Below are 72,089 nucleotides of genomic sequence, written 5' to 3'. Positions count from 1 at the left end.
ACCTTGACAACAAAAAGTGTGGGCAAGTGAAAGAAAAAGTAAATATATATATGTATATATAAATTTCACTTTGAAAGTTACAGCCACCTTGGAATTGAATGAATCTTCGCAATATTTTCTTTAAAGTAACAGAAACAAAATGAAAGCGAAGTTGCTAAGAAAAAGGTAAAAGGCAAAAACATTAGGGGGTTTTGTTGCGAGGATAAATAAAAAGGCTCCATTGTCACGAGTTGGCATTGATGAAAAGGCCCGCACCGGCTGCTTAATTAGTTCAAGAATCAAAGTGGAAAGACCCCAATCCCATCAACCACACCAAGGAAAAGTTAAGAACATGGATTGTGACGGGTAATTCGACTGAAGTAAATGCATGGTTTTTACTCACTTTTTCCATGTTATGTGGAACAATCACACGAAAGATATTTCCTTCCCAAGTACAAACTCATCTCTTAAATGAAGCCAAACAAAAATAAGAATATTTGAAACATATGTACCTCTTCCAGCATCGATAGCAGCCTTGTCTTTCTCTTCTGCAACTCCACGAACTCTAGAGACCCAAGAGAATGGTTCTTTGAGGAACCACCACCGTTGTTACCCTCTTCCCACGTCTTGTTCTTTAGAGACTGCTTCTGCTTTTGCACATCATTTTCCTTTGTTCCCAGACTACAAAACTCGTTCAGAAGGAGCTGTGCAGGCACCAAGAACTTAGAGTTCTTTATTAGAAAATGTCCCTGATAAATATTTGCAGCTTTGTTAGGACTCATGTACCCGTCTTGCAACACTTGTTGCTGTTGTTGAGCATTGACCGATTTTCCAAAATACCCGTCTCTCGAAACAAAATCAGAAAGATGCTGATGATGGTTTGTTTGTCTTAGCTCGAAAGATTGCAACCCAATACTCGAAGGGTTGGTTGAACTCAGAGAGAGTGAAAGACCTTGACTAGGCCTTTCGTTACCTTCACAAGGGAACACGCACCTTAAGGAAGAATCATCAAGCATTAGCCTGTTCTCTTGCCACGGGGCAGAATCATGGGCACCACCGACTATTAAATTTTCGCTACTTGTTTCAGAAATCCCTGATGTGAAGTCTTGCTTATTACTATACTCGTGCTGGTTATAAAAATTGCAAGAGGACTCGTTCATAGTTTTGGAAGAGGAAGGACCCGCGTGTTGACTTGCTTTTCCGCTGAAAAAACTTTTCCACATGACCCCGTTGCTTTCACTGTGTGGATGAAGATTCTTGGAAAACCCTATCATCTCCATGCCAGTAGTGAGGTTGAACATCTCTGGGTCGGTCACAAAGCCTTGGATGTGGTTCATCAGATGGGGTTGGAGAGTTGGGCTGTTTGATGACACATCAGGGTAGAACAGACCAGTTGATGAAACCATGTCCTTGGATTTGTCTTCACACAATTGTCGAGCCATCATGAAATTAAACTCAAATATTGTTTCCACTTCTTGATAATCTATATGTCCCAGCAACACCTTCCGTTTATGAGGGATGCGCTTTCATCAAGGTTGATTATCCTACAATAAAACTAAGAAATAGAACCCCTCGGATAGTTAGAAACTGAAGAAAGGAAGAAAAAAAAATGAAATTTTATGTGTGTATGTGTATCTGACTTATGAGTATATATATTTTGGTTCTTTGAAAGTGAAATAATTGAAAAGGTGGAAGATCTTACCGTAATGGAAGAAAAGTGGAATAAATCAGATTAGGGTAGGTGGTTACTGGATAAGAGTGGTGGTGAAGGTGGTGGTGATGTTGACGGTGAAGCTGTGGATGCAAATTGATGAAGAGGGTAAATTAGAGAGGAAGTGGGAGCTGTTTTTCCTCGGTGTTGTGCTCTAACAAGGCAACATGAGATAACCATGAAAACCAACCTAGGAAGAAAGATGAGATATACTTCCTCAGAAATAGAAGATCAGATAGGGGTGATGATGACCTCCATGCTATGATCATCATTGATATGCCTGCTGCTGCTCCAGTGCTTCCTCTCTCTCTCTCTTTCTCTCTCCCTATGAAGAGTAGTGGGTCAATGCAGAAAGATAAATTAATACAGGTATACAGCCCAAACAGTCTTCATTTAAATGCAAAAAATATCAACCATATTTCCTCAATTATTTATTTCTAATTATTAAAAAAAATTCTACAATCACTCAAATTAATCATATTAAAAATCCATTTTAAATTGAATAAAAATAAGTGTATACAATATATATTTTAAATTGCGTAAATATTAATGAATTAGTTTTACTGACTGTGAAAGGTTTTTATTTCATCGTTATCTAAGGATTGATATAATATTTAATGACTGATAATATATTTTAATTGTATACTTTTATATAACAATAATAATGTGTATAGGTAAAATTTTAGAAAATATCTTTTTTAATAAAAAACGAAAATAACCTCAAAGTACACATAACATGGACCAGCTGCAACAACATAATAAAGTAAGATCGTCCTTTGCCACATATATGAAACTAACTGTGTACAAGCCGCCGCATGAGTTGTTCTTTCATTTGCTAACACCTTGATCTTTCACAACAATATACAATAGACATGTTTTTTTTTTTTTTTACAAAAGTCCTACTTTTACTGAAAATCTTTTTTTTTTTAATTTCTCCTTTTACTTTTTTTTTGAATAAAACTGGCTAAAAAGGTAAAAAATAATAATTAATTATTTCCTTGCACTGAAAAATATTTTTCCAAATAACTTTTTAAAATTGGAAATGAAGGTGAAATATGTTATTAATTTGCATTAAAAATATATGATATAAAAAAAAAAAGGGAAATCTTTGTAGGGAACGAATCCCTAGATTGAAGTGATTGGTAAGTAATGTGAAAAACAGGCTTTTTCAGATGGGTTTGAGTGAGAAGGGTAGGGTTGTGTTGGATGAGTTTGGTGGGTCCTCATACTGCCTCCTTATGTTGTTGTCTTCCTAAACAAAAGCTACCTCAGTTATTCCCTTCTGTTATATGTCTACACAGATCAATAGGGTGAACCTGCTCTGTTGTACTATCTATAACTGTATAATTCATACACATCAACTATCAAATTTTTTATTTTTTTCTTATTTTTTTAATTTATTCTTAAAACTTAAATAGAGTTTATTAAATATCAAGTTGTGATAATTTTAACTCAGCATTCCATGGTAATACAAAACGTGAGATTCAATAGAAAAAATGTAGGTGTGCTTGGTCAACACTGGTGTTTACAGTGAGGAAGAAAAAGAGAGAGGAAAATAACAAATCTGACAACTGATACTTCTTTCGTTTCTAAATACAGACAAAATGTTTTTTAAAAATGCCATTTTTATTAAAAATACATGTTTCTTATTATTTTTTTAATAAAAATAACTTTAATTACACTAATCCATAAATAATAGATGTTATAAGATTAAAAGAAAATAATAGAAATTAAAATTTCATCACCATTATTTTAGTTAATTTGTTAATCAACTTTAAGTTTAAATTCACTTTTCAAAATCACCTTACAAAGTAAAATTTATGTATTTATATAATATAAATTAATTTTATACGTAGTTAACGTGAGGTTTTTAATACACATATCTCAAATATTTATTTATATAATATTTATTTATGTAATATTTATTTATGTAATATTTATTTTAAGACTTTTCATCCTCTCCCCTATGTTAATTAAACAAATCGAAGATTTTTTTATCATTAAAAATGAAGGTAATGTTGTTGACTAATTCAACATACTTTTTTAAATATTATATGTGTACTACATAGAGAGAAATGGAAATATACAATTAAAGGATAAATAATGACGTAAATGATCCATGTGTTGAGTTTACACTGAGGCAATAATTTTGTTAATTATGTTAAGCATATATTTTATACTTTTGGATAAGTCTTCAAAGTCATTTTATTAAAGTTTGTATATATTTAAATTAATAAAATATTCTATGTTCAGATGTTTTAATCTAGTCTGGATTTCAATTTAAACAAAGTGTATTATCAAGCAAGAAGAAGATAATTTTTTTTAACATACGTAAGCTTCTTCAAGCACAACTTATTCAATTATATAATTTAACCTGCTTACATTGCGGTTGTGGAAAACTTTTACTAGTAGATGTCACCCATAATATGGGTTTCAACATTAGTTTTAGGGTGTAATTGATATAAAATGGAGTAATTTTTTTTAATCATGGTTTTTGAATTTTTTTTCAACAAATAAATAATCATGTAAAAAAAATATGTAAATAAAAAAAAAAGTTATACCAATAATCAAACTTCCTTAATTTATAAAATATAAACTTAACCTATACTCTACAAATTCACACTTAAAAGTTGTTCGTGGAAGGTTTTGTAGGAAGGCACATATGTGGTAGCTTGAAGGAGGGGTGTATGGAAAAGGAAGAAATAATTTTAAATTAAGATTTAATTTATATCAGATAATGCTTTTTGAATCTATAATTTGGAGGAAAAAAACACTTAAAATTAATTTAAAAGTGGGTTAATTTTAATTAGGAATAATTAAACTCTTAAACTATACAATTGATGACTCTTAAGGGATTGAGTTTGCAATTACTTAATTTAGGTTTAATTACTTAAGAGATTAAAATTTCAGTAATTAAATGAATCCGCGATATAATTTGAATATAACTTAAAAATTTGAGTGAGGGGTTTCATTAAATCCAACTATAATATCTCACCAATCATTTAGAAACTAAAATATGCATATCTACTCTTCAACAATCTGTATAGAACTTCACTTTCCATCTTTTATTTTTTATTTTAATTGAAGAAAAATATAAATATGTACATTAAACTTGTTATCGTGTTAGTCCATTAATTAATTAATTAATTATAACTTGAAATTAAAAATTCACTACTTGTAAATTTGATACACTTCCTGAAATACTTAATAATGTTTATAAAACATAAACCTTATGCTAATTTTAGAGTTAGGATTGAGATGAGATTAAGAACGAAAATGGTAAAAAATTATACGATTATAAAAGCTTACTTAAGTAGAACTTATAAGTTATTAAGTGAGGCCTATAACTCCCTTAAATAACCAAAAAGACGAAAAACTACGTAAAATAAATATATCTCATTTAAGTGATATTTTATTTTAACTTTTAAATAAAAATTATAACTTGAGATCAAACTATTATTTATTGTATATTAAACAGACTGAAGTCCAGTGTGAAAAAATATATTAAAACTTTGAAAGTGAAACTTGACATTTTCTAAATGTCTTTATCACAAAATCTTTAAATCTTTAAATTACAAAGGTTATTTAGACCTTGCAAAAAAAGAGTAGTATTTATAATAAAGTAATTTATGCTCATTTACTTAATAATTAATATTTAAATCATTGAGTGATCAATGCTATACATTGAATATGGATGAATTATTACTTTATTTATTGCACGAGAGGTGATTTAATAAGTTTCAACTCTAATTTCTCATTCGTATTTCACCTATACACTTTACACATTTATTGTTTAACAAAATCACAAACAAGTCATATTACTTTATTCCTTTAAATTTATGTTACTTGAATTATTGTGTAAGTGTATATACATTACGTATATTTTTTTTTTTAAGGATTTGATACTTAAATATATATTTATTTTAGTATTTATTATTAACTTGATATTATTAACTTTCACAGTTGATGTTGGAAAAGATGAAGGGAATCAAACGACGAAAGAAACAGATGAAGAGATATGTCAGTTTGTTTTTTTTACAGGGACTTTAATGTCATTTCAATTATATATTTTTTTTAAAAAAAAAACTTCTTATGTTTTTCAAAAAGTACTTATAATATCTAATAAAAAAATATCTATACCACGAGGGCAAAGTCCATACAGAAAATCCATTCGATTTCATACTCATAAGAAAATATCCATGTTCAAATTTATATATTATCGTTAAATATTTCATAATATTCTCTTTAATCAATTTAAATATAATCCCTTATTGTTGTACCTTTACTTAAGAAATTAAAAGCAAAACACACAATTTTAAATGAAGAGCATGTTGAAAAGAAAAATAAGAAATGAAATTGTGAAGTTAATTAGAAAATCGAAATTTTAATGATGGAAGAATAGGAAATACATTATGCGAGTGTAAATTAAAATAATAAAGCATAGATAGGCAGTAAGTGGTATTAAATACATAGTTATTTAATAAAGGCTTAATATCGTTTTTATTTCTAGTTTGGAAGGTTTTGTTCGATATGATCTTACCTTTTTTTTTAGTAACAATTGATCTCATTTTTTGAAAAAATTGTTCAATTGACTCCTTTTTAGTTACGATGTCAATTTTTCTAATGGTGCTGGTTACGACGTCAATAAGTTCTTTCATGTATTCACTTATCCAAATGTTATTTTAACGGTCCTGACATAATGTTATGTTAAAAATCATGTCATCATCGTATACAATAAAAACTATAATAAACAATTTAAATTTGAATATGGGACCACTATAAACAAAAACAGTTTTTTTAAAAAGTGAGATCAATTGTTATAAAAAAAAAGAAGTAGCACCATATTGAATAAACCCTCTCAAACTAGAGATAAAAATGGTATTAAACCTTTAATAAATGAAAAATATATTGATTAGCGAAAAACAAAATTTATAAGGAAAGGTAATAAAGGCAGTAATGTTGGGAGGTGCATTGTTTGGTGATCCTATCTTTGCCCATCTAAATCTTATATTAATGGGTGAATTAAAGTACTCCACCCATTCCTCTCTCTCCATTTTGCATGGGAGGGACCGCATCATCCTTTATCTTTATTATTCTTCATCCAAACAAGACCCTCCACGCGCATCTACTTTCGCACCCAGTACTCTCCATAAATCTCAATTAATGCTACCTAAGTACAATTATTAGTCAATCATCATCATCATTATTCAGATTTAAAACCCCCTTTTTTTTCTTAATTGCATCAAAAGTTCAGTGAACATTATCACTAACACTAATTCCCTTCAACCCATTCAAGGCAATTCGAACAAATAATTACGTAAAGCAAGATTAAAACGATGTCTTAATTATTATAAGAATCGTGGATGAAGGGACAGTGGCTGTGCATTCAATAGTTTGGGACATTTCTAATATTGCATTTGGTCATTTTGAATGAAAAGGACAACGTTGTTTTGCATGAAATGATGTTATAAATTTTGAGGTAAATGAATGGAAGAAGACGCGCAAGAGAAGAGAGTGGGAGAGTGAAGAAATGAGTTTTAGTGGTCCTTGAAGGTTGGGTCGGGGTAGCTTTCTCCGCCGCTTGCCAAATTTCTCTTGTTCCAACCCAACCATGACATCACACACCAACTTCTTTATTTTCTTCTTATTGCCACTTCTCACTTCTCATCTTTCTCTGCACTCTGCACTCTGCACTCTGCGCATGCTTCCAACCACACTTAAGCCAAACCATCACATATTAATTCATTTCTTTACGTAATATTTTCAAACAACTTTATATCATATAATATTTCAAATATATAATAATTTATTTTGATAATATCAGAATAATTTAGGAATCTTTAATCTATTTATTATAGCATGGGTCCCTCCGCAATGTTAATATTATTCATTTCCATTACGATTTTGTGGTATTATACTTATGAGAGAATTCCACGTACGTGTTCCTATTTGACTATAATAATAAATAAACTATATATATAAAATAATATTTAATAATGGTAAATTTATGTGTGTGTGCATGAAGAAGAGAAGAGTGGAAGAATTGAGGAGTCCAGAAATGGCGGGGGGTTTGAAACTTGTAACTAGAGGAGTGAGAAGCAGTCTATAAGGATGGTAGGGTGGTCCATATATATATTTATAAAAAAAAAAAAAAAAAAAAAAAAAAAAAAAAAAAGTCTTTTGAGTGGTACGTACAGGTATATTTCTGGTTGCTACTTAGGACCATCCTAATCCTAGGGTTACTGCTTTTCCTTAACTAGGGAACCTACCCATGCAACCCCTAAACACTAAAACCATCCTCCTTTTATTAATTACACCATATCAACTGTGTCTCAGATTGAGACATCCCCAACATCACTCTTCTTTATTACATTCCTTTCTCCACTTAATTAAACCATCCATTTACTCTAACCATCAATTACCTCTCTCTCATTATCCTCATTCTAATAATACCACATTAATCCTAATTAACTTCACTCCGCCATCATTTTTAATACATTTTCAAACTTTTAATTAATTACATATTTACATTTCATAAATTAATTCTTATAGGATACACTCTATCAATTCAAATCTTATACTCTAAACTATAAAAAAGGTTATGCTTTAACTATCTTATATCATTTTTTCACAAGTCATATGCTTCCATACAAATTATTTTTTAAAACTTTCTTCACATCAATACCAAGATTTGCGTCGAAATAATATTATACATAGTAAAACAGCTATATATGTAACGGATTCTATGTGTTTTATACATGTATAACAAATAATCGATTCTTTTATAAGCGAATATATATATAATTGGTAATAATATAAATAATAATAATAATAATAAATTAAGAATTATAATAATAATGATAATATAAATAATAATTGTAATATTGATGATAATATAAATAATAATAACAATAACATAAATAATTATTAATTTTATTATAGATATAATTTGGTTATTTTATAATTTTATTCATTAAAATATTTTTTTTATCATTACATTAATCAAATCATTTACAAATTTTTGTAAACTTTCTTTTCTTTTTCATCATTTTTCTCTTAATCCACAATCTGTTCCAAACAATTCCACTTTTACTTCCTTTCCTTTCTTAAATCTATTCAAATCCATCATAAAAATCCACATTAAGGTTATAAGTTTACTTTTAAGGAAATAATTGTTGAGAGATAGATTGACGAAAAAATATTAATTATTCTATGATATAAGTCAAGTGAATTAAATAACTATCAAAATGATCCTTAAAATACTAAAATTTTTTAAACAGAAAAGATTAAATTTTTACTTGTTAGCTATAACTTTCGGTTGGATAATGAACTCTGCGTCCAATATTAATAAACTAATATATACATATATATATATATATATATATATATATATATATATTACAAATATTTCGAAAATATACTTTTGTTATTATTTTTTTCTATCATGGCTCACTATTTCAAACCAACTACATTTACAACCTAGGAAAACTTCCTTAATTATTTTTTGTCTTTTTTAAAAAAAGTTGAAGTGATTTTGTGATATGCTTTTTGTGTCACTGATATTTTCTCAAGGAAAAATAATATTCCTCCTAATTTTCTTACCTGTCTTTTTCTTCCCACATGTGTCATTTCCCGCGTTGTTATAATTGTCGGTTCAAGCATTAATCAACAATAGTAGCAGTTTTTATAAAATTTATTTTATCATCAGGAATTTATTTATTTCGTTTAGTGTCCATCTTTAATTAATAATATTAAAGGTATATAATGAAAAAAAAAGCACTATATTGAAAAGTAAAAGGCTTATATTAGTACATACATTTATACACAAAAATTATGACAATAAATAAGTATTCTTTAATAATTTTGAGATTTTATTGTCACACATTTTGATGAGGACTAGAAGACGTATGGACCTACAGATACACATATATAAATATATATATATATATATATATATATATATATATATATATATATATATATATATATATATATATATATATATTATGCAATCAAACTCAGTTTGTGAGGTATAGAATTATAACAAACAAAACAAAATGTTTGGAGAAATTGTGGGATAAAATTAAAATGAAAAAGACCTCTAGAAGGTATATAAGAATACATAAAAAAGAAAACTTTAATCAAACACATCAAATTTAAAATGTTGTTGATTTTTAAGTTTGATAACTTTATCACACTTTTATTTTATCTTAAAATGCAAATTTTGTAAACTAGAAAAAATCATGTTTATAAATTTATTTATGTATAATGTGAAACTCTCAGTATACTATAAAAAGATAATTTAATTAATCAGTTTATATGATTTTTAATTCAAAGTATCACGTAATCTCAAAAATGCTTTTACACTATACTGTTTTTTTGTCAAATATTTTGAAGGAAACTGTCAACTAACTCGTATAAAAAATAATGACTATCAAAATCTTAGAATAATAATTCATGAATATTTTTCTTTCAATTTTACTCAATCTTCTTATTTATATTTAATATATATGAAACTTAAATTCAGACTTATTCCTAACACATATTATTGTGTTCAATTTTTCCTTTATTTATTTAAATCATTTTAAAACTTAAATCCACTTCCTTTGGCCTTGTCCCTGGAATATTGTGTTAAAATGTTTTTGCAGAAGACAAATTTAATCAAAGCTACTTTTTATTTTTATTCCAATAAACTCGTTTTCTTTTTATTTTTCTGCATTAAATTCCAACACGAAAGCTATTTTTTCTAGTTGGACGGTTACTTCAGACAACATCGTATTTTTCATATTATGATATTCGTTTGTTGGGTAATAAAATAATAAGTTTGAGAAAGAGATGGAAATGAAAGTAATAAGAAGTAAAACAAAACAACCGTCAGTCTTCGATTTTTATTGTGTTCTCCATCGTCAATTAATCAAGCACAGTCAATTTTTTGTATTTTAAGTGTGTTATTTAATTAACTTGATAAATAATTTAATAAAAACTGTTGCAATGAAAATGTTTAAAAATAAAATAATCATTGAAGTCCAAAAATGAAAGTATCTAGCTGGTGTCCAATGATAAGAATGACAGTGGCAAAACTGGTAATTCTTCTTTTAGACTCATTCAATGGTATTTATCAGTAAAAACAAAAATTTCAACATTGAAAGAAAAAAGCACTTTAGCATCATAGTGCAACTTTTTTCAACAAATTTAAATTCTTGCAAATTAAAGAGAATAGTTCGATAATAATCTTAAGAGAAAAGAAATTATGAAAATTATGTATGTTATTTTATAATAAAGAGATAATACAATTAATATATATATATATATATATATATATATATATATATATATATATATAGTTGTTTAAAATAATATATACTACAAAAAAATCTAAGAAATTATTCTTGAAACAACTGGAATGCACCGGTTTCTTTTTCACTACAGCAACATCCACAATTAATAACCAATACTCGTTTACATCATTACAGATAGAACAAGATAGATTGATTTATTTTTAAATCCTATTAGCTTTGAGAGGAGTATAATTGATGAGAAAAGTAACTTGAGGAGTACAATCAATGAGGGGAGTATTAATACTCTTTATAAGAGATATGAGCATCAAGCACACAAGCATTCAGAAAAAAATGTGTTCCAAGCATTACATCTTTCAAGCTGATGTGATGGATAAACAATAATCACCCTTATTCAAACATTACATCTTTCAAGGACCAAAGGCCAAACACCAAGAACAAAATGGGATAGAAAATGTAGAATTATATGTTAGTGTAACTATGATAAAAACATGCTTCATTGGAGTTCATCCATAGCTTATGATTTCTTCATCATATAGAAAAAAAAATGATCGCATTACAATATAATATAAACCATGTTAGGATAATTTTATTAGAAAATCGAAAACTGGAAAGAAATCATAGAGATATAAAAATAATTCTAATTCTTACATATCACTTGAATTTAGAGCTATCATTGAAAGGTACACACTCAAGAAAGACAACATGTTGTAAAATCCAAATCAACCCATTACAAAGATGCAACTAGATTTAACTTAGCAACAATAGTTTTGTGAGTTTACATGAAAAGTTCAGATTTTTTCCATGGTGACAAAACAAATTATTAGAAAGATAAAGGGATGAGGTGAACTGAAGTAACCAATCTCGTCACACCTCTAGACTAAGAAGTTTTCTGGCTGAATGTGTCAATAGATTTCCTATACACAGGTTGCTTTTGGCCAAGCTTAGTAGAACCTATGAAGACAATATAATGATTCAGAAACTAAAACAAAACAATGTAACATTAATTTAACATAACCAAGCAAAAAAAGGATAGAACCTACAATCATGGTTTGCACTTGAGACAACAAAAAAATACATGACATCACTTTGAACCAATATGTGAACCAATTTATGACAAAAAATTTGATTAATGTATGCAACCAATTTTTAATAAACCATTACATTAACATGACAATGAACAAATTCTTACTATCGTGAGGCCCTAACAACTTCAGCCTTAGTTTACTGAGAGAAATTATTCCAGCCTGCATAACAAATGCCATGCTTATTTCATCAAATTCCCAGAAGAACTCAAGTAGCAAAATTTCTAACAGAATACACTGCATAATCAATCATACCTAATACATGACCACTTTCTTTTCTACCTAAAGGCCCACCCCACCATTTCACTCAAAAGAAAAATGATGGCAAATGAATCGTACCTTTGAACCTCCTCGAGACCATACGTATCAAAGCGGCTACAACATAATGGTTAAGGTGGAATAACAAACCAAGAGGAGTTTTAATATAAACGTGTGCCTTTTAATTTCTACTCAATTTATCTTACTACGCAAATAATAAATATAAATAAAAGATTAAGGTTGAAAGAAATTTGCACAAATGATTTTTATTTTGGTTCGAATCTTACCAATCCTACGTCCAGTCGCTTATCTCAAATCAAGATAAACAGTTCACTAATCACAAAACAATTACAAATTAAATTCACAAAGAAACAATTTGTAAGAGTTTAAAAATCGTCTCTCTTGATACCACAAGAGATGAACCTGCACCTCCTTTGAGTCTTCACAAAGGATGAGACACCTCCTCCGAATACTTCACGAAGGATGAAACACCTCCTCCGAATACTTCACGAAGGATGATCCTCTTCGACACACCTCCTCAGACGCACCAAGGATGAACCAGTTATTCCTCTGTCACCGTAGTAGCAATGTACCAACACCACAGACAAGAGTTTCCTTAGCTGACGAAGAGCACACAATTCTCAAAGAGTTATGAGTATTTGAGCACAAGGGAAGAGTTGTTGTTGATGGATAAGGAAAGCCTATTTATAAACTCAAGCAAATACTTTTTCATTCTTCGTAACTGGCCATTTAACGCTTTTAATCGATTAATACAAGTGTTAATCGATTAAAATGAGTACAACGACTAGTTTTCAAAAACTAGAAAACTCCAACGACTATCTTTAATCGATTATTCTAAGAATTAATCGATTAACTAATCGATTAAAATAGGTAATAATCGATTATTTCCATGCCAGTTGAGTTTTCAGCACCTGTAACATTTTAATTGAATAATACTTGATTTAATCTATTAAAGCCGTGCGTTTTTTATTCTGAACAGCAAATATAAAGTATGAAGGTACAAAAATCAAAACCTACTACAAATATAAGTCTTAAACATCAAACCACAATTATTACAAAAACTTTTAATAGCAAAACAAGTCTTCAAAGGATCTTCTTGAATCTTGATATATCTTAACTTGATTTGGACATCATCAAAACTTCATCTTGATCATTTTGCTAACAATACCCACCCTTATTTCCAAAGTAATCTTTTAAGTCGCCTAAATCCCTTCTTTCATAACCAACCCTTCTTTCTTCAAGAAGCACCAATCGTCGCCTCCGTCGTTGCAATAGCAAGTCTACCAACCCTTCCGCCCTTCGCCGGCACCCCTTCTATCACAATACAAAAACCTCGACATCATCGACCGCATAGAAATCCTCGCCAACCGCCTATGCCTCTGGTACTAGTTGGCGCCCCTCATAAACTCCCTTATCCATGAAGGCTTCTCCCCTCCCAACTATTGACATCTCCGGCGTAGAGCGAAATCACCTCATAGCAAGTTTGTGACTCCTTCACCCAGTTTAATGCCAACCTCTTCTAGTAGATAAACTCCTCGTGTTTAGGTTTTATAAACGCGAGAAGGAAAGAAGAAGAGGAAAAAACAAGAAGTTGAAAACGTTAAGAAAGCGAAGTAAGAGGGAAAGCTGAAAATAAAATGAAAGTGGGGAAACTAAAAAGTTTAACTTATTATTTTTGGAATTTCATGAAACTCTTCGAAACACGTTTAAAACCCATTATCATTAGCTTTTAGATAATTCATGACACACATCTTAAATTAAATTAATTTGCGGAGGATTTTTATAACCTCTATAAAATAACCTCAGGTAAAAATATTTTTTTTGTAGTGATAAAAACGGAATATAAATATAAAAACTGAATATAAATATATGAACATAAATGCACAGATATGAACAAAAAATAAATTAAATCCAATATCTCCTCTCAAGCTACAACATATATATCCTTAATTCTTAGCTTGGACAACAAAGATTGAAATTGTGCTGGATGCAAAGCTTTAGTATGAATGTCTGTAAATTGGGCTGAAATAGAAATGGGCAGGAGCTTATTACACCAGCTTGAACTTTATCCCTTATGAGATGACAATCAATTTCAATATGCTTTGTCCTTTCATGCATGATACTCTTTCATCTGGCTCTATGGCCCCATTTATGGGTTGGTTGTGCAACCCATTGTAGGGTACACCAGTAATAAATGCACTTCCCGTTTTGGCCGCCGCCGTCCATTCATTATGAGTGGCGCACTTGCCATTTCCATCTCTGTGTTTCTCATTGGCTATGCGGCTGATATAGGACACACCACCAGCGACAATATAACCAAAAAAGCACGCCTACGAGCGGTGGGCATTTTTGGGATTGGCTTTTGGATCTTGGATGTTGCTAACAACATGCTTCCAGGTCCATGTCGAGCTCTTCTTGGAGATCTTGCCGCCGGAGATCAGAAAAAGACCACAACTGCCAATGCCTTTTATTCGTTTTTCATGGCCATTCGCAACGTTCTTGGTTATGCCGTAGCTCCTATGATAAAATCCACCGCCTTTTCCTGTTCACTGAAACCAAGGCGTGTGACGTGTTTTGTGCAAACCTGAAAAGTTCTTTTTTTTGCAAACGTGATATGGGCAGTCCCGCATACAATGCTGGCGTGCATGCAGGTTCTTTGGGTCTCATGTTGAACTCATTCGTTTTAACTCTCATACCATGTTACAAGAAAAGAAATGATGAAAATTGTGTATGTTATTCCATAATAAGGAGATAGTACAATTGATATACACAGTTGTTTAAAACAATATAAAAACGAAATATAAATATAAAAACTGAATATAAATATATGAACATAAACGTACAAATATGAACGAAAAACAAATTAAATCCAATAAATCAACCCATAGAAACAACACTACATGGATTATTTTCATTACAAAATCAGCATTCTAATATCCTCATTTTGTATCAATTTTTGTGCTAGAAATATTACATGAGTTACTGATCAAACAATTCTTTAATATTACACGAGTCTCTTGGGAAACCAAACTTAGTCTTATCATTTTATATTGCTTGAGCGATTTGGTTCACTTATCGAGGAGTGAATAGTATGTTTTTCTCCAAGTTGACCATTAGCTTTATCAGATATTATAACCACAACAACAAAACCAAGATGAAAAGAAATCCCCCAAACCCACTGAATTATCGGTATACCTTTAAGAAAAATCTCATTAGTTGTAAAGTTATCGGTATAATCTCCGTTGCACATTTCACTTTTAAAAAGAGAAACATTTGAGATGAAGCTTTGATTTACTTTATGTTATTCCATAAAACTTAAAAAATAATCTTTCATCTCGTATACTAACACAATAGCCACTTACAACATCAACAAAATACATATCACATATTCACTTTAAAAAATAGAAAAATGTGAAATGAAACTTTATTTTATTTCATGTGATTCCCTAAAATTTAAAGTATAATATTTCATTTCATATACTAACACTCTAACCATTTACAACATCAACAAATACAACTTATATCCAAAGGTAAAAGAGAAACAATTATAACTCAATAATAAAAAAATCAACTACAACAAACCATGATATCAACCAGATCTTATAAACGAATCTTGAATAACCACGAATTTTAAAATTCAGTTATTAAAATTCCTCACCTAATTTTTAAATTTGACAACTAACAGAATCATGAAATTCAGAAACAAAATCAAATTTTGATATCGAATTAACAATTTAAAAAAATAAATTTTGAAATCATGTGATAATATATTCAACTAAGAAATTTCAAATTTCAATTTATGAAATTGTTGATCAAATTTCAAAATTCAATTTTGTTTTCATATTTGAAGTATTAATTGGATTTTATAATATAGTTAGTTATCATAATTAGAACTAGATTTTGAAATCAATTAGAGAAAAAATAAAATACAAAATCTGGAGAGCAATTTTAAATATTCAAATTTTGAAATATGATAATTAACAAATTCATTATAAATTATATATTTTAAAATATTAAATGTCAAATAAAAAAGTAGTCTCTACTTAAGTTTAGTGTCAAAATGGATTTTACTATGTAAGTTAACCCGTTCATTACAGGTTTCAGTTAGGTTAAGTTAGAATTTAAAAAAAAAAAATTAAATATGGATTGAAGTGAATCTCACTCACTTATATTAAATACATTAACTTTTTTATTACTTTACTAACAATCATGATTATATATAATCACTCTTGGTCAATAGAACATTCACAACCACATATGTTTCAAATATATAATAATATATCAATTTTAAGGATATATGTATTCTAAATATGATATAATATAATCGAAAAAATATAACATCTTAATATAATCACATTTAAGTTGATACATTTACATACTAAATTTAAACTTCAAAATTGTTACAATAATTTATATTCAATTTATCATTGTTTTATGGTATAAAATATTCATTATATAAAATTATAATAATTAAATATATATTTAAAATTAATTTATTCAAATGTAATAATAGTTATATTATTTAACTGTTTTTAAAAAATCCATACGCATGAATTTAAGTGTAGTTATAATTTATGCATAAAGCCATCCTAAAATTGTAAAATTAATGTCTTTCCTTTCTTTTTATTTGTCGAGAAAACTGCTTGGTATTTTGCATTTATGTGTGTACTATTTGAACTTGTTTCTAACTTATTTATCAATATAAATTTGTTTTGGAGTTGAATCAACAGTTTTTCTCAAGCTCTGTTGCAACTCATTTTTAATTTTTTTTTTTGTTTTGGGCCTATAAGTTTGGACTTTAAATGTCACTACTTTTGCTTTCAACCCAAATCACAGCTTTTGTTTGGTTTATTTAATAACCTAAATAAAGTAGACCTGTAATCACGCTTCATTTTCAACAGGATTCGTGTCAGGAACTTATAACATAATATACATAATGCTAAAAACATCTAACATTATAAAATATGGTAGGTCAGATTTTTTTAAAATAAATATGATAAAATATAGCAATTATCATGGCTATTTCTAAATAAATGATAGACAAAAAAAGGCTTACGAAGCATTATGTTGACTAACTAAAAAAGAATGTTTCCATGTGTGATTTATCAATAAATTAAACTATAAGAGATTGTTGTTGGCAATAAACTATTATAAAACCCAATAAATTTACTTGACAGTTGTAATTAAATAGTGATTTCAAAATATTTTATGCGATGTAGACTTTTTATTCAATAGAAAAATTGAAAGTGAAAGACAAATGGCAATTTATAGTCATTACGAATTAAATATGGCAATAACAGACAAAACATAGCACTTGATAACGATGAGTGGTTTTTACCATGATTTAGTTGGAGAACAGACATCATTATGTGAACACTTATCAACCATGCTGATGTTAATTTTCATCACTATATTAAGGTTAAATAAAACATTGTCGTTATTATGTTGTTTTCTTCATCTTGCTTACAGTAGTTAGAAGAATTAAAAGAAGAAGAAAAAAAAAACTAGGGCAACATTGTCATGTTTGAGATTAAGCCTTTTTCTTACTTGACGTACAAAGTTATATAATATTGTCCCTTTTCCCTTTTCCTTCGTTGTTACATTTGTGCAAGGTAGCATGTGGACAGAATGAATCAGACGAGCATGTTTGAGTTGTTAGCAAATAGGAAGTAGTTGGAGGGTCAACCTATTTGTTCAATTATCATGTCTCCATCGAGCATACATGTTTTTTGGTCGTTTGACCAGTATTATGGAAACTCCAACTTTGCAAAAGCTCTTTCTTTCCACTTCTTCATCATTGATTGGAAAGGGTGATTCTTTCCTTTTTGGTGAAAAGCATTGATGATTATGTTGCCTGTACCATGGCTATTTTCTATAGCCATTTCACCATGGTTTCATAAATAAGCTAACACACATACCAAATGTCCCACAACCCAACCAAGATACAAAAACCCAAGAACGGTGAAGGTTTTGCATCTCTCAAAACTTTTGTTGAAAAGCAAGAAATAGAAAAAGAATCCACAGTCCTCAGTAAAGAAACAAATTATATTCCCAAAGGTTAACCTCCATCGAAGTTATTCCCATCATATATAACACAACCGGTTGAATATATTCAATACTCAATACCATTCAATAATCAAGATAACCTAATTTGCAAGAAAGATATTTAAGTATATATCTCCATCCTCCTCTTCATCATCATCTTTCTTGCATTCAAAGCTATTTGATGCTCTACCATAAAAGAAATTTTATCCTCGTGTTTAACCTTCCATGAACCCACCTGGAACGAGTTGCTGAACTCGATAGATTTGGTTCATCTTAGGAACTTGGAAAATTAAAGGCCAACCATTCTTTCACAGCACTCAACTACCTTGAACTCTTGCCTGGGAGCTTGCATTGAACGATCAGAAACTTATATTCGTCAATGAAACTACAGCAAGAGAAACAATACCAAGATTGAATTATTTTCCAGGAAAATATATTTTATTTATGTTCGGGAGCAATTACGGGGTATTTCCTGAAGAAAACATGCATTTTCTAAGGAATAAGTTTATGCGGCGGTGCCTTGACAAATAAAAGTTGAATACTTTAGGAATATGTCAATCAAAAGCACAAATATGACCGTGGATAAAGACCAACGAATCATAACTAACTGAGCAAGACGAAGTTTACATGCAGAACAGAATTATGCAGCAGCATATAACAAATAAGAGATCTTCATACCCAAAAGGGAATGGTGCTAGTATTGGCCAGCTTGTTCATAAACTTCACACCAAGAAATAAAACAAAAGAATCCCACGCGTATAAGAATTTTTAAGCAGGTTGACTTCAAAGAGATAAAATCAAGCATCTCTAAACTTATTATTGTGCTGCCAGTGCCACCACAATCTGACAAGTTAACAACACTTAAACAGCGTCCAGGCATCAGAAAATAGAAAAGACCATACAGATGCAATAACCCCTTGCTTACAACAGTTATTTTTAGAAGAAAATCTAATGTTTAGTCAACCACATGAACTTTAATTCATACTTGACTCGGACAAGTCAAAAATTTTATCAGAAATGGTATTTTGGAACCTAAAAGATTAAAAATTACAAAAGAAGCTAGGCATGTCTTGTCACTACACTACATGGATACGAGGAAGTTGGAGCTGTGTCATTGATAAAATAAAAACTGATTTTGTCTTAGGTACACTACATAACCAGTTTTGTCAGTTCCTTCTCTTGGAATGTCATCCATTCTATAGACAAGAGCAAAATCACTGATGACCTAAGTGTCAATCATACAACAGATATGAAGTGAGAAAAGGAAAGAGGTTCCATGCACCCACTCAAACTAAACGACCCGTTTCTCTTTGGTTATTTCCAACAAAATAGGTGGTGAAGATAAACAGTGCTAACTTCTAGCCAGAGCATGAAGGCATCAAGTCTAACTACATATTTCACACCATTGAATTTGCAGGTCGTAGAAGAATCAAATAGACATGATCACAAGAAGCACAAAAAGGTAACGTACCCAATAATTTACTTCCAATTCTTCCAGTGGAACAATCTGTCTTCAAGGGTTCTCAACCGATGTAGTTGTAATTCGTAATTGTCTTGTCCGTTCTTGCTCTCCATTTCTCTTCCAGAAAGCCCTTCTCCACCAAACTTCAAACCCTCTTTGAATATTTGGGCAATCTTCACCGGAATTCAAGAAACGATCAAACCAAGCAAGCAAAATATCCTGTTGCCAAGAGAGCGGCAGAGTAAGAATAGTGTTACTAAGACCATCCTCAATTAGGTGCCTATCAAGCCCCTTGGATGCCCTCCTCATCCAACCAAAGTCATCATAAAAGGGCACCAACCATGTTTTTAGAAGCAAACACCTGACATCTTTAGAAGCCAACAACTGTCCTTTGCCAATCCCAACAAACAACCTTGCTGTAACTCGGCTAACCTCAAACCTGTGAACTGCTGGCACCTTAGAATGAGCTTCAGCCAAATCTGCTTGAGAGGCCCATGTTTTCAGGAAATCCTCAGCAATCTGTCTATCAACTAAAATATCCAAAATCCAATGCAAATTGTCTGCTTGTCTTGCAATTTGACTCACATCCTGCAAATGCGAACCCGCAGCCTGCAAAAAGTGGTCACGAAGTAACTGCAGACAATCACCACATGCTAAGTACAGCGACTCCTTCCGAAGATCATTCTGAGAAGAATTTTCATGCAGCATCTTCGACACTAACCCTTTCATCTCACGCCTGGCCTTCTCATCCTTGCCTTCGAGAACCACACGAATAAGCTTAAGAAGAACCTCCTCATTATCACTCCCCTCTTCATTTCCATTGGCAGCAGCATCAGTTGAAACCCTCTTCAAAACCTCCCCTGCGCCAACCGCTTCAAGACGAAGCTCGGAAAGGAGCGATGCCACCTTCTCTTCCTCATCCTCGGCCCAAGGTGCCGCTTCCAGGTACTCCAAACAAGACAAAACCCCAGCATCAAACCCAATGGCAGCTGAAACCTAAGAAAAAAACACACAAAAAACAATTGGTTCAGCCCCAAAAAACCCTAAACCAGGCAAATTTCAAACACGCACAAAACAAAAACAGCAAGGGACGAGAAAAGGAATGCACCAGCGTAATAAATAGCCAAACCCATAGCCTAAACAGCAGAATTTCATCCCTCAACTGTTCACATACGAAATTCAAACTTTTCCTAGTGCCCAAACCTAACCCCACAGCATCATTTAATTATCATCCACTATCCATCCAATAAAACAGAACAACCACTAAACTGTTCCACACCAAAAGAATAATCCATTTTGTTTAGAATATGAGATTAAAAGCAGTTCAGATAGAACTCTTGCCCTAACGCACTAACTACCAAGACACACACTTTAAGAACAAATCCCAGATGGCGTGAACCTAAAAATGCAGCCAAATTAATGTATGTACAAAAAAACAAAACCCCAAAAAACGGCGTTACCTTTAAGATACCGAGAACTCTGGAGACATCCTCCCTCATGAGCTTCTTCCTAAGATCCTTACAATACATCAACCTCAAGGTCTCGATGTAAACCTCCACATCGTCGCAATCGGCGATTTCAACTTCGTAGGGAACCGGCGAGCGCTGCTGCTGCTGCTTGGTCCAGCGATCGGAGAGCTTCACCGAGAAGAACCTACTGTGCGCGACGAGGATTTGACGATGCACGTTCATGGAGACACTGATTCCGTCTTTGGAGCTGAGCGTGAGCTTGATATCACTGGAAGCGGCATCGTTGAACTGGTTCCCGGGGCTGCGGGACCCCAAGAGGTCCGAAATCCGCTGCATCATGAGGGCGTGGCGATCGAGAATCTGGGGTTTGTGCAGCGACGACGCAGCAGCGGCGGCGGAGACGGTGGTGGGGGGGATGTGGGTGGTGGGCCTGTGGTGGACATCGGGCTCGCTGGCCATCATTTCGAAGAGCGTGGGGCTGGATCGGGTCTTGTCTGGCGGGGGGGACATTGGGTTCAAAAGGCCGGCGGTGAGGGCGGAGTTAAACTTGGAGAAGCTGGAGGGAAAGTCGTGGGACTGTGGGTGGGAGGGGTGGTGGCCGTTGGCGGTGGGGGAGGAGTGGGTGAAGTCCATTATCGGGGAGAATGGGATGGTGTGGGTGGAGGAGGGTGATTGGGGCAATGCAGGTGGTTGAGGGTTGGATGGGGTTTGGGAACATATAGGGGATTGTGGAGTGCGACGATGAGGAATTGTTTGGGTGTGGTTTGGAGAAGCGGCAGCTGAGATTGTCGTTTCTCGATACTTGCGTCGTTTGGGCTTGGTGGGCTGGTTTTGAAGTTTGAGGAAAGTTGTTGTAGTTGTCGCTGCCATCCAATGTTGTCGTTGTTGTTATTGTATTGTTGTTGTGGTAATCACTAATCACACTGCTACTCCTAATACTACTAATCTCTGTTCTTCCTGTTTTTGTTCTTGTCCTTTAGGAACAAAGAAATAAGAGAGAGAGAGAGAGTTTAATAAATGGCGGTGGAAACGAGACGTGTGAGATGGGAATGGGATAAAAAAGACACCCACACATCCATTAATACCTGAAAGAGATATCATATCACCCTCTCTCTTTTTATTTTCTTTTCTTTTTTCCAACTGGAATTCACCATTTTTATTTCCATTTGCTGTTTGGTGGGTACATTCACATGCGCAACCGCAACCCACATTCAAAACTCAACCCAACAAACAACATATCTTACTTACTGGTAGATGCCTCTATACTTAGCCTCCAACATCATCTATACATTCTTTTTTATTTTATTTTTTTTTAAATAAATTTCTTTAATTAATGATGGTGTCGATATTTGGCAGAGAGCTAATTACTCTGTTTTTTTATGCTCAGCTTTTCTTTTCGTCAAAGGAAAACAAAAACACAAAAGTTGTTGTTTTTCATCATCACAAATTATAATGTTAATGCAACAAATAATTAGTATCCTTTTTTTTCTGGTTTTTAAGGCACGTCTGAATCATATCATATCATAGTAAGAGGATCGTCTCCCACCAAGTTATACAATACATTTAAAACATGCTTAATAGCGTGATTTTGTAGAATAACTATGTTTTTATAGGGATGGGAACAAAGCGTCTGACTGAGCCGGAGATCTCCATGTCACAAAAGGGAGCATAAGTAAAATTTATTGTTTTTAATATATTTTTTATTTACCAACTAGCTATCGTATTTATTTAAATCCTGCATAATTATTTATTATATTTCCATTTACATATTATTTTTCTATTGAATTTGTCCTCATTCCTTATCACCAATTTGATTGAGATTTTCTTGTTATCATAGTCTTCATAGTTATTATCTATTAAAATTGACATTTTTAACTTGCGGGTGAGATGTATAGAAAAACACTCTAAACCTAAATAAATTTTTGAATAATGATATGTAGACAACTTTTTTTTGATAATATTTGAACATTGATTACGTGTCAATCTGTGATTGGTCCTAAATTACTCCATAATAGTATTTATTATTATTATTATTGATTGTGGAATAATTTAAGACCAATCACAGATTGACACATAATCAATGTTCAAATATTGTCAAAAAAATGTTGTCTATATATCATTATCCTAAACTTTTACCTAATAAAGATTTATTAATCAAGCAAAATACTAATTGATTACGCCTTAATCATTGTCTCGCTTCTTAGCTTTGTTAGAATCTTGCTAATGTCAAAAGCCCACTAATTAAATTATTAAAATACCACATTTTTAAAAAGTTTGTTCTTGTAACCATGTTCTCGTATGTACTTCTATGACATATTTGTATAAATTAAAATGACATATTTCAACAAAGCGTTTTCTTAACATATTTTTATACGTATACATAATTTTAAATCTGATCATTTAACTATCAGGTTTTATTATGGAATTTTTTTATCGAACATTTTACAACCGTATATTTTAATTTTCATACCTTTTATCAATATATTAAATGTACAAAAAATGATGTTTGTGTATTACATCGCATAATTTTATTATAATTTTTTTTTAAACTACACCTATTTCTCAAAGCAAGATGTGTTCCTTTGTGGACCTCTGGATAGTAGGACACCGACCTCCTTTTACTTTTACCCTTTTTACGGTGTCTCAAATTTCAAAACACTCAATAATGGGCTCTGGCCCACATACGTAACATTACTGGCCCAATAATTCAATTGTCAGGGCTCATTTTTTTCTCCTCCATGTTTCATAAGTACAGGGCCCAATAATTCAATTTTCCCTCCCTCTCCCTCTCTTCGTATTTTCTTTTTTCATTTTTAACTTTATACTACGAGGAACACCCTTTTATTTATTTTTTTAGTAAATTTTTCACACATATATTTATTTATCTATTTTAGATTTTTTTGCTTTTGATCCTTCAAAATTAAAGGTTTTGAATTTTTGAGTCTATAAAGAGACTATTGAACCATTTTTTCTTTTTAATATGAAGATTCTAAATAAAATAAAAAACTAGAATAAAAGTGTTGTATTTTTATATTAAAAAAATAATTTGAAATAAAATGATATTATTGTAAATTATCTTAAAATGAAATATAAAATAGTATTTAAATTAAAAAAATAATTAATGAAAGAATGTAGATATATTAGAGTTTTTAATATTTTTAATCAAGGTTAGTTAGGTCATTTCACAGGGCTATGGGGGTGAGAAAATATGGGCCTGCAGGAAGAGAGACCCTCAATCCTTCTTCTTTTTTATTCTCTTTACGTTTGTGAATAAAGGAGACCCATCACGACAAAAGAATTCAGCCCATTATTTGATTGACAAGTTTACACTCACCAAACAAAGGTACGAGAAGAAAAATGATCATGTAATATTTCTTTAATTAAAAAATTACAATTAATTTCGAGTGTCCCAATAATATTATTGAAAAGATAGCTTAACGAAAAGCTAGACAGTATTCTACAACTAAAACGCGTACGGTAGAAGGTACAAAGAGTTTGTGAAAGAATCTAAGACACCAAGAAAATGAAGAAAGAAGGTATCTGAATTTGTACATGCGACTTTTTGCCTAGGCTGTCCAGATGCTGAACATAATATTAGTAAAACATAAAACATAGATCATTGTTGTTCTTATTTTAATCCTACTATGGTACAATACAGATCATAGATTCACTTAACCTAATTCAATAAAAAACACACACACACACCATACCTTGCTTAACTTGTACTTAGGTTTTCTTTATTTATTTCTTTGTGTTCTGTGCATGTCTCTGAGGGATCAAGAATATATAAACAGTTTTCTTAGTACCATATATGGCTATAACATTTTCCATCAAACACAATATCATTGGAGTTAGTCCATTGCCAGAAGGATGCAACTAAATCATGGAACAATGATTAGGGTTTACACCATAAAAATATTATTTAGCTTATACATTAGAAAGGGCATGCATATGCCAATATTTTGATGTCTGGCTTGTCTTTATTTTTTTAAATTTGTTGTTATTAATGAAGTTGGAGATATTTTGTGTCAACATCTCTAATGATGAACGTGCTCTCACGTGTGAAATTGAAGAGTTGAAGAGTTGATAATAGGGGTGCATATAGAACCATTTTGCACATGCAAATATGTGTACTTGTTGCACATTATCTTTGTCAACTCTTATTTTGAAGCTTTTGTCCATTGTCATGAGCGAAAGACAGTATCTGACAACCATATTGTAAGGCACTGCTGTGGTCTAGTTTTGGGTTTTACTTTTAACCTAATGGCAGGCAACTTCTGTTACTTTTCGATTAAATATTTTGGAATCGTTAGGGCAACTAAGCTCATCTCGATTAAGACTGAATGGGTTGTATTTGTAGATATTTATTATTTGCAAAATAATAAGTACTAAGTATTTTAATATTTGTTTAATAGATTGAATGTGAATATTATATTATTTGTACACATATATATTTATTATTTACAAAAATTTAAAATAAAAATTTAATTATACTTTATTAAGTTAAATTTAATTAAAATTAGATTTTAATTTAATTTGTATTATACTTTATATTTTTTATAATTTTATTTAGATTTTATTTTAAATATTTATTGATAATAATTTGATTTTTTTTAGGTGATAACCAATTTCAAAAAGTAATAATAACACAACAAGTGGGATGAAGATGATTAAAAATAATTGGATTTAGCTTGCCTAATTATCTGTTAATTTTTTCTTTAAATGTTGTGTGATACATCATACATAGTACATAGTTGGGTTTTGGTGAGTGGAGTTACATAGGTATTTGTGAAAAAAAGAAGGAGTAGAATATAAGAACAAAGACTATCATATTTTGACAATTTTTTTAATAATTTTTTTGATAATATATTTTATTAGTTCGTATATTTAAAACAAATCAATTACAAAGTGGTTGTAAAATAATTATGAAAAGAAATTTAAAGATATATTTTCTGAAAAGAAAAATCATAATATTTTAATTTTTTTAATAATTTTTTCACAACATATTTATTTTACTATTTTATGGGTTTATATATTTAAAATAACCAATTGCAAAATGTTACATGAACGGTTATATATAAGTTAGGAAAAGAATGGTTAAAGATACAATTTTTCTAAGAAGAAAAGACCGTGATATTTTAACACCATAGCTATCTTGGGTGCATTAGAAAATAAGCGAGAGAAAATTAGCAAAGAGGATTGGCAGTGGTGCTGCTGTATGGTGGTTGGTAGCCTAACACAATGCAGCTTATGGAACCGTCCTCTAATCTAGTGTGGCCCATCATTCAAAATATTCCCTCCCATTACCTCTTATTTTTCCATTTCTATTTATTTTTTATTTCTAATTTAAATGTAAATCTAAAATTCATGTAACTTTTTGAGTATTTATTGTTTTAAAATTTTAGGTTAAAAATAGTATTAATTTTTTGTCTGGATTTGAACTTCTGTTTTATTATTAGTGTTGAGTCTTCTTCATAATAACTTTTTCGACACACCAATAATAATATTAAAACTCATTATTTGTCTTAATTTAGGTTGTTTTCTTTAAAGAATATACTTCAGCGTTACTTGAATTAACATCAGCAATCCTTTTGAGTAAAATTTTGGATATATATTTTGCTGATAAAAAATATAACCTAATTACAAAATTAATCGTTGTTTTTTAGACGTTCCTTTGAAGGAAAACTCCTATTTCAGGTTCTTATCTATTTATTTTATTCAATTTAAGTTTAGTAATCAAATCCAATAAGTTTTCAAAATACAGTACAGTGATCACTTTCTATCGCATTAGTAGAAAGATTATTAAATAAATATATATTTGGCAGTTTTAGAAAAATTACTTGTTGCATTTTAAAAAAGAAGAGAGATTTTGAAGAACCATGATATTGCTTTCTTTTCTTAAGTTAAGATATTTGACTGCAGAGGAACTAAAATTAATAAAATAAATAGTAGAATATAAATTTAAACTTTTAAAATTTTATTCCCCCTTCATTTTATGCATGTCATGTGTAAGACAGTGACAACCAAAAAGGAAAAAGAAAAGATATACCATGTAAAACGAGTAAAGAAAAAAGAAAAAGTGACATTTTGAAAAATAAGCAATTTCTTTAACGCAAGAATTGAGGAGGGAAATGAGTGTAATTTCTGTTTAATCATCATATATTTTTCAAACTACAATAATATTATTTTAATTTATATAATAAATAAATAATAACATCTTTTGCCACATCAAATAAACAATACTTTACTATAAAAATTAATTTTCAAAATTAAGATTAAGTACGTGTTTGGAGATCAGTTCCACGTTTTCTTTAAAATAAAAAACCTTCCAAAAAGAAAAGTTCTTCCTTCTTTATAGTATGTTCTTTGAAATTTAAATTTTTAAAAAAAATGTATTACGACGACATCCTTAATTCAAACCAACATCTGAAGACAAGTTTGCTTTAGCATGAGAATCGCCCAAGGACCAACTACTACTTGACTTATAGAAATAATAATAATTTATTATTCATTCCATTTCTCATAAAATACCGTTAAAAAAATATTTTTAGATATAAATTAAATTTTAATATTAATTTTTTTAAAATATATAAGAGTAAGATGATAAGTACACTTTATCTTTTAATAAATTAATATTTAAATATTCATTTTCCATAAGTAATAAATATTCATAAATATCAATTATTTACTTTTTAATTTTATCTGCATATATGCGTCGGGTATTTTTCCATCCTAATTACTACTGTCACGGGCTTTTGTCTTTAACTCATAATTGACCTTCCCACCATCAATTGTTTTACTCTCGATTTTCAAACATGTTTTAACTCTTGTGCGAACCAAAACCAGATTTAATAATGATGTGATTTTGAACTTTGGAAAAGGATAAATAAATAAATATAAAAATATTTAGAAATGAATAATAAAAAACGTTCTACTTTACTTTTTTATACTAATCAGCATTTTTTTTTTCTTATTAATTTTTAAATGGTTGACAACGTATACATTAATTAAACATAAATATTTTAGAAGAGGGCGCATTTAGTTTTGTTCATTTAATTAAATACAGAGTTGAATATTTAGATGAATTATATTGTTGAGCTTTAAGAAACATTTATTAGTACTTGTAGTTTAAAAAGCTATAAATTAGTTTTTTATTAAATGAACAATTAATCGACAGAAGAAATTAAGGTCAACACTACATTCTCGAAAAACCAGGAATAGCACATGATGTGATTGAGGAAGTACTGCATAAAAATTATTCATAAAATAAGCTATAATGATTTATTAGAGACACTGTAAAGGAGTGATGATAAATGTTTGATATTGAAGAATGTGGTAACATAGTAGGAGGCGCAAATGTTAGATCGTGCACCTCACTATCCAACAGCCTTTACAAAGGAACAAACAAACAGAAACTATCATAGCATATTTTTTATGAGTTATGGAAAAAAAAGAAAAGAAAATGTATTATATGAAAATATTTTTTAATAATTATAGAAAAAAAATATAAAAATGTTGAATTAGGGCAGTTTAAAAGAGGGCATTTGGGTTGTCTCCTGGTGAGGTGAAAGGCACGTTGTGGAGAGAGAAAGAAAAGGATAAAAATGGTGAAACATGAAAGGTGATAAGAATGAAGGGTTGCTAAAAAATATGTTGTTGGTAATGCACGCCTATCATATGGGACAGCAACTCCGTGAATGGTGATGTCTTACTAAAATCCACCATCTTTCATTTTTTGCTCTTTCATGCCTGCTTACCCAACCACTCACTAACTTTACAACTTTTTTTTAATTTAAAATATTAAAATAATAAATTTTTAAATATTTTTTTATTTAATAATTCTATTTAATACCATAACACATTTCAAATTAGGCCAACTCACTCGTCTGTCCCCAACTCAATTCAAAATGGAAGCTATTCAAGTTTAATTCATACAATAGGCAGATTAGGCAAGTTGACTATTCTAAATCCATTTTAATACTTAGTACAACAGCCTTTACTTTAGTTAGGAAAAATGACGGGTACAAACAATACATTTAGTATGTTCACTAAATAAAACTAATGTTCTTTAAAGGTGAGTTTAGACCTAACTCAACGCCGAAGTATAGATAAGTTGTTTTTCTTCACACTGAAATATAGATAAGTCGCTAGAATAGGTTCTAATCATGATTCTGATACCATATTAGAAGATAAGTTTAGGCCTAACTCAACCTCATAAAACCGACTTGTAAAGTGAGATTTGCACCTTACTTATATATTATAAATTAACCTTATCTCTAATCGATATGAAATTTCCAAATACGATTCATAATAATCATAAATATCACTATACATCAATAACATATAATAATAAATAGATAATATTAAATGTTAAAATGTTATAAAATATACAGTGTCAAAATATTATTTATAATATAAGATAATTGATGTGATTTTGCTTTATTGATTTCCCCGCTACTTTAACGAGGTAAGTTTGATTTGTTACACTTTTGACGCATGCAAAAGATTCAGACAAGGCAAAGGGAATGAACGGATGAAGAAAATCTCTCCATCATCATCGTCATTATCATCATCTTTGAATAGATTATGTTATCTGAGTTTTCTTAACATCATTCAAAGCAGTGTCTTTCTTGTCACTGTCAATTCAACCCTCAGTTACAACTTTCATCACAAAACATCACTGTGTTCATGGTTTTACCACTATATTTATAATTACTTTTAACAAGAAAAAAATATGAAAAATTAAAATTATTATAAAAAAATGTAACCACATTAAAGATTCCCATTAAAATTAAAAGGTTATTTCTGATTTTTTACTCTCATTGCAGTCCCATTTAGGATCCAAATAGGTAACTTTTTTTTTGTTTTAGACATCTTTAAAAATAATAACAAATTTGTTTTAGTACTAATATAAATTTATTAAATTAATAATAAAATTCTGTTTGAAAATAAAATAAAATAAAATTATTATAAATGTTTACTAATTTTTATAATAAATTATTTTATTAGTAAAAAAAATCTCGTTTTTTTAATCTTCAAAAATTATAATATATTTTAACATAAATAATTTTATTAATAAATAAAAAAATTATTCTTAAAGAAGTTTTAGGATATTAAAAATTTTATCACCTTTTTTTATCCATTCATGCATTCATTTTTTTTTTTCAAAATAAACCCAAAAAAAAAAAAAACTCCCATGGATTCAATAAGCAGATGTTTAAGTCAAAATTCCTCCTCCGCATCCTGAATTCACCTAAGCTTATATTATTGTCACTTTTTTGTATTGATTCTACCTTCTAGAAATGAATTCCCAGGATACAATTTTTGTCCACGTTTCTTTATCTTTTAAATAGTTAAAGTGTTTTCTTGTTTTATATTATTAATTTATAATTAATAATGAATATACTTAATGCAATTAATAAAATATTATTTAAATTTAATTATTGATAAAAAAAAGTTAATGAAAATTACTATAAATTTATATTAGTCAAAGCGATTTTCATTAAGAAATAACCAATATTTACTTTTAATTATGGTTATTATTAAAAAGTAATATTAAATATACTTATGAGTAATAATTATTATTATAAGATTAAAATTAAATATGTTTAAGCCATTAATAATATCAACGATATTGATAATTAATGTCAATACAAAATTAATTTAATATATTTTAAAATAATAATGTTTATTTGAATTTAAAACTTGGGATTTATTTCTTAATATTTAACTCTTTTAAGTCTTCTGAGTAATTTTTTTGTAACTGTGATTTTAGTGACATTCAAATCAAATTAATTATTTTAAAATTGGTTTTCAATAATTTAGTCCAACAAAATCCAACTCTAATAATCATTTATTTTATAAATCAATATTAAATGGTGGTGTTAAATTTAGTTTTTGATTAAAAGTTATTATTGTTGTTAGTAATAATTAATTTCAAAATTATTTTAAAACAAAGTTAATTTGATTAATGATAGTTACTATCAATTATTCATTTAGAATATTAAATTTAATTTAATTTTAATTAAAAAATATTTATATTAAATATTATTAATGATGTATAATTTATTATTTAAATATATGATTACTTTTTTAAGTATTTTTTAAGAGTTAAATATATTTTTAATTTTTAAATTTGAATACAAAATTAAATCGTTCATGTTTGAAAATTTGATATATTTTAGTGTTCAAACTTTAAAAATTAATTAATATAATTCTCTTAATCAAATTATATTAATATATTTAAAAAAAAAGTTATATTTACTTAATTTTAAAGTTTGAATACCAAATTATATCAAAATTTGATATTACAGTGAATTATAATTTTTAAATAAAATTTAGAGAAAAATATATTTAATAACTTTTAATTTATTTGTTAGAAAAGAGAAATTGAAATTCCCTAACATGGAAGTAATATATAGTGAAAGGAGATTAAATGAATAAGACAATAAATAAATAAACAAATATTTAAGCATGAGTTGCATTTTAATTATAAACCAATTTAAAAACTAATTCTTTTATATAAAAATCTTGATAACTAAGATTACTAATCACTTTAGATATCAATTTATAATAGAGACAATTATATCTATCAATTAAAAAATCATTTATAATAAAAACTATTTTATATATATATATATATATATATATATATATATATATGAAAAATTTTAAGTAATGATTAATTTTAGTGAAAAAAATAATTAGTCATTATAGAAACCAATACTTGAAAGCCTAATTTCGGAATGAGGTGATATTTATTCTAACGACTTAAGTATTGGAATAATTTTCATAATAAATAGTCTAACAGGCCTAGTACGCACCCAAAGAGAGAATCACTAGAGCTCTCAAAATTTAATGTGACAAAATTCACCTAATGATGATGGATAGTGTTTAACGACAATAAAGTCAATGAGTTTCAACGTCACAAAACCACAATTCAAGCTTCATACAAGTATCAATCATACCAAATTTGAATTTAAGACACTCACAGTAATAAATATAACACATCATACCACAATTGCTATAAAAAAATTTAATTAGTAGTGTTAAATTCGTTTGAAGTGGTTTCATTTTTTCAAATCACAAAATTTCATTTGTTGATATTTGATATAATGCTGAACGATGGAAGGTTAACGTTGAGCGCTAGTTCATTGTGAAGGTATAGGAACATTTTAGCTTCAGGCCATTGAACACCAATTTTGTACTGTTGAGCAACGAATTTTATGAATGTTTTGAGACTGAGTGATAAAAGGACGTCATTGAGCACCACTCTTGTATTATAATTTGTATGTTGAATTTGTCTTCTATTTTGATGTGTTTGAGATAAATTTACCATGGAGTTTATGTTTGTTTAAGAATATTATGGTGTTTTATTAAGTAATAATATTATTGTGAACATGTGTGGCAAATGTTGTATATGGTTTTTAAAGTGAAAATGGATGTATTATATGATATTTTCAAGGAGGGATTTCCATTTAATGTGTTTCACTACGGTGGCCATTGAAGTAAGGTCTATTGTATTTTGTGTAATGACCTTGAACTCTACTAATCATCCGTACTCATGTAGAGGAAAATGATTAGGTGGTGAAAGTGACTTGAGATCTTGTCATAAGGACAACCCTAGGGTTTTTATGACCGTGACAACAACTAACATTGTGTATCAGTGCAGTAGAGCAATATTTTTGTCACCATCAATGCATGACTTCACTAGTCTGACTCTATGACACATATTCAAACAATTTGAGTTAGAAGAGTCAAATTTCATGTATAAATATGTGAAAGCTATATGATGAAATTTTAACATGTTATTAAGTGTTTCAGTACTATTTATATTTCAGCTAGCTTACCTTTTGTGTATTTATATGATTTAATTGTTTATGAAAGCTCTTTTGCACATTAACTTACCTTATTGTTTCTTTTGATCTTTCTTTTATGTTTGATTGTTTCTTTTGCGATGATCACATGTAAACAAATGAAAGATAGATGTTGAAGCATTTTTAGTGAAGAACGATGATGCAACAAATATTTTTCTTTATCGTCTAATAGTTTTTCTTAATTATTTTTTATATATTTTATTATTAAATTTATTTAGTTTTGATAACTATAGTAATATTATATATTTTATTGTGAAACAAATCTATTTTTTTTTATCAATTTTATAACTTCTTAAATTGCTAAAAATAAGATGTTAAAAAATAAATTATTTTATAATAAGAAGTTTTTTAAAGTTACTTGTTTTTATAAACATTTATTTTAATTTAAAATACAGATATTAATTTTCTTATTTACCAATAAATTTTCTACTATTTTCTCAAAACGTCTTTGTTAGTAATCTCATAAAACAAAATCGACGAAATGGAAAAAAAAAGATATTAGTGAATATTTATGGTAAAAATTGTTAAATAAAATAAAAAAGTTAAGTTAGTTTGAGAAAAAAAGAGTGCAGCTTTTATTTATCTGAGAAGAAAAAAAGGGATACTTTATTAGCTGCCATTGTTGTCATTCCAACCTCAAACTCTTCTTCATCTATCTATTTAGCGTAGAGTTATTCACTTCTCCCTCTCACTCTCACTCTCTCTCTTGGACATTTTTTCTCTTCTGAAACAATACCAACAAGAGCTCTAATCTCATGGGTTTCCCTGTGGGCTACACGGAGCTTCTCTTCCCGAAGCTTCTCCTCCAACTCCTCTCCCTCTTGGGCTTCCTCCGGAGGCTCATTTGCACCGTTCTCCGTTTCATGGGCCTCCACGATTTCCTCGAGCCCGACATTGCTTGGCCCGAAGTCCACACCGGAATGCCAGAATTCGAATCCGTCTCCGCCACGTTTATCCGGGAAATCCTCCCCGTAGTGAAGTTCCGCGACCTCCTCGACCCACCCGAAACCTGCGCCGTCTGTCTCACGGAGTTCGAGAAAAACGATGAGATCAGACGGCTGGCCAACTGTCGACACATATTCCACCGAGGATGTTTGGACCGTTGGATGGGTTACGATCAGAAAACGTGCCCTCTCTGCAGAACACCCTTCATACCAGACGATATGCAAGGTACTTTCATTGAAAGACTCTGGGCTGCGTCTGGGATCTCTGAGCAGCCTCTTTTTCCTGCTTCCTAGCTTCATCAATGGTATTTGAAATAATCTCGTTTTGGGGAATGGAAATTGATGAAGAAGAATCGAACAACATGTTCTGTTTTTCATTCTTTCTTCTTCGTTTTTAATTTTTTGTGTATGTGTAAATATACAGAGGCCAGAGGAAAGATTGAGACTTTAATTGTATATCATTTACATGAATTTTGTAGATTTCGGATCTGATTCATGATCTTCTATTATTATGAAAAACTTCCCTTTAAAATGTAAACTAAAGTAAAAGAAAACCATTTTGCAGTTTATTAAGGTTTAATTTGGTTGTTTACAAATACCAATTTTGGATGTAAAACTATGAAGGTTCATCACCAAGGACAGAAAGCACGCGAGCAGTAAAATGGTTTAGGGTTTTGGTATCCTTATTTCTTTTATAGAAAATAATAAAATTGATTTTATTCCAACCATGCTAAAAATGAATTTAGTTGTGAAAAAAGTTCATTAATAAAAATTTCATTTTTAATTTGTTGCTTCTGTGATTTACCAAATTGGTGAGATTTATTATTATTATTTTTCCGTTTTGCAACTTGAAAGCAAATGTTTTAGTTTTAGGATGTTGGGATTGGGAAGTGAAGGAATTGAGTGGCAGTGAGTGAAGGGCATCACAGTTTCGACAAATTTTGGTCATAAAAAGACAGAGAAGTTTTTTGTTTTGTTTCGAACGTTTGCAACTTAGGAGGAGAAAACTGGAAGATATTAAAAAATGTTATCTCTAAAACATAAAATAGTTATTTTCTTATTATTAATTAGTATATGATTATTTCTTGTTTATTATTGTGAAACTTTTCTGGATATAATAATTACTTTTTTAATCTAAGATCTTATTTAAGAATCTTGGGTTTTAAATTTATTATTATGTCAACGTACTTTAACGAGAGGATTTTGTAGTTTTAAAATAACATATGAAGGAAGATTATAAAATCGTGTACTTTTTTAAAATAAGTTTTAATGTATTGAACGGAATTATATGTCTAAAAGGTTTATTTCGATAATTTGTTTACTAAATGCATGCATTTATTAACAGAAGATTTAGTGAATGCATGTATTTATTGGTCTATCAATGATAATATTTAATTATAATAATATTTTTTTAATTTACTTATAATTATACTTTTTTAAAATAATAATAATTGATAAACAATATAAATATATATAGAAAGCAACCATATATTTAGTTTCCATGATATGTAAAATGTAAAATTTTATAGAGGTGGCCAAATTAAACGTGTAGAACCACATTGTAACATTTACATTTGAGACCCAATTGATGAATGATTCCTATAACAATTCGTTGTATGAAATTTTGTGTAATTTATTTTTTAATTAAATGTATTTTCAATTTTTAAGTTTGACGTAAAATTGAAATTTATTATTATCATAAATATTTTTTATTTCAAACATTAAAAATAAATAAATATAATATTTTTTAATTTAGTTATGTTAAATTTGTTATCGTTTAACATGTAAAAGAAATTTAATATATGAATTAAAAACCCGTACGACATGGTTAGAATTTATTTATAAGTTAATCTATTCTAAACTATGTACGATATTTGACAGAATGCACACGAAATATTAGTTGATTTAAAATTATAGTAACAGGATTTAAGGTAAGCTTACTTTAAGCATTATTTAATATATTAGTAAGTAATGGTTTAATAGAGTTATCAGACTTAACTAAATCACTACAATCAATGTTGCCTTCGTCGATTTCTTTAGATGCATGACATATCTAATTTGCGTTAGATTCAAGTTACACTGAATTATTAAAACTAAACAAATGTTAAGAAATTAAAATAAATCTAGATCTAACATTTAAAGAAACATAAACGAAAGACTTGTTGTGATTGCATTATTAATAGCATTACATTAAATTTTTTATAGTATACTAAATCTTATATTTATTTACCCTTTTAAAATTAAATAGATTGACTTGCACGGCGTATCAATCTTAAACATGGAAGTTTTATTGCCAAATAAATTATTTTGTAAACCTCTTATTCAAAAATATGTTTTCGCAAATTATAATAAACATCAAATTAAATATTCAAAATGTTAATATTATATTATACCCAATTATATTTTCTTATAATGCCTAATATGTATTTTCGACTTATTATATTATTAAATTATAATAAAGTAAACCCTTCAACACACTTGTCCAAAAAAAAATAAGAATACTACAATATAATCTCAAGACCTGGCTCAGTTATTGAAAATATCGGATCTTGACTTCTTGAAGAGTTTTTTAATTAAAAATGGAGCTTTAAATTTATTAGTTTATTCAGTACAAATATCATAATATGGCACGAGAAAAAAAGTACACTTATTAAAATAAAGTAAAATAAAAAACAAAATATAAGGTAAATGCATAATTTTATAATTTTAAGATAACTATTGTACAAATAACAAATTTATTATATATAATAAGTTATATATAAATTAAAATATTTATCTTGTTATTACATTCAAATTGATATAAAATTCGTAGTTATATTTTATTTGAATTGAGTTGTTACATTTTTAGTTAAATAATTAAGGTGTTTTTAAGATTAAATTATTATTTTCGAGAGAGAGTAGTTATATTTATTAACTACTAACATTTTGTTTCAAATCTCAGAAGGCTTTTCAATATTTTTCGGTATTATTTTTCTTTATTCTTTGATTATTTTTGCTTTACAAATTCTATTTTATTTTATCGTGACAAGATGACACTCAATATAAATTTTGTATTCATTTTCAATACAATAACTAATTACTTTCCGAAATGCTCTTATCTCCTAATATCAGTTTTTAGAAAATAAAAAGCAATCTATGTAATAAGCAACACCCAATAAAGTCTTGTTTATAGATATATCTATAAAACATTACACATAATTTCAAGGCACATCGGACATATATATATATATATATATATATATATATATATAATAAATAGATGAAACTAATGATATTGAACTTCGTCAAACCCCAAAGCTTATTTCTGTTTGATCCCTTGTCACAAGTAAACTTTATCACCAAAGATAAAAGTTATATTTTACAGAATTAATCTCTTAAATTATATTTTAATATTACTCATTTAAATTTCATTTTAAAAATTAAATATACTTATACAACTATATTTACGCTGTACTTTAAAATTAATTTTTATTTAAATAATTTTATTTAAAATTAAAAAATAAAATATAAAAAACATTTACAGACATTTATAAGTACCCACAGCTATAAAAAAAAAATCACAACTACCGAGTAATAAAACAGAACAGCATGGAGAATGGATATGCACTAGTCATACCCGATTGGTGTCATCCCTAATAATGTATGACTGCTAAAATAGCCCAGTTTACATCACACATTTAATCACGAGTTGTTTTCTAAACATATTTGGAAAAGTGTATATTATATTATACCGGGATATTGCACATAACAAAAAGTGAACTATTTATGAACACCAACGAGAACAATATACAAAATAGAAAGTAGGACAGGAATCATAATGTGTCAAGTCATAACAAAACTTGTAATGGGAAATGCAAAATAATTAACAGATGAGATGGAACTATTGCATTTCACCAGAAACATGTGCGATTGTTTTATGAACCAATCAATTAGCGGTGTAGAGAATACAATGGAAGCTAAAGTAATCACCTAGGGTAGCCAGATGGGGGGTACCCTGGTGGAGGATAGGCAGCTGGGGGATAACCAGTTGGGGGGTATCCAGGGGCTGGGTATCCTTGAGAAGGTGGTGGGGCAGGTGGATAACCATAGGGTTGTCCATACGCTGGTTGTGGCGGATATGCAGGTTGTGGTGCATACCCAACAGAAGGAGGAACTTGCTGATCAATGCGTGACATCTGCTGAACAGGGGGCACTGCCATTGGTTGGGGTCCAAATTTCCCATCACGCTTGTCCATTTCAATCTTGTGCTGAGTCTGCAAACAAAATTTCCTCAAGTGACAATTTTCATGCGTACCACATCGTGATTAACCATGTCAGATATAATTAACAAACTTACCTGCATGCATGCACAGACCCTACAAATAAACAGAAGAATAAATTTAGTACAAACTCCTTCCAATATAACGTGCACAATTAATTGAAAATTGAGAGAGAAGAGGAAGCCTTACGTGCAGTACACAAAGTCAGCCAAACAAGATAGTAACTGAGAAGCCTCTTGAATTTCCTCGCTTCCAACAATCATGGCAACAATAGAGAATATGCATGCAATTTGTTGAAGGCAAAACATGAAACCCTAAAAAGAAGAGTTACACGTAATTAACTGAATATCATTGAAAAAAAATTGCATGTATTTGGCCGTGAATGCAGAGAAAAGCAGAGAGAGAGAGAGAGAGAGAGAGAGAGAGAGAGAGAGAGAGAGAGAGAAAGTACAATAATGCAGTTATCACATTGCGTTGTTTGAATGTTAAATTCATCTTGCAAAAGAAAGCGAGTTGAGGCAACTGAGTTTCCAAAGCAGAGGAAAACCTGAAACAATGATACACACATCAATAAATATAGCTTGCTATATGTAACAATCACACAATTCAACACCCAAAATTCAAGCTCCAAATTAATCCTGCGTGACATTTATTTAATTGCAAATAACAATTTATAATTGTTCAAAACGCCATTTTCAAACACCCAATGTTTAAATAAAGCAGTTAGTTTTTGCTCTAAATCTAGTTTCAGTACATTTTCAATCTTTTCAACTACACAATAACTCAACAACTTACAATGAGTTGTCGTTTAACTTAAAAAATGGAATCAAGAGCTTACTTAGTACGCCCACCCCTTCCTAAGTCCTTCTTGACGATAACAAAGGCTTCAGTTCATCATTAACAATGACACACCACTGGATCCACATTTTCCTTTTTGAAGGACATTGCTATCTAAAACCGTGTAAGACATTCAGCTGCTTTTTTATTTGATCATAAACGTTTTCAAAATCAGCTTTAAAACCTCGAGCGTCCTTATTTTAAAATTTTGGCTAAATTTTCCCAATGTTGTAAGTTTGGAACTGTTTCCCCGGAGTTTCAAAATTTTCTAACTGGATAATGACCAATAGACACTATCAGTAAGGTCCAATTAAAATTTTTTTCAATGGATCTTCAAATTTATAAAGTTTAATTTAAAAATCCTGAACAGTATATAGATCAATTCAACCTCAATATTCAACTACCTTTATTGCTAGTAAAGCTGCATCTAAAATCTGCATAGTGCTAGCTTCACTACATAACTAGGAGAGATCAACAGATTTTCATTTGATGATCAAACAGTTTAACACACCCTTTTTACCCTTCACCATGAAGAGTTAATCATTTTTATCAAACGTCATGATTCCAAACTCAACAAGATAACATTAGTAACGAAGCTACTCTCAAAAGTTGGAAACAATTTATTAGCCTAACCATAAAATCCTGCTATGCGTTTTATTTTTTCCATTAATTCATACCTAAATCATATTTCAAGTCTTCGACAATGACTACATGTGATATACCATTATCTGTTATAAACTTAGGACTAATATCATGCAATGGTTAAGGCATCACAGCCAAACTGACTGATAGGGAGAGAGATGACATGCCGACACAATACCAGGTACAAATAAAAGTAAGGAAAAATAGGTTCACATTTTATACCTCAGTGCAAAGGCAAAATTCAGGACATTTACTTTCTCCACACCTACCACTGCAGGGCATGTAACCAGCACAACATGTGTATCTGGAAAAAATAATTCGACAGATATATCACAAAAACAGACTCTGTAAAAAAAGTATTTTGGAATGTTGGAAAAAACAGAAATAGTATCAATCAATTACCTTGACATGTCATCATAAAGAGCTCGTTTGCGAAGAAGATAAGACGCACACGGTGCACTATGATGGGACAAAAGAAAATTAGATTAATTACAGCAGAATATAAATTCACTTCATGCCTAAAATGTAGACCAGCTAAAATTGTGATCCAACTAAGAGTGGATTGTGGTGGATATAAAACAAATTCATGAAGTTTATAGGATCAAAAAATCTGCAGAAACTAGTGTGCAATAATACACAATATTTATCAATCGATGCAGTATGAAATATTTCCCGTAATACTTTATCCAATACCATCTCACTCTGTTATAACCTGTTAGATTGATTAAATTCTCATACAACCCTTCCTCTGTTGTGGAGGTTTAGCAAATAAGAACCCCTCCACCCAGTATAAGATACTGAAAGAGGCCAGATTCCTACAACCATCAATATACTATTGTACCCAAAGACAGAACATGAGAACACGCTTCCCTACAGTCATTTTTCGTGCACCAACTCTTTTGTCACTTCAGGACAATCTTACACCACTCGAAATAAGCATAGTATGTCCATGCCCTTCAACAAGAATACGAATGCATTTCATGTTTTCTTCATCAGATCCACATAACTTTAAAAGTACACAGTTAAACAAATAATAACACCGATCAATTAGAACAGAGCGTGGAAACTATTTTAAGCAGAATCTAAAATACTTCGTCGGTCAATGCAAGTCAACGTCAATCCTGGATCTACAAGTCGAATACAATAAACAGCGAAATTGAAAATGAAAGATTTGTTTCCGCGTCCAATCGAGGAAAAAATAAAGCAAAAAGAAGACTCATTAGATCCAGAGAACCAGATTTGACAAAAAAAAACATCGATTAGATAGAAGAAAGTTCCAGATCACATACCACCACAGCGCGAAGCAACAATCTGCGAAAAATCAAGAGTTGAGACGACATGAGTATAAAGATAAAGAGAGAAATTGGAAAAGTGAAAGAGAAAGAGAAAGTGAGGAATTCCTTACAAGGAGTGTCGGCCTGAATGGTACGCATGAGATCGGTGTGCCATAGATTCCGGAAATTCTGGCGTGCCTGCATCTTCTCGATGTGCTCCTGCGACGCCATGACGGTTGTTTTCGTGTTCACGAGCACAGTGTGAAAAACCCTAGATCAGATACTTGGGGAAATGCGAGACGAGATATAAAACAGGAATGACGAAATCTCGTAGCGTTTGAGAAGGAAACGAAAGGGATAAAAAGTAAGTAGGAGGGAGAAGAAAAGATGATAGGCGTAGTTCTGGGGCGTTGAAGCTTGAAACAGCTAACTAAACTTCTATTGGTCTATGGACTCTTTGCTTCATTCCTCTATCATAGCTGTAGGTGACCCCGCGTAAGCCAACTAAGACTGTAACTACGAATGCCCCAAACGACACTCATTAATACTATTTTAAAACCTTTACTTATACCCTACTTCTCTACTTTTATTTTCTAACTTATTCTATACATTTATATCATTCTTATTCTGATTTTTATAATTATTCTCACATAGTCAAATACAATGCCAAAAATCATTGAAAAATTATACAACTATATTAGACTCATACGAAAACTATATTACACAAATTAAAGGCAACTTTCAACTTTTATAATGTATATGCTTTCTTCGAAGAAAATAATAGAAATTTTGATGTTGATAAGAATATCGATTTTAAAATACGTACTGTTAAAAATACATGTATATAATTTTATTATTACATTTATATTCCTTCGTTTTAGTTATTGAAAAAGTATCTTTAGTTAAGTGAGGTTATAAATAAGAATAAGTTATGTGTAAAAACTGATTTTTTTTATTACATATAATTTTAAAGTAATAACGAATGTAAAATATACAAATTGAGGATAAATGTTTCTCTTTTTATTTTTTTTCTTTTTTAATAACTCGTATTCTCTTTTCTTTTCTTTTTTTTAAGTTTCGAGACAAATTTTACTATATTTATCTTTTCTAGATATTTTTTTTGAAGAGCTTTTAAAATAAGTATATTACTGGGCCAATTAATATATTGTGAATTTTGGGTGAATAGTTTAAGTTTTATTAGGGAGTATTTTATTTTCTTCGTCCATCGAGGGATTTATAAAGAGAGATGTTTTTGGAATATGAATTAATAAGAGTTTTGAATTTTTAAAAGTGGCAATGAGAGTTTGAGTTTGTAGGTACACTATCCATCTAAGAAATGTTAATCTTTACATATATTCAACGGATTAATTTTTTAGTTGCGTAGTTAGATTAATGTTATGTATATTTATATAGTTTTTGTTCTATGTATATTTTTTAGTAAGTTATAGGATACGGTAGATTAGATGTAAGAGCCTGAAAAATAATAAGGCTATTGAGCCTTATGTTGAGGCAACCAGCCCATAAGCTAAGGACCCATGACTTTAGGAAGGAGTTTTCTAAAAATCAGATTGTCTCCATTTGTCAATTTTCCCTTCTCTCTCTAAAAACAAAAACTCTTCTCCTAAATAATAACTCTACCTTCTCTCTAAAATATCTCAATGCTAAACCGTTTGAATTTTGAATTGAAGGTGCCTAAACGATCGCGGTAGCAAGGGCTTCACTTTGAATCGAACAATTTCTTGTTCCGACCGGTAAGTCGCTTTTCCCCTTTTTCTTCAACTATCTTGAACCTAGGGCATGCAACTTTGCTAGTTTCATTTTTCCCGTGTGTTTTTCCTTCCATTCTCTGCCTATTGGAGCTCTAAGAGCTGTGTTCTATCACCAATTTGGTGATTTGTAGGTTCTGTAATTTTAATGTTGAGTGGGTTCCTGTTAGGACGTTTTCAATTAGCTGCTCATTGAGAAAACCAGGTAAGAGAGCTAGGCCTTTTCTAAGAGTGAATTTATGATATGCCTGTTTGGTTGGTTTAAACCTGTTGTACTATTACATTTCTTTTTCTGTTTTGAGCATGTTGAGTGGCTTTAACTGAAACTGTGAAAATTGTGAAACTTAAGGGTTCCTATCATGCATTGTGCTTGGTGTTTATGAGTAACTGCCTTTGGTGTGTGGTGTTTGAGTGTTGGGTTTGTTGTGTGATGGTGTAATATGGGCACGCAAATTTTAATGCAGAGGGAATGAGATTTTGTTAGATTGGTGGGTTTATTTCAAATAAATAGGATATGACAATTTTACAGGCCTTGTGAAGTGTAATTGTGAGAGGGTTTTCTTTGGGGTAGTGTAGACGAGGGGAGTGAAGCTCGGTGTATGGGAAGGGGGTTTTCTGTTTTACTTTTGTATGGAAAAGAAGAAAAATAAATGGAAGAAGGGTATGATGCCTAATATTTAAGTGAAGAAAGAAAGGAAAAGGGAGAAGATGTGGGTGCTGGAAGTGTATTGAAAGAATGAGCTTAGATTGAGAAATAAAAAGAAAGAAGAAACGAGTGATGGACGGAGAGTAGAGGAGAGGAAATATTATAGGGTATTTTGGGTTGGGTGTTCTGTTTTTAAAAAAAAGAAAAGAAAAAAAAATGGTCAAAATGGAAATAGGAGAGGAGGGCCGTGCATGGTTTATGGTAGTCTGCATGTATATTTTATGAAGAAGGAGAAGGAATGGAATTAAATATATTATATGTGAAATGTGGGATGTTGTGTAAGTGTAATGTTTCCATCATTTCACAGTAGCAACATAATCATTTTCTGTGAAATGATGGACATATTAATGAAGTTCATTATGTGAGGCCGAGGTAAAAGGAAACATAAAATAATTATATTTAAAATTATGAGTTAATATATTTATTATAATAGAATTAAATAATATATTACTTTATACTATATATTACATGATATGTTTATTTCATAAATTTAAATTTTATGTGGTGAACCTTTTTATATTATATAATAATATAAATTATACAGATTAGTATATATTAGATATATGATTGTACAGAAACGTTAACAAGGTTATCAACTAACTTAGTTTTGCCTGATATATATATTAGATATATTATGATACACCATTATTAGAATCAGTAAATTTGGTATCTAACCTAAAAATTAAATTATATTTAGTTGGTCTATTTAAGTTGAGAAATGGTACAAATGGTATTTACAATTTAATTTGAAGAATTATTATGTATATTAAATAAATGATAAAAGTTGAATATTTTTACATGTTGTTGCGATATTTTATAAAAGTCGTAGTAATTTCATATGTTTCTGTAGTGATTTATTTGAAGTCGTATTATTTTTATAAGATGTTGCGGTGTTGTATATGAAGTTGTAATATTTTATACAGTATAGTAAAACCTTGTGTTTGACGAGTTAATGTATAGTATAGAGAATATGTATGAAAAGTATGGTTATTGGACGTAATTCCATGATCCTCAAGGGAGGTTACATGGTGGTGCCCTATGTTTTGTTGTGATTGACCGTATGAATGGCCGGAGTTCCTTATGGGGTTTATCCTGACATTCTAATGATCATCCATGCTCAAGTAGAGAGTGATGAATCATGTGGTGAGAATAGCAGGAAGTCCTAGCCCATAGGTTCTTGGGTGAGTTATAACGGACTAACCTCGGGTGGTAGCTGATGGTTTTCCAGTTACTACACCACCCGGGTGCACAAACCCCTGGAACTTGACATTTCACACTAGTCTGAATGGTCAAATCACATGGTCGGTCATTGGTATCAGAATAATGCTTTCGGTCTTAGTTTGTATTGTGTTATGGTTTTTGCATGCTGTGTGTGATTGTATAACATGATTTTTATACCTAGCTCACCCTTACTTGCTTGTGTTTGTGCTATGTTTGCGTCTGTTTCCTTTTGCGATGATCGTCCACTTGGATGGGAGCAGATGTTTGAGGAGGTTCCCCTGAAGCAAGAGCTTGAGGATGTTGATGTTGCAGCCTAGTCTTCCCAGGAGTTCCTTAGTCATTTTATATTCTTTTAAAATACTCTTTATGATTTTTCTTCAAGTTTAGTACGCTATTGCACTCAAAGTTTTAAATTCTTAAACCATTCTGGATGACTGTAATCTTAAACACCTTAAACTACTGTCTTAACTGCTTTCTATTATTATGATTGATGACGTCTTTATATATATACTGCTATATATTTGGGATGTCACATTAGACTTGTTATAATAATTAAGTCAAGTGTTGATAACAATTTAAATAAGATATTTGATAACATGGAATATAGGTTTATTGAGGTTTATGTAGTTTTTTTAATTTGTTATTAGAAAGAATGTTTTAAAATTTGACATTGTTTAAGTGGTGTTTCGTCACTTAAAAGATGTCTATGTAAAATGTTATGTTGATTTTATCATTTATTATTGTTTAAGTAGGAGTGTGAATCTTAATGTGATATAATGTTTAGTTCAAGTAGAAACTTGTAGCTTGAATATGTGAAAGATTGAGAAAATACTTCCTTTATTAGAAGGATTATTCAAGGTTATATGAGATGTCTAAGCAATTTTTGTGGTTGTGATGCATGAAATTTAGACTTTTTAAAAATCATGCAGTCATAATAGCACGTTTAAGTGTTGTTCAAATGATAAGTCGAGGTTCCATAACTTGTTGAAGAAATAAACAACTTCCTAACATTGTGAAAACACTTAAGTGATGAATACTTAGACGATAAATGCTCAAGTCATGAATGTTCAAACATGGATATTAACGTTTAAGCAAGAAAAAAACAAAACTTAAGAAAAACACTTTTTCATACTTAAGAAAAGTGAGGTTGCTTAAACAATAGAAAGTTGCTTAAATAATGATTAAGTGTGATGTTGATATGTGCATTAAATAATTATTTATACTAAAAATACGATATGCACAAATATATATATATATATATATATATATATATATATATATATAATGAGTATACTATGATTAAGAAAATAGTACATTGTTGGAACACAATATATCAGTTATAACAAACATTCATTGGTAATTCAAGTTTATTAACAAATCATTGAAAACAAAATATTTGTCACTAAAATGATCGTCAATAAATTTTACTGATGAATTACAAAACTCGCTTGTAGTTACTCACGACCTCAAATTCACAGATAAATTTTCATCACTAAATATTGATTAGTAATTACCAACAAATTTTGAATATTGGTAATTCTTTGATTTAGTATTTTTCTTCCTCCTTCCATTTTTTTTTCTTTTTTTTTTCCCTTATTCTTTATCATTTTCTTCTTCTTCCTCCACCTTTTCATCATCCATTGTTATTTCATACATTGCTACCTCAACTTATTCTCTTTCTCTTGCTCTTATTTCTTCACTTCTTTCTCTTTCTTTTCCTCTTTATTTCTTTCTTTTTTCTCTTCCTTAATAATGCTAAATTTTTTCATGATTATCTCAGTCATATATTTTCTTAACAAAAACTATTCTCTAGTTTTTAAACATTTATATGTTCAATTTTAGTTTATTTATGTAAATAATTAATTTTAGATTATACTAATCTAATTATACCATTAATTCTCATTTTTTTATATATAATTCAATGAAAGAAAGGTTTTATCTCAAACCAGTGCATTTGGCAATCCCAATAAGTGAGAAAAACAACCAAAATGTAAGATCAAAAGAACAACAATGCTTAGCACCACAAAATCACACCCAATACCACAAAATCAGATAATAAAATCCTTATTTAGTACTTGTAATCATTAACGTGTATGTGTTATGTTTGATATATAAGATTATATAAGTGTCTTAATTATAAAGATATTAAACTAAATATTAACTTGTTAAATAAAAATATATTTTGACTTTTCTAATAATCTAATTATATATACAAAAATATACTGTTGTGAAAAACTAAATAAGATCTACATAGTTAGTTAACTATGAGAACAAACATTTTATAACTAGATAGATGGTGAATATTATTCCATGCTTGATACAAACCTATCTTCTATGAGACATTGTGTAACAATTATTTAAAATTCTAATAGAGTATGATTTGATAAAATATTTTGGTCTCATTAGATATTGTAAATATTTTATTATTTTAAAACTCCTAATGTAATAAAAGGATGAAATAAAATCAAACAACCCTTAATTGATGTAAGAGGTAAAGCAATTTTATTAAAAAGTCGTAAATAAATAAATAATATTATTACAAATAATATAAGAGGACGAGATAGATCTCCATGCACTAGGACATTTCTTCCCGTGTGCCCATCTCTTACAAACCATTGGAATCATATTAACATTTAAAGTCAAAATCAAGCTACACAAAGTTTAAATCCAACCAAGAGCAATCATGATAAAATTTGACTATAAATAAGTGCATAGTATTTTCAATTCTTAAAAGATCAACATGATAAAAAAAAATTATTTTAAGGTTCTACTTTTTATTGATTCCATTTTTTTAATATATTTTCCTTTTCTATTAGATTTAATCGGTTTCCAAATACACTTACAAATTTTAACTAAGTTTTATAATAAAATAAGAATAGATTTATCAAAAGTATAAAGTTTTTTTACAATATATATATATATATATATATATATATATATATATATATATATATATATATATGTATGTATGTATGTATGTATGTATGTATATAATAGGATAATTATTAGTGAAAAACATAGGCTACATGCATTTGTAGACAATTCTTATTATCATAATTATAAAAGTAAATTTAAATATTTTTTACAATTTTATTGTTGGGTAACTTTTATTTTTTGTAGACACTTTTTTATATTATAAATATTTAAAACATTCAAATAAAAAAATTGTTAAATTAAAAAAAAACTGTCATTTAAAATATAAAATTGGTAAAATAATTATTTTAATTTTAAAAAAGTTTAAAGTATAAAATTGAAAACAGAATATGTATAAAAAGAGAGAATTTTCTTTATATAACAGTATAGGTTTCGTAAGATCTTTAACTCGTATTAATAATGTGATGAAAAGGTAATGTGAAATTAAATAATTTGAATAATTACATTCATAAATCATCAATAAGTCTCAAAATTTTTAAAGACATAAATAAAATTTCATGATCCAATTAATATTGAAATTATTAATTAATAAATATTAATAATTTTAATTATATATAATATAATTTATAACTAACACACATAAAAATAAGTTACAAAATTAGTTACGTCATTTTCTAAGTAAAAAGTTAATATTATTTTAGTTTTTTAAAATTGGAGAACTTAGTTAAAAAATATTAAAAAATTATATGATTATGCTTTTCAAATTAGAAGAATAATTATTAATATAATAATTAAACTGAATAAATGAAGAAGTCAAAATGGTCAAAACACTACCTTCGAATGAATGAAAAGGCTGTCCCTCGACGTAACCAAGGCCGCCAAAATTGGAAAGACCCGTTTTGATTGCCCTTTCCGTTTTAAGATATGTATCTATTTTATTTATTTAATAAAACTACGACAATGCTGTCACTAACAAATATATGAAAATATATTTATATATTCATTTCACATATGTTATAATATAAAATGGTTATAAAAAGAATAAAATTTTATTTTTATATATACTGTATGTTATATGCAAATGCATAGTATAATATTGTGACTTTTTATAGTTGTCTTTCCCTTTTAATTATGAGAATAATACATAATATGGTATAATTTCAAACCTGAAACTTTTACATTATTTTATTTATAACAAATGTAAATAATCATCGTGACATAATAATTAGAGGTCAATTTTTATCAATGATAATTTAAATGAGTCAAATGATGAGACATTTCAATTGAGTTTTCTAGAAGATGTTGATGGTAATAAATTGATTTAAATTATTAATTTTCAATTAAAGGCTAAAAAACGTTAAGTAAATGTTATTGAATAGTGATATTCATTCTTTGGTGATATAATATATTTTGAATTATGTATATGTTTAATTAAGTTTTTTTTTTTAAAAAAATTAGGTAAGCATGAAATAATACTGCACTAAAATTAATGTACGTATACTGTGACGAGAATAGATAAAGCTGAATTGATTAATTAATTTTGATTTAATACGAGTCTTCTTTTAGCATTTCTTATTTAGGAAAGAATGTGCCTGTATTAAAAATAGTTAATTTCCTTAAATAATGTTTTAGTTTTGAATTTTATAATTTTTTCTTCTTCTTAATACTCCATTTACTTTGTTATATTTATTATTATTATTATTATGTAAATATAACCATTACAATGTCATGATCACAAGTAACATCATTTACGCTGTGTTCCTTTCAAGCGATTTTACTGTTTACAGTAATTTGCGAGTGAGGAATTTAGCTTAAGAAGTTGTTCCTTTGTGTTGATTTGAGAGCGAAGAATTGCGATGATTTGCGGGATGAGGCTCTTTTTCTCATCTCGCTTTCCATAGGAGATTTGCGCTGATTTAGTGACAAATGACATACTTGTCCTCTAAACTCGTGTACATCATTCTTTGTCACGCCTCTCTTCGTCCTGGTGTTGCCTAATCTGCCGCCGTGATGCTTGTTTCTTGCCGCAACTTTCGCCAACAAATTGACCTCCCGGAGCTTAGCCGCCACCTCGCCATCATCTGCCGGAGTCACCACAGCAGCCTCGTCAAGCTCCTCGGTGCCTCCGTCTCCAACAACGTCATCTTTCTCGTTTACGAATTTGTCCCTGACGCCAGCCCCACCTACTGTCTCCGTAACCGTCGGAACTCTAGCTACACTGATCTCGTCACATGGACCTCTAGGATGCAGATCGCCTCCGACGTCGCTCATGGCCTCGATTACATCCACAATTTTTCCGGTTCAGACTTCGGTTCGGGATCCGTTCTAGTTTCGTGCAATGTGTTGGTGAGGAAAATAAGGAAAATGGGAAGAAGGTTTGTGCTTGAAGAGTTTACGGAGAGAGTTTGTAGAGGAGAAAAGTTGAAGTAGTAATAGTTCATGGATTCTTAGATTTTGTAGTATGTTGTTAAAGAAAGAGTGAAAGTGTATGATATTTACATGGATAAAAAATGTGATTTCAGTGATGAGAAAAGGGAGAAAGAGGATTTCACGGGAGAGTTTACTAATTTATAACATTTTTACTTTTTAAAAACTAATTTTAATAATTTTTTAATTTTTTATTCTTTTATAAACATTCTTACAATTAAAGAAAAAATAATAGTTTTCTAAAAAATATTATTTTAATTATTTTATTAATTTTTTTATTCTGTTCTTTAAAATTATTTTTATGAAAAAGTATTTTATTAATTTTCTTTAAAATTATATTTATAAACTTTAAGTACTTTTTATATTCAATTTATTAAATTATCATTTTTTTTCTCACTATAAACATTTTTACGATTAAATATAACATTAACAATTATTATTTTATATTATTTTAATAACTAGGGATATTTTGGTAATCTTCAATTTCTATCCATTAAACAAATTTTTTAAATCTGTCACATCAATCAAATCCTACACTAATTCTCACAAACTTTATCCTCAAATCCACTCTCAATTACCCACAAATCCACTAAAAAAACAACAAAATTATCATTAAATCCACTCAAATCCATTCAAATCATCTCCCCAAAAGAAGACAACCTTAACCAATAATGTTAATGATATAAAAAATATTACATCAGTATATAGATTCGATGAAAGCTAAAATAAAAAAAAAAATGATATGTTCATAGAAAATAAACAACAATAAAATTCAATAAATTAAAATTAAAAATAATATATAAGTTAAAAATTAAATACAACTGTAAAGCAACTTAGCCTCCTTACTTTTGCTGCCTATGATTTATTATTCAGTATCTTGTTCGTATTTTAATTATTTGTAATAATGAGAAGTTTCGTCGTCCATTTTATTTAATCTTCCATGTTTTTATGTAGCATCTTGATTTTAAAAAATAAAAATATAGTGTTTTTTTAATTTTAAATTTTTGACACAACACTAAAATTATATTTTAAGATATCTATGATGTGATTATATTAATATATTATTTTTACTAATTTAAGATGGAAAGATATCAATATTGCCGAGAGAGAGAGAAAATATCCGAAAGTAAATTTCGCAGTGGTGAAGAATCATTAGAAGTGCGTACAGAAATTGAATAGGTACATAGAAGAATAAAAAATGATGTGGTGTTTGAAAGATGGTCTGGGCCAACTTTGTATTTGGGCTCCAAACACATATGGGCTAAAATAGTTAATGTTACTTATATATAGTTTTATTGGGTGTTGCTCCCTACACTTCTCCAAGTGCGACTTGTACCTCTCCATTAATTTAATTTATTTCAAAAATATTCTATACCTCTCCACTATTTTCTTTTATTCCAAAAATACTTACACCTCTCCACTATCTTTAACAATCTTTCTCTTTCTCTCTCTACATTAATGGAGCATTTACATGACTCGTTAATGGAGCATTTACATGACTTAAATTTAAATATATTTTCTTAAATAAGTTTGATTCAATCTTATTTTCGTTCTTGAATATATTTTTTTCTTTTCAAATTACTTAATAAATGGTAAAATTTTGTTCTAAATTTCTAGAAAAATGTTTATATACATGTATCTTTTTTTTTTTACATATAATATCTATAATTTTTAACATTATATTATGTTTTAACTCACCAACATGTTTGACTCAAATAACTTGAATAAAATATTTAATTTATTAGATAAATAATATAAAAATATTATTAAATATTTAAAATATAAAAAAAGTTATTTGTTAAAAATTTAGAATTTATTTAGTTCTTTCGTCATTATAAAGTTAGTATATAATAATAATAATAATAACAATATATCATTATTTATTATTAATATTATTATGTTTATTATTTTGTATTTGCATCTAACTTTTAATTTTATAAAATGGAAATAGTAGAAGTACTAATATTGAAGTTTCCTCTTAATTTTATATTTTGTAATATGTTACAAATTCAAATCTGAACCACAGTGAATGTTCCATTAATGTAGGGAGAGAAAGAGAAAGATGGTTAAGGATAGTGGGGAGGTGTAGGGTATTTTTGGAATAAAGAAAATAGTGGGGAGGTGTATAATATTTTTGAAATAAATTAATTTAATGGGGAAGTACAAGTCCCACTTGAGGAGGTGTAGGGAGCAACACCCAATTTTATTTTGTATTGTACAAAGTTTTTTTTTTTGTTTGATATTATATTTTGAAAAACTTAGTTATGTAAATAACTTTAGGAGCATTGTAATACAATAAGTACATTTATTTAGTTTTATTACTTAGTGGCAATTAGGAAATGTTAGATTAATTATATAGTAACACATGGTTTTACAATGTATAAAACCTATTTTTGTTTTATTTGATCACTTCACAAAATAATTTCCTCCATCTACGATATATATATATATATATATATATATATATATATATATATATATATATATATATATATATATATATATATATATATATCCTTGCATAGATATCATGAATTTTCATTATTAGAGATATAAGTAAGTTGCATTAAACTTAAAATTCGGTCAATCAACTCAATTTAATTATTCTTTCGTGGGTTGAGTTCGTTTAAATTTTATTTACTTCATTCAATTATATTTAAGTCGAGTAATGAGTTTCGTGTATATATTTGTTTTTCATTTTTATCATTTGAATAAATATTTTTTAAATTAAAATAATTATTTTGTCATTTTTACTCTCTAAGGAACCATTTTTTAAAATCAATATATTTTATTTTATATTTATTTTTTAAATTTAACCATTTTAAAATTAAAATAATTATCTATAGTAAAATTTTAATAATTATTTATGTTTACATTTATAATTATAATATGAAAAAACAGCAAACACACATATGTACACTAGTTATTAATATAATTTTATTTTTCAATTTTACCCTTTAATAAGTAATCGGCTTTTAAAATTAAAGTAATTAACTTATCAATTTTATCTTTTGAGTAACTTTTTTTTATTTAACTATTTTTTGAACTAAAATAACTATTTATAATTAAAAAATTATCTATAAAATAAATAAAAATTATATTTTGTTATAAAGTTTATTTTCATTTTATTTATAATTATAATTTTATTATATTGTATTTACTATTAAAAAAATAAATGCATATGATTTTACTATATTTTAAGACAATTAATGAAAAAAAAATGTCTTATTTGCTAAATTGGACCAATTTTTCTTGATCCATTTACAACATGGAGTGGATCAGTACTATATATATATATATATATATATATATATATATATATATATATATATATATATATTTTACTTTATTCACTGGAGTGTGTCCATTTCTTTCTAACTATTTCATAATTAATAAAAAATAAAAATATTTTTTTGGATATTTTTTAATAAGTACATAATCTTTTGAAGATTACCCCGTTAAATAATCCCATCTAATTTAATTATACTAAATTTTTATTGAATTAAACTACTAATTAAAAAAATATTAGTTCCCCAGAAAAAAAAAACTTATCTTACATAATTTTAATATAAGAAAATATTTGATCCACGTAAAGTTCGTGTATTCCGTGTTCTAATTATTTGGTGGTGAAGAGATGAATTTAAAAGGGTTGAACCAAAACCAATAGACTTTGGAGAATATAAAAAGGAAAGAGAACTAAAAAGTTTTCCATAAAAATGTTGTACATTAGTTAGCCAAGGAAGGGTAAATACAAAGCTTCAAGCAAAAAGAGAAATACTAAAAATTATCAAGAAAAAAGGAAGGAAAAAAAATTAGAAATTTGCAATGATTTGCTTTGCTTGATAAAACTAAGCCTCAAGCAATCTCTATCACAATTCTTTAAGGGGATGATTCTTGTTAAAAGTGGAGTTTGTTAAGCTTCAACCATAGCAGGCAAACTCGTATTTAGCATCACATGCTCATTCATTTTCAGAGGGACAAAGGATGTAAGGTTTAGAGAAAAAACTATATTAAAGTAGTCTAAGAGTATTTAATGACAACATTTTACATGTCATTACATGACAACTTTCATGAATTCATCATAAAATTTGGTTTAGTAAGTATTTGAAAATAATCCAGATATAATTAAATTTCATCAATTTGGTTTATATGTATTGAAGATTCTTGTTAGTGTAAAAATATTTTATGGTTTTAATCCATTTGTAATAGTAAATGACTTGGTGACAATTTTGTATATATATTATAAGACAGTTTATGTTAATTATATCTAAAATTGACATAAAAAGTTGACATAATGATAATTTTGTAATAAAGTAAAAGATTTCTATAATAATTATATTTATAACTGACATAAAAATTAAACGGTAACACTTTTGTAACAAAGTATAAGACTTTCTAGGTTGGTTTGTTACTATAACTAACATAATATTTTAAATCTTATTTTTTTCTTTCTTGCGATTTTCTCCCAAGTGAGTACAAATCATACTTTACATAAAATTTAATTAAATTTAAAATTTACTTTTAAAATGATATCAAAATCATTTAAAGTTAATTTAATCAAAATTTACTATTTATTTGACTTATTGTCCAAACTGAGAAATGTTTATTATTTTTTTAACGTATTATATTATTTATTATTAGACCGGTCTCGTACTACTATTAATATCTAATGTCACATTCAAAACTCGATGTGAAATATATGTTAAAATCCTACTATAAGACGAGTTTATTTATTTATATATATATATATATATATATATATATTTATTTATTTATTTATTTATTTATTTATTGTGAAATTGAGTTTTACCATCTGCTAATAAGCTTTTATGTTAGTATTAGTTTACGATATTATAATTTGTATGAATGCAATTTCTTTTTAACAATTGAATGAAATATATTAACAATCAAATAAAACCGTTTAATTTCTAAAATCTGATAAGATGACCAAAAATTTATATAAAAAGGTGTAAGAGATGATATCATAGGAAAATAGTTTTCTTTTTATATATTAAAGGCACCACTTACAATCTATTTTTAGAAATATTTTTGCCATGAAAACATTAGTTTTTATATTTATAATAAAAAGCAACTAAAAGATAAAATAATGTATATAAAGAATATGTAAAAAAAATTTGAGTGTAAAAATAATCCTAATCCTTATAGTAAAAGTAAAGTAAAAAGAATGCACTCTCTCCCTACTCTATAAATATATGGATGCACTGCTATGAAACTCCAACCTATGGTGGTCGTGTTGCTCAGGGCCTTCAATTTCATATTTCAAAGCTACAGGTGCACACTCAAAAGCAAATACATAGACAAAACAGCAAAAGAAGAAGAAGAAACTAAATTCGTTATTACTGTTGTTTAAGTTGTTTCGCTAAGCATTTTCTCTGTTTCTGGAGTTGATTCATAGGTTCAATTCTTCCACAAATTTCGCTCCTATGTCTTCTGATCTCTACTCTTACGACACCAGTTTCCACACACATTCAAACTCAGACTTTCTCTCCTCTGATGGAGTTGGAGACCTTCCTTTTCTCTCTGACTCTTTTCCTTTCTTCCCCAATTCTCCCTCTAACGTAGCTCAGGACAATTCCAATTCTCTCCCTTCTCTCGACCCTTTTTCCCCATCTTTTTTCTCTTTCTCCCCTCCAAGTTCCCACTTGGAAAGTCTCAGCCTTTACCATGCCAACCGCGTGCAGCCGCTGTCAAATGGCCAAAACTTGGCCAACGAGTTTGGAACTTTCTCAGCTTTTGATGGCTCTGAAGTGAAGACTGAGGAAGCCCAATTGGGTGTTGACTGTGTCTACGCTCAACAACTCCTTCCTCACAGTTACAGTGGTGCTGAAAATTTTTCCAGGTACATGCACAGAAGCTTCAGCAGCAACTCCTTTGAAGCAAAACCAGGTTTTCTGTCACAACCTTACACTGATACTCTTGTGGACTCTCCCAAATTTCAAAGGCATGACTTGAGTTCCCCTGAAGACACTCTCTTCACCGGACAAATGAGAAGGGTTTGTAGCACCGGAGATTTGCAGGTAAAAACAACAACCCCAAGATTTTCTTCTCTTAGACAAATTCTATGCTTAACAAAACCATGACATAGCTGCCTTTACTTTCTTCTTATCAAATTTATTTCGTTTTTTCTATTAAAGTTGGTTTGATTCGAGTTTTTCTTATTTATGTGCAGAACATGAAGGAAAATCGCATGTCTCCAACGGAGGCACCGTTGTTGGAGGAATCGAACTTCAAAGTAGGGCGTTACAGTGCGGAAGAGAGAAAAGAAAGAATCTCGAAATACAGAGCCAAGAGAACCCAGAGGAATTTCAACAAGACAATTAAGGTGGGGAAACAGTAACAGACCATTTTTTTTCACCATGTGTTTGTTGTTTTACACAAATAATGTCAACTTGCTTTATACAAACCATTGTTCTTTAGTGAAAAGTTTGTGAAATGAAATTGCATACAGAATAAGGCATATTGTTGATACCACTGTAGTTCATAAAATGTTTAACATAATACAGAAACAAATTTTGATTTCTGCAAACGACAAAAGTAAGTTTGTAACTGTTATTCGATAATGCTCCAACGCATGAAATGACTGCGTAATACTGCTTTGTTGCCATTAGACATGCTTGATGATAGTAGTAGAAGGAGAAAAGGAAAGGTCTGAATTAATGCATCAGTTTTTTGTTTTTATTTTTTGGTAACAGTATGCATGCCGAAAGACACTAGCAGATAATCGACCACGCATACGTGGCAGATTCGCCCGCAACGACGAAGCCATCGACAATCCCAAGGCTTCATGTTCAACACGAGACGAAGAAGATGTTGATTTCTGGGTAAATATTTGTAGTATTTTTGTTGTTTTCTCCACTTTTAACTTTAAATGGTGACGTTTACCTTAATATCATCTAACTTCTCTAAAAATTTACGTATATATAAGTTAAATTTCAATTTATATGAGAAAATAAACTCATTCTACCTCTTAATTTTCTTTTCTTTTGTAAACTGGATGTAGTTAATTAAGATATTAGTATTAATTACAATGACATTACGAAACACTGTTGATTATGCTTTAAATGAAGCTGATAATTCATGTTTTTATGGAGTAGATTGAAGAATTACGATTGCATGAAGAACAAGACGATGTAACAGTGGGAGCAGAGCAATATTTGAGAAGGTATGGAGCAACTCAGTTTCAGTATGGTGGCTTTTGAGATATAGAAGAGTGAAGAGGCATATTTTTATGGAAGAGCCTTTAGGAAAGTTCAGGCTTGTTGTAATATTATTAATTGAAGATGACTTTTTTTCTTCTTCTTTTTTTTATATTTAATTAAATAAAATTTATGAATAAGTCAGTGTTCATGGAATCTAAGATGTTCCATAGGACAAAAATGAAATTGGGTTGTTGGACAAGGGTGCCTGGTTAGATTAGTTGTAGTTGCACACTTGCACCACTATATATATTTTTTTATTCCAAGTTATGATTTACCAATTGATTAGAGTAAGTGTGTACATATAAAACAAATCTTATTCCATAGTCATGCATGATCTATTTTAAATAAAAATGATAATGTTTTTATTCATTAAGCCAATAAATAGTCTAATATTATATTTGCACCAGGATTATTGAAATATAGAATTTGAATTACTTAAAATTAAGTTATATTTATTATTTAGACAGTTTATATGATAAAATAATTAAAATATATTTGATTTTGATTTTTTGTTTGGGTAACATAATTTAAATTTTATTTTAATTTAATTTTAATTTTCTCTTTGAACTTGAGTTGGTTCAACTTTTGATTCGGAACGAATTGTCTCGATCTTATGCTAAATTAATTCTACTCGATTTTTAGTTAGGTTGACCTTGCTCGATCTTCAATCGAACTAGCTTGACGCATTTCATTTATGAAGGTAAGCTCAACCTTCGGTTAGGATTGACTCAACCCAATCTTTAGTCAAGACTGTTCGGCTCAACCTTCAGTCGAGACTAGTTTAACTCCACCTTTGGTCAAGACTGACTCGGTTCGATAATTGGTCTAAGTGGACTTGACTCAACCTTCGATTGATGTCATATCGACACGAACCAACAAGACTTAACATTTAATTTAGATCAACTTTGGCTCATGCCCATTCAGCTAACCATTAGTCTAGGTATAGTCGATTCGATTTTTGACTTTGATCGAAGGATGAGTCAAGTTAGTCTGGACTCATAGTTTGACCAATTGGCTCAGTAAGTTACTGAGATGATTCGATCCAAGCTAATTCTATTTATTATTTTAATTATTTGAAGTATCTTCTTAAAATTCTCTAATTTATTTTTTTCAATTTCTTCATCTAAAAGTCATTTTACTTTAAAAAAATTTAATCCTCCAAATAAATGAATTATTCTTTTTAATTACTTTATCCAAACATAATATAAAAGTAACAATAATTTTCTAAAGACGAGACTGTAATATTTTAATGATAAATTTTTTAATTATAAATAATTTTTTTATTAACTTAAATTCATTTTATATAAATCATCACTACTATTATACAATTTTTTAAGTTCTCGCACAACCTCTTTTAAACTTTGAAGTGGGAAAATCGAGATATATACTTAAACATCTCACTCATCTCTTGCTCTTAATTTAGTATTTGGAAATCAAAATTTATTAATTACTTTGTAGAACTTCTCTCCAAATATTTTGAAAAGAAAAAAAATGAAAAAAATGATTTTTTTATAAATTAAAATTAGTTTATACCGAATTTGATTTAGATAATCTCTTATATAATTAATTTCTGTAGATCCTTTCTTTAAATTTATTTATTACACTAATTTTAATTTCTTAAAATTATATAAATTTGTCCAATATTATGGCTCCATCTATAAACCCCAAATACCTCCCGAAGTGACTTTCTACCAAAGATGACTTTTTAGCAAAATTATTATGGTTTGCAATTTTCTCTCCCAAAAAAGGCATCATTATATCTCAAAAAGTCACTAGTACAACTTCATTCATTGATTGAATCGTTTAATACCGCTGTTGGTCCCTAGTTTGAGAAGTTTTGTTCAATATGGTCCTATCTTTTTTTTTAGTAACAATTGATCCCACTTTTTACGACGTCAATTTTCTAACGGTGCTGGTTACGACGTCAACAAGTTCTTTCATACATTCACCTATCCAAATGTTATTTTAACAGTCCTGGCATAATGTTATGTTAAAAATCATGTCATCATCGTATACAACAAGGACTATAATAAACAATTTAAACTTGAATATGGGACCACTATGAACAAAAAGAACTCAATTGAACAGTTTTTTCAAAAGGTGAGATCAATTGTTATAAAAAAAAAAAAAAAGATAGGACCATATTGAACAAACCCTCCCAGACTAAGGACCAAAAGCGGTATTAAACCTAATTGAATCAGTATCCACCCTTAATTTATTCTTCTCATATCAATACTTATAGATATTAAATTTTATTAATTTAACCATTATTTTGAGAGCTCATTTTAAATGGATTAAATATATAAAATTGGATATAACTTAAAATTAATTCATATTTATCAATTAATTTATTTCAATGTACAATTAATTTCCAAAATATAAATATTTTTTTATTATAAGATAACATAATAAAAACTTTTTAATTTATCCAAGAGTTTTAAATATGATCAATAACGGTTCGATTTCTAAAATTCCTAATTCAAAGTAAGTATATCTCCATCTTTATTTATATCTTATAATCATTTCTCACCTTATATAGAAATATTATCTATAATTGTATAAAGAGAGAATAAATTATTTTAAAATTACATTTTGTAGCTTTTATTTTACCCCTGTAACTATTATTACTACTTTTCTAGTACATTCTTATTTACACTTTTTAAAACACTTATATCATAGTTTATTATTTATCATGTAAATACCATGTTTTTATTTCTTTTTAAATATAGAAGCGACTCTTCTTCACCCGTAGATAACGAAAATGTTTTTTTCTACACCAAATACACCAGTTGACAACTCACTTGTAGCAATATTTTGATCATTAAAAAAAATTAATTCTTGTATTTACAAAGAAAAATAGATGGAGAGATAAAATAATAATACCTAGTAGATAAATAAACAAAATATATGCGTATCACTTATCAGTTATTTTACCGTGAATATCTTTATATAAAAAGGCTATTTAATTTATCGAGTATTATATATATTTTTAATTGATTTCTTTTAAATATAAATTTATATAAAATGAATTTTCAGTATATATAGTAATAATAATAAAATGTTGTGAGACTTGATTTTCAGTTTATTAGAGATGTTTTTTTTAATATAATAAAAGTTAAAATTCTAAATTGTGTTGATTATATAATTTAGAATCTTAATTATTTAATTATTTTTTTTAAATATTATTCTCTCTTTAATTTTTTTAAATTATGTATTTTGTGTATAAGAAGATATTAGTGATGATGACGAGTTAAGGATAAATAGTGATCAATCAGATTAATTTTTTTTTTCTTTCTTTTGATCTTAATTCTCTTTTTTCCTATTTGAGTTGGATGTGTGATTGTTACGAGTGAAATGTAGCCAAGTAGACATTTTGGAACTCTATCTTATATAATATTATATCCTGATTGAAATTACAACCGATTAATTAATTAATAAACCTTATCTTACATAATATTGTATATTTTTTTTATATTATAGTCATTGAGGATATTACAAATATTCTTATAATATAAATAATTAATATATTGAGATATTATTACATTACCATCAATGGGACAAATTTATAAAATTGGGAATTAAATTCTTAGTCGGAAACATAAACTATAAATTTATGGCATACATAGATAACTAAAATTTTAAATGAATTAATCATCCCTTGACCATTAAAATTTTATTATGGTTATATATATGGTTGTTTGATTAATTGAATTTACCAATTTTGTAAAGTGGAATTCAATCTTCCAATGAAACATCAGTCAAACAAATTCCAAATATAAAAGGTTGTCAATTAAGATATATTATATGTTTTGGCACTTTAGTGCTGTCAAATCTTGCTCTAAATGATCATTTAGCACACAACAAACTCAAGTGTGGAGTGGAAGACAAATGTCGTTTAGGTTCTGCTTAAATTCATAAGCAATTTCTCTTTAAGAAAGCGATTCCGACATTATAATTTTCTTCATGGGAGGTCAGAATAAAAATAGCCCCGGGTTGCTTATGATTAATATTACTTTTTATGCTTAATTAAGTAGTGAAATTATTTTATCAATAATAACACAGTATTATCAATTAAGTCCATCAACTTTCCATCAATTAATTGTTTTCGATTTAAATTATATCCAACCATGTAAAATATTAATTTATAAAAAGGGTCAGCGATGAAATACCTATATGTTATTGTATGATATAAAAATATAAGAGATGATTATAACAGTAGTGTAATTGTAAGGCAAAGATAACTCCATCTTGCTTGTTTTGCATATATATTATATTTAGTAAAAGGTAGATTCAGTTTTAGTTTTTGTAAGAAGCAGATATTTGTTAATTAATTGAATTGAAAGATATAATAAAGGGATCCCTTTGTCCCTTTTGTTGATGAGAGAGCATAAAGGCAGAAATTGATTGACAACTAAAAAATGGCTGAATTATTGTGCCAATATTAATGCATTAATTAATTATATTATACACTATCAAAGGGAGGCATAAAGTAGGTAACATGTGTTGAGCTGCCATTTTAGCAGCAATACTCAGAAACATGGACAACATAGACATGTATGTGAAGAATAGAAGATAAGTGTTAGATGTAGAGATGCCGACACAGTAGCACTTTATATTGAAAATTAGAAAAGAGGAACAACACAGTGAGAAGATGCATGCTTTGCTTTGATATATATATATTCTCTTCCTAAAAGAATGGCATTTCATTGTAACAGTGCCAGACCAAAAGAGATGCTTCTCATTGTAAAGGGTGTCATAATATTGATTACATATGGAAACCCTGTTAAAAATTAAAAAGGTTAAAAAGAGGAACCAAAGGAAACAAAAAGCATCATGGATCGTTAAAAAGAACAAAGACTGAGGAAAGACCGCATCTGCAGAAATGATAAACTATATATGTAGCTTCCTATTATGATAAGAAAGTGATGGGAGATAGAGGGAGACAATGCCCTTAATGGGCAGAGCAGGATGAGAAAATGGTAATAAAATTTTATTTATGATGCTTTTGACCAGCAGCAGCACTTGAACAGCCTATGATTGCAATGCTATAGATTATAAGAAGATGATTAGGGTGTGTTGTTGGTTCGCTTAGGCTAACCCTATAGATTATAAGAAGATGATTATTCCTAGGGATGCTTGGTAAAGTTGTCCAGTGGCTCTTTGTTTAGTCCAAGAAAAGTGTTGCTGATTGGTACATGGAAGGTTCCACTGATCGATCCTTGTCCTTTGGAATATTTTGATTAGCAATGAAACGAAAAACGCAGTGGGATAGTGGAGATCAAAAGTTTTATAGTAATATATATGTGATCTGGCAGACAAGAAAAAAGCTACTGTTATTGACGATGGAAGTTTTGTCTGGGGTAAGACTGGAACAGAACAGAACAGAACACTCTGAATTGGCTTCAGTGGAGAATCCAACGATGGTCAATTTGATCATCATCATCAACAACAAAGTCTGCGTTAATACTATAATATCTCAAAAGGACATTACTCACAGTTGAAAGTCCTACATCGACTAGATGGATAAAACCAATTTATAATATATGAGTGAGGTGCAAACCTTACCTTATAAGCTAGTTTTGTGGAATTGAATTAAGTCTAAAACCCACTTCTAAAATCTCACCTTACAAACCGGTTTTGTGAAGTTGAGTTAGACCTAGAACTCAGTTCTAACACTCACTTCATCTATTCTACCAATAATACTTTAAATCATTTTTTTTACCTTTTTATTCTCACTTTATTACAATTTAACTTTTATATTAATTTCATAAATTTTGTTGACCCTCACATCACAAACAATTCTAAATTACCCATTCTTATATCGGGACAAATAACTTTTGATGGATGTGTGTTATTCACGAATTCGACCTAGCTACGAATTTGAGAGAGTGGTTTTTTTTTTCTGATCCGGTTGGTAGCGCGTGATCGAGTTTCGAATTATAATAAAAGAAAAGTTCATTTTTAAAGATTATTCGATTTTTAAGTTATTAAAAATATTTATTGAGTAATAATTACAAGATAATTATACTTTTTGTGTGGTGTTTATAGTTTTTTTAAACCTATAAATAACAAATAAATATTATTAATAAGTTCTATTATTAAATGGATTTTTTTATCAAGTATAAAACAATATATCTCTTATATATTTCTTAGTTAGGATAGTTAATATATTAGTTTAAATCCTCTTGTGTTGATTCAAAACAAATTTTAATCGAGTCTTAATTTTTAAATGTGATATAATTTAGTTTGTTTTTGTTAGTACATTTCTAATTACGTTAATTCATATATTATATGTCAATTTGTGTTTTTAATAAATTTTTTAAAAGATTATTTATTTTTTTTATTTTTTTAAAAAAAATTGTCAATGTGTCAAATGAAGATCCGTTAAATGACAAAAGTAATAGACATGAGAGTGAGAGTATCAATTTAATTTTACAGATAGAACTGACAAATCTCAATTTAGTTTCTTAAATTGTATTTTGTCTTAATTCAATCTTAATATTTTTAAACTGAAGTAATTTAATTCCAAAATTAACTTTTATAAATGCTATAATGATATTTCACATTACATTTATGTCAAGACTAATACATGACAGAGTTACATTACATTATTTTGTCACATGATAGGATCTCATTTGACACATAATATTTTTTTAATAAAAATATAAATAAAAATTTAAAAAAAAATACACATGACAAGATCTCATTTGACACATAATATTTTCTTTTTTAAAAATATAAAATATAAAAATTTGAAAAAAAATAATCACAAACTGATATGTAATACCTAAAATAATGTCGTTCCTGATCTAAATTTTATTATATTTTAAAAAATAAAAATTCAATTAAAACCAATAAATATCTAATGACACATTTTTGAACAAAAGAACAATTAAGAATTTAAACCTTAATATATCATATAAATATTTTATTTGGATATTAGCTTTTGAATCTTTAAGTAAGGTAAAAATATGAATATAATAATATTGTAAATGTTATTGTAGGTAAAATATTGCATAATTGTTATTCAACTTTGTTTTTAAAAATAGATACAATGAAATATGCATATTCTATATTTTCCTCGTTACTTGTTTTTTCTCATAATTTTGACATCATATATATATATATATATATATATATATATATATATATATATATATATATATATATTAAAAATGAAATACTGTAACGTATAAATAATTTAAATAATAGAAATAAAAAAGAACAAACATGAAAATTTAACTTAAATATATAATTATTTATTTTACTATTTATTATATTTATATATTGTTTGAATTAAAATATAATTAAAATTTTAATATTTATTTTATTTAAGTGATATATATATGTTAAATTTGTAAAAAATGTGTGATAGATGGACATACTATGCTTGTAGTTAACATGAATTTTTGATAAATAAAAACTTAAAGAAAAAGAAGTGGATAGTTGGAATCGGATCCCTCTCCCCACTTGCAAAAGGTTTAAACTTCTTTTTGGTCCCTAAGTTATGAAAGAATGTTCAGTTTAGTCCTTGCTTTTAAAAATGTAAACCTTTGATTCCTGAGTTATAAAAAATGTATCAAATGAGTCCTTTTTTTATGTTTATGGTCAAAGTACAAAGAACAATCTAAAATACTGTTATTATTAAGAAACAAATCAGAGCAATCTAAAGATGTAGCGGTTGTTAAGAAACAACCAAAAACAGTATTTCAAGTTAAAAAAAGGACTCATTTGATATATTTTTTTATAATTTGGGACCAAAGATTTACTTTTTTAAAAACGGGGACTAAACTGAATATCCGCTTAGGGATCAAAAAGAGGTTTAAACCCTTGCAAAACCACAACCCACATCCTATACAAATTTTAAAATTTTGAGTTTGTGTGAATTGTAAGTCGTTTAACTTATTGTTCATTTAATTATCAAGTTAAATATGTTTTATTTGCTGCTTTTTGTCCAAATATTTACAATTTAGTATAAAAACACAACACTTTAAATTGGGTAAGTTAATTAAAAGATGAAAACTCAAAGTTATATATGAAATTTAGGTACTTTTGATGTTGTTGAATGATGATTATACAATAACTTATAGTTTTAATTTACTCTTTTTTAATATTTTATGAAGTATCTTGAAAATATAATAGAATTTGATAATTAATTATTATAAATATTTTGATATTTCATAATATTTTGGATAGTATTTTTTAGGTGGAATTGTTTTTAAATTTTTCATTGAAATTATAAAAATATAAAAATTGTATTCAAAGTTTGTCTGTGTGCTAAACTCTGGAAAGTGATAGTTTAGAAGCCAATTGGTGTACATGTGTTACAAAACATACAAACATATATATATATATATATATATATATATATATATATATATATATATATATATATATATATATATATATATATATACATAATTATGATTGGAAAATTGGTACTGTTGTACCTCAATCATCTTACAATACCAATTTTTTAATGTTATCTCTCTTTTGTCCTAATCAAGTTGTTTCAACTTTGAAAGGTAAATAATTTAGGTATAATAATAAATGTGTAAAATGGATGTATTTTGTATTTATAATAACTTTTTAATAAACCTTTGATTGAATGAGTGTAATCAGTGTAATGAGTGGTTTTTATTGTTATGGAATGAGATTCAATTACGAATTAATTTGCATTAAGGCAAAGGTTAAAGCATAGAGAATGTCCCAAAAAAGTAGTCAAATGCTAAATCTCCCTAACCCTAGATTCCTTCACCAACGTCTAAAGTATTTGGTGGCATTAAAATTACTTATTTATAAAAACTAGCCACACAAAATATACATTTTACAATTCATATATGGAATAAGATGTTTTATTTATTTAATAAATTGAAAGTCACACAATGACCTCATTAATCTTATATTTATTTATTTAAAAAAGTGTTTCTCAATGTATCAGAATTAAAGAAAAATTCATAATATATATATAAAGGTTAATTTTTCTTAACAGAGATATTTATTTATGCACAGTCTTTAAGCACTAGATTAAAAAATAAAATTATTTATTGAGCATCTATATTGATTGAAGAAATAGGTGACAGTGACACATTAGTGATGTCTAACTGCGGCTGTGGACCAACTTTTCTCACTACAACTTCGTCAATTTGAATGCAACACCAAAATAAAAGTAAATTATTAACTTTATATATTTTCATGTGCCACTCACTGATACAGAATTTTGTGCAGTTGTACTAGTTGGTAACCAGGGAATATATTATAGTACAATGTTATCATTATTCTATTGCACTTATGATCCTTCAAAATAACTTAGATAATAATATATATATATATATATATATATATATATATATATATATACCAATAAATTAGCATTATATATTCAATAAAAAAACGTAGATCAACATAAGTATAAAATGTTTTCATAATTATTCATGATAAAATTTAACTTATATTTTTAAAATATAATTTAATCTTATATCAATTGAAAAATCTATACACTACAAAAATTATATATACCAAGAACAACTATTTTCCTTTAATAAAATCATCAACAATTTTATTATTTTATAATTTTTTTCACATATGTTATCATATGTTCAAACGATCATAACACGTGGACAAATAACAACACAATAGAAAATATAATAAATTAATATAATTATAGCATATCATATTAGTTATAAAATATCATATTATGATGAATTTAAGTTTTATTCAATTCAACCATTAAATACTTTCAACAACAATCAAATGTCTACAAAAGCATGTCTATACCAATACAAAAGATAACCATAGTCCTCGTGATCCATAAGACTTAAACATTTAACTTTACTTTCGAAAGACATGTGCATTACGTAAACTCAAAAATTCGACATTTTTCATATAAACACTAATTAGATTTTTGTAATTATCACTCAGATCTATTTCACCCTCAATATATTAGGAGATATGTCTCATTACCATGACATAATTAATTCACTATAGCTCATTGGGATGGTTTTCTTTCACCAAACCTCTTTATAAGAACCTTCCTTGACTCTTACAATTGTATATTTGTTTCTATATGAGTTGGATAGTATCAGAGTCAAGATAATCTCCTCAAGTCCCCCTTTAATACATCCTAAACTCGATTAAATGAAGTACTTCCTCTCCAAAAAAGTCGTTATACTATTAATAACCTAGACAATTTCACATGTCATATAGTTCAAATGACATAATCAAACAATTATTTATGCATATATAAAATTATTTTCTTTATAATTCTTGTATCAAATCATCCATATCATCACATGTGTAATCTAAATCATTTTAATATCACTCATTTAGACAATCCATACATCACATTACCCTTTTCAACAATCATTCAACACAAACGTAAAATCTAAAACATGTTAATTTATGTAATTTAACTATTTGTGTCCAATGCTAACTCTTTTCTGCCTACAGAGTAATATAAAGGTTCACTAAAACTTAAGTTTTCATTTGTGCCCAGTGGAACCTGACGTCTAGTGGTAGCTACCTAACACTCAACGTTTTGAGCTCCTGGAGTTCACATGAATTTAATTTCAAATAGCACCCAATGTGATGCTTCTGACGTCTAACGCTTCTCATGGAGCACCCAATGATGTCTATGGGCATCTAGTGCCCTATATCCTTGGAGTTTTATGTGTTTTTAAATCATAATAGTGCTCATGGACCATTAGAGCTCTCTAACTTCAAATTTTCACTTAGTGTCGATGATTCTAGTGCTTAACATCATAACAATATTCAGACTTTGACTAACCATAACAAATTACCCAATTTTCTTATCTAGGCAACTCTATCTCTTTCTTAGTTTAAAATAAAGGGTTAAATATGTTTTTAGTCGCTATACTTTAGAGCGATTTTGGTTTTAGTCCCTCTTTCAAACCAAGGTACAATTTAGTCATTCAACTTTAGAAAACTCTGATTTTAGTCCTTTTTACCAAATTTTTTTAACTTTATTTGCTATTTCAAACACGTTTCATTACAGCATTGGGATTGTTTACATTGTTTGACACGTTTTTGCTTTAATGTTAACTGAGAAACGCGTTTCAAACAGCAAATAAAGTTAAAAAAATTTGGTAAAAATAACTAAAACCAGAGTTTTCTAAAGTTGAAGGACTAAATTTTACCTTAGTTTGAAAGAGGGACTAAAACCAAAATCGCCCCAAAGTATAGGGACTCAAAACATATTTAACCCTAAAATAAACCTTATATAGAGCAAAATTGGACAAACTTGCAATAACTAATCAATTCCACATATAACCAATTTTTGTACTCAATAACATCAATTTAGTTCATAATACCAACATCCGTATCATAAATTACCAACAGTTTCACCCCTTACTAGTTCTCACATGATGTTCTAACTAGACAAGAAAAATCCTATCAAAGATAATAATTTATCTTCATGACTAAAAACAAACAAAGATTCACCTTAAACTATTTTGAATCACATGCATGGACCAAGGAATCACACAACTCAAACTAGTACACTAAGTCAGAAAGGAGAAAAAAAGTGAATTTACTATATTTTGAATTCTAATTAGTTGGATGTATAGAATTTTCTATAAAATTTTATACGATCTCTAATATTCAAATAGATGAAGAATAAAATAACAAATAGAAATTTTTAGAAAAAAATTTTAGAGACAATAATTGTTATAAAAATTAAACTCAATTAATAAAAATTATATTTAAAATATAAGGATTTTAAATAATAAAGTAATGACATTTTAAAAGTCACCACCATTATTTACTATTCTCTTCGTCCTTAATATAATCACAATTATTCCGTTAATGATTGAAATCAATTAAATGTAATAATGTAGCTTAGGTTGAGTTTAAAATTTTAAAAGCCTTTGTTAGTAGTTAATACGGTTTTGATGGGTGTGCATTAAACAACTAACTAAAGATATCTCATGGTTTACTTAAACTAAGTTATGAGATGATAAATTAATTTATTGGTCTAAAAATGTTTTGTTTTATATAAGTTTGATTATATATATAAATAAACTTTCTGTTTTTGAGATAGAAATACGTTATTATATAATTATAATTTTATGCTTTGAAATAATTAAATTCTTATTACAAATTAATGTTTATATTTATATTTTAAGATTTGAATATGTTTTCTTTTTATTTGAATAACTTTTTTTATTTAAATTAGTTAATTTAATGTGTTTTAATCAAATATAATTTTTTATTTATTTTCTAAAATTATTATTTTTATTTATTAATTTAAATTAATGTTTCAATAAATTTCTTTTTTATGATTTTTATTATGTGAAGTTTTCATATCTTTAGTTACTTTAATTTGTAATGTTAACTTTATTTTTTTAATTTGAACTGCATGAAAAATTAACATGTAATTTAATAAATATTAAATATAAGATAATAATCAATTATTTCTATAAAACTAAGGATACATAATAATACAAAATAATATATATATATATATATATATATATATATATATATATATATATATATATATATATATATATATAAATATAAAGAAATAGTAATAAAATAAAAGTAAATAACTTACAAATTATAAATTAGTTAAAATAATATGTAACATAAATTTTAAAATAATCTATTTTGAGTACTTTATTATATATTTTTGTGTTGGTTGAAGTAGTTTATAAACTGGTTAAATAAATTGGTAATTAGTTTGTTGATTTCACTAAATACATTTTAAAAATATTTTAAAATTTAACAATATAATAAATCCAGCTCTTAATACTAGAGGGTATCTATACCACTTTGAGTTGAAAACAGAGATGCTTATATTTATGGTCTATTATAAATTTCAATGTTCGCTTCTGAAAAAGCATACATGAAAAATAAATATAGAATATTTAAGGTAATCTTAAACAAATACGTCTATTTTTCCTTAGTATTCCTTTCTTTATAGATATAAATAAGTAAATAAATAGATTCTCAATAAACAAAGTTCTATGGTCATAGCTTAAAAACTGAAATGTGTTATGATTCACTTTTAGAAGTAAGAAATTGAGTTATTGCGATTTGATTTTGGTCAATACTACAACACGCGCAAGAAATAAACAACTAAAAATAAGAATCTGTCCTTTTTAGGCGTAAGTTGACAAGAAAGTTGTAAGTATTTAATAGATATCTTGAATACTTTTTTTTATATTTTACATTTTAATTTTAAATAAAATAATTTAAAAATAAGTTTTTAAATATAAAATTAGATTAAAAATAGTAATTTTAAAATATAATTCAAATAAAATTAAACTTTAAAATATTAATATAAATAAATTTAATTTTTCACAAAGATTAATTTCTTGTATCAAAATATAGATTTTATTTTTTTTTAAATTCAATATCATGTATTTAAAAGAAAAACCAAATATATAGAATTAAATTCTAAGTCATTCTTGAATTATTAATATTTCCCAGATTATATTGGATACTTTACCCAGTTTGTGACCTCGCAAAGTAAGATTGAAATGGAAATCTAAGAAGACATAATACATGGATTAAGATTACATCTCAATCAGGGATGAAAAAAGGGATTTATCCAACTGATTTTGGTTTTGCATAATCGGTAGCATGTAACAAAAAAAGGACAAAGCAAATTGATTCATCGATTGAGCTATAGCTACAGTCAGTTTGCTGCTTATGTGACTCAAACAATTGTTTCAGGAACTAAAATTTAGGAAAGTAATGATAATTAATTAGGTTGTTATACATATTGCTTGAAATTTAATATTTCGTAAAAGGACGAAACATACTATAGTTATTTTACACTTTATCAAACAAAAAATCACAGAAAAAAATATAAGCTTTACTAATTCTCATGATAAACTAGTACATATAGAAGTCCTAAGGGTAACAGAGTATTATAAATATGTGAGAATCTTGAAAATATAGTAAATGATGATGTTATGATTAATTATATTGATTTTATTTTTACATTGAGTTAATATATGAATATTTATAATTACATTTTTCTTAATGAAATACTTCTATTATGGTCTAAAAAAACGTCATCTCAATTTCTCTCTTCTTAACATAGATGAGAGTGGAATATATGCATTATGGCTTCTTCAAAGCATCAAATGATTTCTATGCATGTAAAGGCAATCAATATTACATATAGCAAGGGTGAAAATCCTGCGTATTTGATTATATTGATATAGTACTTGAAAAGACGACACATTGTTAGTCGTTTATATAGAGCAGGTGCAGCATTTAGGGTGCGCCATATCTTCTTTTAAATAAGAAGTGTCTCTTGGCTGGATCTTTTGGCTTGCTCTTCATCTGTCCTTGGCCTTTGTTACGCCCAGTACTGCAATGGCGAAAAGTTAACATATCAAGGTTCTTAAGATCTTAAAAAGACATCCTAAAGCTCGAGATAAATTTACACACAGCAGCATACTATATTGTTTCAGGCAAACAAAGGGTAACCTACCTGTATTCCATATAAACCATCCCTTTTGCGCCTGACATTGCACTCATGGATCCATGAGAACGGCGAGCATTGTGAAGAGCTATTTCGTCTGAATCTTCTTCCAGTTGTTCTAATCCAACTGCATCATCACCAGCACTCAAAACCTGATAATAGATGCAGATTAGTTATTTTCCAATCAACAACTTCATTCTCAGTAAAAAGGGAATCAAGATAAAAACCTTTCCAAGAAGCGCCAATTGATCCTCAATAT

The 72,089-nt window shown here is 28.3% G+C and overlaps 6 protein-coding genes and 1 pseudogene across 8 annotated transcripts in view; 3 read left to right on the top strand and 4 right to left on the bottom strand.

Moving 5' to 3' along the window:
- LOC106769115 (homeobox protein BEL1 homolog) overlaps positions 1 to 2,033 on the bottom strand; it is a 4,056-nt gene extending 2,023 nt beyond the window's left edge. The window contains exons 1-4 of one of the 2 annotated variants that reach the window (XM_014654598.2): positions 1,881 to 2,033; positions 1,682 to 1,773; positions 492 to 1,534; positions 1 to 2 (exon numbers count right to left, since the gene is read on the bottom strand). The exon at positions 1 to 2 is cut by the window's left edge and continues 381 nt beyond it. In XM_014654598.2, coding sequence (XP_014510084.1) covers positions 1 to 2; positions 492 to 1,424 — 935 coding nt within the window. In that variant the 5' untranslated portion in view covers positions 1,425 to 1,534; positions 1,682 to 1,773; positions 1,881 to 2,033. Of the gene's footprint in view, positions 3 to 491; positions 1,535 to 1,681 lie in introns of both variants that reach the window. The other variant, XM_014654597.2, reaches the window with a different exon arrangement.
- A 12,446-nt stretch (positions 2,034 to 14,479) lies between these two features.
- On the top strand, positions 14,480 to 15,105 carry LOC106766666 (annotated as a pseudogene).
- A 3,272-nt stretch (positions 15,106 to 18,377) lies between these two features.
- On the bottom strand, positions 18,378 to 22,390 carry LOC106768752 (BTB/POZ domain-containing protein At1g63850). Of its 2 annotated transcripts, XM_014654046.2 has the most exons (3): positions 21,318 to 22,389; positions 19,867 to 20,853; positions 18,378 to 18,780 (listed from the first exon to the last, which is right to left on the bottom strand). In XM_014654046.2, the coding sequence occupies exons 1-2, from the start codon at positions 22,194 to 22,196 to the stop codon at positions 19,909 to 19,911; spliced, it is 1,824 nt and encodes a 607-aa protein (XP_014509532.1). In that variant the 5' UTR covers positions 22,197 to 22,389; the 3' UTR covers positions 18,378 to 18,780; positions 19,867 to 19,908. The 2 variants fall into 2 exon arrangements, with proteins under 2 accessions (XP_014509532.1, XP_022640082.1); XM_022784361.1 differs by lacking the exon at positions 18,378 to 18,780 and having other exon boundaries at positions 19,295 to 20,853; positions 21,318 to 22,390.
- Positions 22,391 to 33,836: 11,446 nt separating this feature from the next.
- LOC106767820 (E3 ubiquitin-protein ligase RHA1B) lies at positions 33,837 to 34,767 on the top strand. Its single transcript, XM_014652773.2, has one exon. The coding sequence runs from the start codon at positions 33,958 to 33,960 to the stop codon at positions 34,438 to 34,440; it is 483 nt and encodes a 160-aa protein (XP_014508259.1). The 5' UTR covers positions 33,837 to 33,957; the 3' UTR covers positions 34,441 to 34,767.
- Positions 34,768 to 37,890: 3,123 nt separating this feature from the next.
- LOC106769398 lies at positions 37,891 to 41,693 on the bottom strand. Its single transcript, XM_014655005.2, has 8 exons — positions 41,290 to 41,693; positions 41,174 to 41,195; positions 40,287 to 40,343; positions 40,107 to 40,188; positions 38,857 to 38,952; positions 38,595 to 38,719; positions 38,483 to 38,501; positions 37,891 to 38,399 (listed from the first exon to the last, which is right to left on the bottom strand). Exons 1-8 carry the CDS (start codon positions 41,387 to 41,389, stop codon positions 38,112 to 38,114), a joined length of 789 nt encoding a protein of 262 aa, XP_014510491.1. The 5' UTR covers positions 41,390 to 41,693; the 3' UTR covers positions 37,891 to 38,111.
- Positions 41,694 to 55,406: 13,713 nt separating this feature from the next.
- Positions 55,407 to 57,572, top strand: LOC106766665 (zinc finger protein HD1). The gene is made up of 4 exons (XM_014651377.2): positions 55,407 to 56,190; positions 56,343 to 56,495; positions 56,866 to 56,994; positions 57,268 to 57,572. Exons 1-4 carry the CDS (start codon positions 55,597 to 55,599, stop codon positions 57,370 to 57,372), a joined length of 981 nt encoding a protein of 326 aa, XP_014506863.1. The 5' UTR covers positions 55,407 to 55,596; the 3' UTR covers positions 57,373 to 57,572.
- Positions 57,573 to 71,419: 13,847 nt separating this feature from the next.
- LOC106768950 (DNA repair helicase XPB1) overlaps positions 71,420 to 72,089 on the bottom strand; it is a 7,174-nt gene continuing 6,504 nt past the window's right edge. The window contains exons 18-20 of the mRNA XM_014654355.2: positions 72,058 to 72,089; positions 71,840 to 71,982; positions 71,420 to 71,716 (exon numbers count right to left, since the gene is read on the bottom strand). The exon at positions 72,058 to 72,089 is cut by the window's right edge and continues 52 nt beyond it. Coding sequence (XP_014509841.1) covers positions 71,620 to 71,716; positions 71,840 to 71,982; positions 72,058 to 72,089 — 272 coding nt within the window. The 3' untranslated portion in view covers positions 71,420 to 71,619. The remainder of the gene's footprint in view (positions 71,717 to 71,839; positions 71,983 to 72,057) is intronic.

Source organism: Vigna radiata, chromosome 7 (assembly GCF_000741045.1).
Source record: "Vigna radiata var. radiata cultivar VC1973A chromosome 7, Vradiata_ver6, whole genome shotgun sequence".
NCBI classification, from domain to species: domain Eukaryota; kingdom Viridiplantae; phylum Streptophyta; class Magnoliopsida; order Fabales; family Fabaceae; genus Vigna; species Vigna radiata.
This window is presented reverse-complemented; position numbering and strand designations above follow the sequence as displayed.

Bases quoted from the DNA above. Each gene is read 5' to 3' on its own strand.
- LOC106766665 (XM_014651377.2), top strand. From the start codon at position 55,597: ATGTCTTCTGATCTCTACTCTTACGACACCAGTTTCCACACACATTCA. The intron at 56,191-56,342 runs GTAAAAACAACA...ATTTATGTGCAG, and splicing joins GTAGCACCGGAGATTTGCAG to AACATGAAGGAAAATCGCAT. The intron at 56,995-57,267 runs GTAAATATTTGT...TTTATGGAGTAG, and splicing joins AAGAAGATGTTGATTTCTGG to ATTGAAGAATTACGATTGCA.
- LOC106769398 (XM_014655005.2), bottom strand. From the start codon at position 41,389: ATGGCGTCGCAGGAGCACATCGAGAAGATGCAGGCACGCCAGAATTTC. The intron at 38,953-40,106 runs GTATAAAATGTG...TCATTGTTTCAG, and splicing joins AATTTTGCCTTTGCACTGAG to GTTTTCCTCTGCTTTGGAAA. The intron at 38,720-38,856 runs GTACTTTCTCTC...TCTTCTTTTTAG, and splicing joins AATGTGATAACTGCATTATT to GGTTTCATGTTTTGCCTTCA.
- LOC106767820 (XM_014652773.2), top strand. From the start codon at position 33,958: ATGGGTTTCCCTGTGGGCTACACGGAGCTTCTCTTCCCGAAGCTTCTC.
- LOC106768752 (XM_022784361.1), bottom strand. From the start codon at position 22,196: ATGGCAGCGACAACTACAACAACTTTCCTCAAACTTCAAAACCAGCCC. The intron at 20,854-21,317 runs GTAACGCCGTTT...TTTTTTTCTTAG, and splicing joins GAGTTCTCGGTATCTTAAAG to GTTTCAGCTGCCATTGGGTT.